The 72,089-nt window shown below is 38.0% G+C and overlaps 3 protein-coding genes across 5 annotated transcripts; 2 read left to right on the top strand and 1 right to left on the bottom strand.

Annotated features, from left to right (window-relative positions):
* Positions 1–680: 680 nt before the first annotated feature.
* Positions 681–14,385, top strand: LOC124158651 (carboxypeptidase B-like). The gene is made up of 10 exons (XM_046533858.1): positions 681–785; positions 2,000–2,200; positions 3,820–3,919; positions 5,491–5,638; positions 7,058–7,209; positions 8,350–8,440; positions 11,069–11,214; positions 12,381–12,437; positions 13,129–13,213; positions 13,915–14,385. The coding sequence occupies exons 1-10, from the start codon at positions 709–711 to the stop codon at positions 14,097–14,099; spliced, it is 1,242 nt and encodes a 413-aa protein (XP_046389814.1). The 5' UTR covers positions 681–708; the 3' UTR covers positions 14,100–14,385.
* An 8,532-nt stretch (positions 14,386–22,917) lies between these two features.
* LOC124158650 (nuclear valosin-containing protein-like) lies at positions 22,918–48,617 on the bottom strand. Of its 3 annotated transcripts, XM_046533856.1 has the most exons (16): positions 48,520–48,617; positions 48,341–48,435; positions 48,112–48,235; positions 47,904–48,010; positions 47,745–47,809; positions 39,607–39,751; positions 39,163–39,342; positions 37,625–37,759; positions 34,089–34,308; positions 32,816–33,098; positions 31,073–31,811; positions 26,332–26,499; positions 25,950–26,072; positions 25,368–25,574; positions 25,048–25,278; positions 22,918–24,192 (listed from the first exon to the last, which is right to left on the bottom strand). In XM_046533856.1, exons 2-16 carry the CDS (start codon positions 48,401–48,403, stop codon positions 24,064–24,066), a joined length of 2,919 nt encoding a protein of 972 aa, XP_046389812.1. In that variant the 5' UTR covers positions 48,404–48,435; positions 48,520–48,617; the 3' UTR covers positions 22,918–24,063. The 3 variants fall into 3 exon arrangements, with proteins under 3 accessions (XP_046389812.1, XP_046389811.1, XP_046389813.1); XM_046533855.1 differs by having other exon boundaries at positions 48,341–48,605; XM_046533857.1 differs by having other exon boundaries at positions 48,112–48,152; positions 48,341–48,584.
* A 3,859-nt stretch (positions 48,618–52,476) lies between these two features.
* LOC124158649 (G-protein coupled receptor 143-like) lies at positions 52,477–69,886 on the top strand. The gene is made up of 6 exons (XM_046533853.1): positions 52,477–53,144; positions 53,322–53,433; positions 53,676–53,770; positions 53,893–54,071; positions 61,643–61,964; positions 68,730–69,886. Exons 1-6 carry the CDS (start codon positions 52,995–52,997, stop codon positions 69,087–69,089), a joined length of 1,218 nt encoding a protein of 405 aa, XP_046389809.1. The 5' UTR covers positions 52,477–52,994; the 3' UTR covers positions 69,090–69,886.
* Positions 69,887–72,089: the final 2,203 nt, after the last annotated feature.

Here is a 72,089-nt window from a genome sequence, read left to right as displayed (position 1 = left end):
CGTTGAATGACAAATTTGATCTGCAAATACTTATTAGCAACATCAGTTTTTGTGCTTTTCGTCTATTCCAAATCCTTGATACCCTTTTCGATCCGAATCCCCAAATTTCGCATTTCTTTGCATATCACTGGCGGGAATGATATGCTTCCTAGGTGCTACCATTTATATCGTCTCCCTCTTTTAATCTTTTTTGATTCAGTTCATTAAAATAATATGGTATTCATGGGTATGACTTTATTTTTTCTCTCCGGATAATCATTTTGCTTATTGAAATAAATTTAATTCTTAGACAGTTCATGCGAGCGTATGAATATAATTTATTAGGGATGAACCAAAATGCCGTACATCTGAACTTAGCCAAGTGTTTGGAAACCATTTTCTCTCGACATGAAGCATAATTTTTTTACTACCATTAGCAATGGATTAAAATTACATGCATCGTCGATCACATTTGCAGTGTTTCCAGCTTGACCCGGTTATTAGGTATAAGCAATTGTTTGAAACCCATATCATTAACTACAACTTGTCTGAAGATAGAGCGCTGATCTATGTCTCGATTATGGAGAGTTGATGTTTAGATACCAGACAGAGGGGAAGCCCATGCTTCTCCTCTGCGAAGATTGGTCCTGGAATGGGAAGGAGGGAGGTGATAAGGAAGAGGCTATATGAAGCCGGACGCGGCTGTCTCACGTTATACCTGTGTTCAAGATGGTCCACACACGATTCCTATTAGCCTTCCTTCTAGTGGTAGTGGCCGTGGCCACTGCCGAAAAGCGATACGATGGGTGAGCATGTAGTTAATAGACAATTATATTGTTCGGTCCGAAAACGGCCATTAATTTTACCAGCGACCCAAAGGTAAAGGAGTGTACTTACCCTATGCTAAAGTGAGTTATAACTAATAAATAATTCTAGGGCTTCTAGCCGAGTAAGAAACATTATGGCTGACGTTTCAATGGAGCACTCTTCCATCGTCCCCAGAGCAGTAATTAATTACTACTCTAAGGACGGAGGACGAATAAATAATAACGAATAGGGATGGAGGGATTAACAACGGAGGACGAATGAATAATACTTGATGATAAATTACTGCTCTGAGGACGATGGAAGCGTGTTCCATAGAAACGTCGACCAAAATTTTCTAACTCGGCCAGAAACCCGAGAATTATTTATTAATATAACTCGCCGGGAAAAAAACGAAATCTTACATTGAGTTATAATTGGTAACGTAATAGTTCGTTGTGATAAATTGACAACTTATACCAGGTAGAGGGAATAAGCTTTTAAGCTAAGAGGCAGTTTATAGAAGATAATGTATAGTAGACACAAAGAGCTGTTTCACCTGTATTTCACAAAGAACAACTTTCCTAAATAAATAGGGTTTTGTCAATGACATTCATTCTATCGCACCTTGATATTTTTTGTTGTCGCATGCAGTGTACGGATTGATAGAAGGACGAGTTGCTGTGAAAGGGCAGGTCGAGTACTGCTCCATTTGAATTGCATTTGCGTATATGAATGGTGGATTTTCATGAGGGCGGACCTGGGAAGTTGTCCATAGAGTCAGAGGCTTCGTTCTTAAGTCTAAAATGACAACAACTCAGATTCGTCGTGTGAAAAATGCTCTCCATGACTCTGAAGAAGCATTTAGGTGTAGAAAGCACCCAATTACGAGTTCAGGTCGTCGAATAAGAACTCTCCGGGCCGGATTCGGGGGTGTGTATTGGATGAAGTTACTCTCTGATTCAGGAAAAAGTTCATATGGCCCTGCTTTTCAAAAAGAACGACTTTCCTAAATGAATCGGGGTTTGTTAATGACACTATCGCACCTTGATATTTTTTGTTGTCCCATTAAACAGTTTATCTTCAAACATATGCCATTTGAACCCTTAATTTATTTAATTAAACATTTTTTGCACTCTTAAACCAAGAAAGCTGTCGTATTTTCTTTAGGAGACACAATTCCAGCCTTTAACACTGTGCCCAATTTTTGCTTCAGGTACGGCTTGTACAGGGTGCAGCAATCGTTCCAGGCTCGCCGATTCTTGTCCAACATCAAGGGTCTTGACTGGTGGAGCCGCCCAGGTCCTCTGGATACTCCAGGAGACGTCATGGTGCCTAAAGACAAGAGGTTGGCGTTTGAAGGGACCTTAAAGACGAGAAGGATCCGCTACACACTGCTCTCCGACGACGTTCAAATGTGAGTTCAGGAGAATGACACGGAAGTGAAATTAATGCAGCCATAACTACATACACAGCTTATTTCGAGACCGCAGCAAAGATTTAACTGGTCACCATCATCTCTTAGCTGGAAAATCGTTTTCCTTTCCATTGGCATGCTATTATTAGGCCAAGGGTGGACGAGGAAAATTCAAGAACGTTAAGTCGGACTGAGTGAATCGCTAGACCTTGCTTGAATGCATGTGAAAGTTATTTGTTTGGATGAAAAAGAACGGAAGAGTAAAAGGTCGATGATTTCTTACAAAGGAGTTACAACGTTTCAAAGGTACTAAATAAGAATTAGCTAATGCATTTCCATTCACGTGGCCGGGACGAATTACCCCCGAGGCATACAAGTTTCGAGTATTCCGTCTCCAGCATGAACGATATGAACGGGAAGACAATTAGACGAAAACGTTTGAATATCCCCTCTTCTGATATTGGCCAAAGTACGCCGTGAAATCAGAAAGGAATAAGAGATTTCTGACACCGTTGTTAGCGAATCTATTTTTATCGGGGTACTTTTTCCTCCTTAGCGCTTATATGCATGTTCTTGTGTATTCATAAGTCCCTACATGGTATTAGAATCTTGGTATTTGTAATCAGTAACTCTATCTTTCTCTATTAAATGCCGGTTATTTTCCTTTGATTAAACTTAGTTTAAGTGATGTGAGAAGTAAAAGAAGTATATTTTTACCAAAAGGAGATATAGTTTGCATACATTTTCTCATGCGAACACAAATCACGCATTTTTATGTAATAAAAACATGTAGTAATAAAGTTAAATGGACTTCTGATTTTATTGGAAGATTGATATAATCGTAGTACGTAAATGCTGAGTATCTTTATTGTAAATAACGAGTTTAATAACATAAATTATTCTACAACTCCTATTAAATATTTAAGTAATTTCCAATAATTCATGAAAGAAATAATAATCCGTAGGTCAAAATTTAAGTTGAATATACTGAGTATAATCTCTGTCCCACTCCAAATATGAATAAAATAAATTTTCTGGGTAAGGTGGATACAATTTATTGAGTAGAAGTTTTTATTTTTGTGCAACACCTTAGGCAATTCACATCAACGAACTCTTTATTTTTCTCGTTTCGAGGATACATGCATGTTGTTTTTAATTATGTGAGAATAGGTTCTTCTGTTGAAAATACGAATTCTCTGGACGTGGATCGGCTAATATACCAACATGCGAAAATATCGTCTATCCAGCCCCAACTGTGAACACTTTTCATTTCAGGCTTGCAGTATGACGCTGCAAGCTATGAACAACTAGGATTGTTCTTCATCTTAAAATGCATTGCCATTTTTTATGCCTTTAATTTGAAGACTAGAATTCATTAAGGATTCTAATCGTATCCTAAAGATTTGTTGTGTCAAATGTTCAAATCGATTTGCTTATTTTAGAAACAAATCAAATTCCGAGTTATTTTTTAATCACTCGGATCAGACCCACTGGCGGGTTTCAAAGGCCGTCATTCATTCCAGATGATGCCACAAACGGTGATTTGAAAGGTCCCAATTTTTTCCCACCTCTTAGCATAACTTTGAGTGGTAATTTCATTATAATTTATACACCTCCAGGTTGATTAACGCTGAGAAGGAGAGACAATCCGATGCCATCGCAAGGAAAGGAAAATCTGACAGCAGGATTACGTTCGACAGATACTACTCCCACGACGAGGTAAATATGTGATCTAATTGTGAGAGCGAGGATTCGAAGTGTAGACTTCCCACCTCATTGACTCGGGTTCATATTCCGGCGGTGGCAGAGAGTTTTCAGAGACTGCTCGAACCCTGCTTGAATGTTGTGTGGAGGACATTTCAGGCGCAAGAGTGGTCCTCTTGGCTCCTTTCGTTTAGAGCATACTATTTGCCGACGCCGGGTTTCTCTCCACACCTCCATCCATACCCTTCCCTCATGGTGCAAATGACCTCAGCTTTCGGTCACCTCCTCTAAATGCCATACCAGGATTCGAATGATTTGTTGATTTTGAACCATTTTAACTGTCATTTCCAGCTGAGTTGACTGAAGATGCCCCTGTTTTAATGTCATTCTGTTTACGCTTAATTGCTTGCTCGGAGTTAGTACCGACCGGAATCGTATTCAAAATATGGAAAAAATCCCATTGTATTTCATTTGTCAAAGTCATCATTTATTTTTTAAAACTCGTGAAACTTAGGGGAGGTTGAAATTTATGATCCAAATTTATATTTAAATCGGGACTTTACCGTACTCATTGAAAAGTTAATTCTTATTCCACTTTGGGGCAGAATATTGGGACAATTACAAAGTTTCTGTCGTAATATCGATTCAAACTGGGTATTTAAAGGAAGCAACAGTCATTACATCCGGTACAAAGCGTTTAACATGGAACCGCATGGACCATTACGCGTCCATTTATCAAGGGGTCATTTAGCCATTGCGGTAATTATCTTGAAAAAAATCATTAAATGATGTAATTTCAGGAAAAAAGGTTCTTTAAGTGGGTATTCGATAAGATAAAAAATTAGGGCACTTTGTGAAGATAAAAGAGGACCTTTTAACCTAATGGCCCGAGACAAGTAGTCCCATTTGACGCGTAAATGCTTCTTGGGAGACAAAGTGACGATTATTCCCATCCTTCTCTCGTATTATCTTTATCGATGATAATTACTTCCCTCTCAAAGCTGCATTGGCTTCTTTAAGCTCTGCTTAGTTACAAATTTTATGTTCCACCTCATCCTGGACTCTAGAATTCAAATGTTCCAAAGAAATTCAAATGGGTTTTGCGATTTGATGAAATGGTGCCCACGTGGACGAAGAAAAAACTGATGCATTTTCCTTCATCTGCAAATGTCTTTTTTTAAGTTTACCCTAAAAATAAATCAAAAATAACAAGTAAATCGATTAACTTTTCTCTAAAATAATGTAGATGTGAACAAATATCCAAAAACTAATGGATTTATGCTTAATTTTCAAGTATCTTTGTGAAAATTTTTGTATCAAAGATGTATTTTGAATGCCGATCCTCGCTAAAGCATCAAAAGAAATGGTATTGTATGTCATTAAAAATTTAGCTGATTTTTCTACTGGCCCTGATTTGCATCTTGCTAATGAAATACACACGTTAATGCATTTTAAGTCAAATAAAACCTGATTCGTTTGTGGATTTAAATTTTTTTCTAATGTTTCGAGAGTTAGAAATATCGCTTATTTTTGTCCATGCATTCTTCTGGTATCTATGTATTGACTCTTAAACTCTCTTCCACAAGATGAACGCCTACCTCGACGAAGTGGCTTCAAAGTACCCTGACATTGCCAAGGTGGAATCGGTGGGCAAGTCCTACGAGGGTCGTGAACTCAAGGGCATCACGCTGTCCTCGGGAGGGAGCGGGAAGCCTCTCGTATTCGTGGATGCAGGTGGGTGAGAACATTCCATTTGTAGAATAATTCTCAGACGTCTTCTTCGCCTTTATCTGACCATTTTAAGGCCTAAAATCGTCCGATAGGCCTCTGCAAGGGGCTTCATGGAGGAGGCCCTCGTTTGTACCGTATTGTCTGGATTTATGCTATCATTTAGGGTGCATTTTAATGGATTTTAAAAAATGTCCTCAACGCGGCGATGAGTGTAGATTGATCTAATTATTATCAGTTTACCTAAATAACGTTTTTGTAATCACGAGGAAAAGCATTGAAAATTTTAAGAGTACGAAAATTTAGATCGAATCACGATAGATCGTCACGAATTTAAATTTCATTTAACAGTCATAAGTTTAACCTATTGACCCGGGAAATTCGGATCGTTCTGCCTTCATTGATACGAATGGCGGCTTTGCTGAACCTATTACATCGCTCCGTCAACGATATCAACTCTAGTGTCCAATTGGATATTCTTCTATTGAGATAATAATCGTGGGCCCCTGTGAGCTTTACTCTAATAACCATCTCGATTTCTTTCAAGTCGGATAATTTTTTTTACAATCGGTGAAATCGGCATTTATTTTAGCATTGATAATGCTACAGTGTAAATTTCATGCATGGTCTCATTAAATACACACAAGATTAGCTCATTCATTCGTATTAGTTACACTTTTATAAAGAAAATGTCGGTGATTTGTAGCACTACGCAGTGTGACGTCTTTACTAAGAGTAAAACTGAAATTTCTTAATGAAATGAAAATGAAATGAAATCCTTCGGCTTTGTGAGATTTCTTTGTTTAAAAGCCAATTTTTAAAAATGGGTCTAACGTCACAAAAGGCGTTGAATTTATCATTGAATACACGAAATCCTCAAATTTTGGCAAACAAACGTGCGCGATTCTAAATTTTAATGCGGCTATTAAGCGTTCGTAAGACTCCGATATACCTATAAATCGAAATAAGGAATAAGTATGAATGGAGAAAGAATATACCTAATGCTGGTACTTTCACACTAGTCACATGTAGATAAATCAGCTTAAGGCGTGCTTGGTCTTGCCGCTGAGCTCCTTTACATATTTGACGATAATTTTTTTTTTTTAGTCAATATATACCTGAAAATCATCTTTTACTGATATTTTTCACATTTTATAAATTTTAGAACGATTGTTCATTATTTTATATTAAAATTGAAATATACGTATTCTGTTGGGAATATTCGCTTCGCTCTAAACTTTACTGGGCTATATTATCATATTTACGGTGTTCCACGGACATGCTGTGTGTTGCAGTTTTGGTGGGAAATCCCATTCTGATGCTTCACGCAAAATGAAAGTTTCAAGTAGATGGTGAAGATAGTCAAACATATGCCTATCCTTAAATTTTAAGGTAATAACTATAAATGACACTTTTTTTCTTCAGGTATCCACGCGAGGGAATGGATTGCGCCAGCTGTCGCTCTATACTTGATACAGGAATTGACAGAGGGCAGCGCCCAAGATCTGCTTAAGGACGTCGACTGGGTGATTTTACCCGAAGTGAACCCTGACGGATACGAATACACACGAAGCGAGGTGAGGCGATTGAGTTCCTATCAATTTTGCAGTACATGATTTTTTAGCCCATTCTATGCGCAGCTAACTTATGAGTACTCATCATATGATCCATCATCCACGTCAAACTAGGAAATTCTTGGAAACCCACAGTCTCAATAGCCTAACCGCACTCACTAGCTTGAAATTAGTAGCCCATCCCGTAATGACTTGCGATACAGCCGTTGATATTCTGATAGCGTTATGTTTTCTAAGAAAAATGATGCAATACGCCGATTCGATTGGCTTCTTTGGGCAGACGACTGGGTGTCATCATGGAACTGAACTTGTGTGTTGTTCTCATCAACCTTCTCTGAAATATCTGACGAAATACGTCATGAAATTCTTCTGAAGGAATAACTCAGTCATATAAATGAACTAAATAGTTTTCGCACTAGAAGTGAATGAGAATTTTTGGTAACTTTTCCAATACAATAAGTCAGTATAGGTTAATAAATTTTCAGCCGCCATTTACTGAATAAATATGTGCCATTGGCGTATAGCGGAGGATTCGTTATAACTTTTGTGATCTAATTTTGGTAAACATGTACAAAGTATTCAGTACCAATAAGTTTAGATATATTAACGCGTATGACCAACTAGTATAAAACATTTATCTCCACCTACCTATCCACTTATCTACATCTACCAGCTCGGTTGCTTAGACCTAAGTATTCAGGCTTTTAATTTCGTATAAGTCTGGCTCTATTTTAATTATTTATATTAGTGGCACCTATATAATCAACTACTTCTCATATCGTCTAGCGTTTACTTTCTCAGGATTATCTTACTAAGAGCAGAGGGTATTTATGCTCTTGCCGTCATTATAACAAAAAATCTTAAAATAATTTCAGTGGCTTCCTCAACTTATTACAAAATCTTCAATCAATTTACAGACGTCAAACCTTTTTCAAGAAAATACTAAACGTAAAATATCTTTGAATCCGAAACGTGTTTCGTTTATTTCTACTTATGTACGGAAATTACCAATGTATTACTAATGTACAAAAATATACCACCTTAACTGTTTATATCTATGCTTCCATGAATTCTTTGCTTTTGTACTCGCGATTTCATTAATTTCATATTAATACAACAGCATTCAATTTTTTCTCTTCTCAGGACCGAATGTGGAGGAAGACCCGTTCAAAAACGTCTTCAGAAGACTGCTTAGGCGTTGATCCCAACCGCAACTTTGACTTCCATTGGATGGGTGAGTATTCCGCGAATGATCTCCTGCCTCGAAACCAATGCATGCTCAGTGTATTAGGAATATTTTTCCAAAAAAATGTTATTTTAAAGTCCAAAGCAAAGAGAATTATTAACTTTTCTCTATAGTGACAACTCAAGTAAATAGATAGCCAATGAAGACGCTGAAATGTATGTGTAATTCCAAGAGGAATGCTAAATGTTATCATCTAGAAAAATTTTTCAGCTAAATATTTTGTATTTTTTGCATTAATTAATATTTAATTCAGTAAAGCATCCAGAGGGCAGAAATGATCAAATGGAAACACTTTTTTAAATATGATATATTTTTAGATAAGAAATTTAGGTAGAATTTTGCACATATACATCACAATGATGTATTACTTTCAACCTGTAGCGACGTATCGACAAACAAGCTTAAATTTTACCTTCAGTTGTCTTTTTATTGCAGAATAGGCTCTTAAAATATCATGCATTTCAAATCACTCCACCCATTCTTAATGCCTCAGTTCCATCACAAATCCTTTTCTCCTCCAAATTCTTTCCCTCCTTTCTTGGCTGATTGCGTTTCACGCCTATTCTGCGGCTCGCTTGCCCCTTCGGTGACAATATTTTTGCTACCGATGAGACAACTTTTTTGCATTGGTAATTCTTCATTTTGCATTTTAATACTCATGATAGCGAATTTATAACATACATTTTTCATGGTTCGCTGGAACTAACTCACTGACTCAAAAATGTGCGTAATCAATTTTTTCACCGGTTGATGGAGGTCTTTTGATTTCATTGATATTTACATATAATTACTACGTCCACTAATAACCAATTAATCCTTTCATATAAATTATTTTTTCTTTAGTGATTTATTCTCTGGAAATATGGGTGCAAATTACATGACACTAGATATTATAGTCTATCATTTTGAATAATTAAAAAAATAACGCTTTTGGGCATCAATATGAAACGAAAACCTTTTATTCGAATACAAAAACTATCGTACAAATAAAATCTTCTCTTTACTTTCAAAAGAATTACTTTTATACGATCTACGAGCTATAAAAGCTGGAACTTATATGGGGCACCTTCAATCATCAGAATGTTAGATAGTGTATTAGTTATAAGTATTGTTACGATGCTTCATGTATTTAAAGAGATAGAATGATCAGAATTTAGCGTGCCTGATAACGTTATCGGAGAATATTAGTGATTAGATCTCTCCTGGTGCTTCTTATCCAAACTTAAAATCGCATACTTTCTGCGCCAGCAAATCAATCGATCGATCAACAGATAAAGAGATATAATCGATGTTAAATCGAGATATCATGAATTTGTTTCTTAAAATTTAGCTCTACCAATTGCATACGTGCCTTTTACCTTTCATGTAATAAAATATATTTTTTGCTTCAATCTCCAAGACTGTCACGTATTTCAACCGCGCGTTCCCAGTCTGCGTAAGCTTTTTTTCTGTTACTAGACGCCATCCGTGGGCTCATCAGCTTATCGCGCTCAATGTTTGTTTTCCACTGAACGAAGAGGTATACTAATCGGGAAGGCAAACGAGTCTCATTTTCTATTAGTGATTTTCATGGACTACGTGTCTCTCACTTCGGCATCAGTAATAGCCAAATCCATAATGGTTTGTATTTTTCTTACCATGCTTTAGATGTTTACTGTATTTCATTGCTTTCATATCGACACCGTAACATTAGTCACTTCCCATAATTTTGATCCCTTGGTTCTTTATAGCTCACCTTAATTCAATTGAATACTTCGTGATTTTTTTCCCTTATTGATTTGGATAAAGGCTGACTGATATTTAATCAATGCTTACCCACTCACAAACATCACTGATTTCTTTACATTTGATTATAATTAAGTATTACTCTTTCTTGAGCGTTAAGTAGTAATCTTTCTTCGAAAAGCCATTCATTTTTCTTGGCCCTTCACAGAAGTTTGTTCAGTCTATCTTGGCTCGCTTTAAATTAGCTATAACCTTTTGTTAAGAGAATAATGAAAAGTACATTAACTTTAACAGAGGTGTATCCAAACATAAATGTAGGGTTTCAAAATTGGTAATTTTGAAAAAAAATCTAGTAAGATAATTACAAAAAATCTTTAGACTACGGTTTACCAAATTTCGATTTACACTAGACGATTTCATAAGCTTATATTTAGGTTGAAGATTAACTGGTGCTGAAAGAAGAGACGAAAAAAGTGCGCTTTTTAGATTCCCATCGAAATCGAATGGAATTTATACTCAATTTTTGGCCTCATCGATTAAATAATCTAAGTAAATGGGTTTTATAATTCCTAAGTTTCTGTGACTAGGATGCAAAACGGCGCGGCATTTTGATAAGAAATTTGGTTTTTTCCTCTCAAAATATCGGAATACCTACCCTGAGGTGAGAGGGCATAATGGAATAGTAAAGAATTGTAAAAGTAACTTTGTGAAAGTTATTTTCACTTTTGTTAGTTGCTTCTCGTAGAGTTGGAGAAATATTCATTTTATCATTAACTAATTCAAAATTGTATTCATCGAGTTAATCATGAATAAAACCTCTACTTAGTGTAAAAGTTAAAAAAATTATTTTCCTTCATATTTGTCGCTGATCTCCCAAAATCATTTTTTCAGAAAGTGGAGCCAGTTCCGACCCTTGCGACGAGATCTTCGCCGGAGACAAGGCTTTCTCTGAGTCCGAAGCCAGGGCATTGAGGGACTACGTGTTGGCCAACGCCAAGAACGCTAAGGCTTATCTGACCCTGCACAGCTACGGCCAGGTGAGACACCTTTGGTGATAGCCCATGGTCAGAATACCATTCCTGCAAAATTCATGCTACGCTCATAGCATGCCTCTATGCGTCAACTTCTCTTGTCTTCAATTTTTTTCATCTGAACTTCCTTAAACAATCTCGAGTCATGGGCGTGACCAGCGGGTACAGGTGCCAGGAGTTGGGGGGAGCTGCTCTTCCCCCCTCCCCCCATTTGAGCAAAAATCGTAAAAGTCTTTAAGAAAAATCAGGACTGCATTGAAACAAAAGTTTTCAACAAATTTTCTTCAAACCTACGAAAAATGATATCAGTATAAGAGTTGTAACTAAAATATATTTCTTTTCAATAGCTAAAATAATTTTAAACTAAAATTTTCAAACTAAAATAATTTTTAAAAATAATAAAGCTCTGTTATAATTTTCTGAAAATATTGGTTTTATTCACCTCTTCCATAATAAAATGTTACAACCTGAACGACCATGGCTTGCCCCTAGTTTTGATCCTGGGTACGCCCTTGTCTCGAGTTATGCGCATAGAAAATTAGGAATTATCCCCTTTTCTAATGATACTTATGTATATCGGGTGTAATAATTGGCTGTGAAATTAGCTGAAAGTAATAATTACGGCGTCAAGTTGAAAATTTAGAGAAAGACTTGTTTTGGTGCTAAAAGTTAATTTTAGAATACCCCACGTGCAAGCTCTTCTATACGAAATAAGTATAATTTTTTGTTTTCTCATTCTTGCTTTTATATGAGACTTTATAATATGCGTTTTTAAGTGTTTTCACTGGAAGTTGAAATCATTAGTTTAAGCGATTTTCAAGAGTCTGGGAGATACGCCAATTCATCCAAACACTTCATGATATTTCTAATAATGATTTTTTAATATTTACCACTATCCTCACGATTTTATTTGCTCTTTATTTAGATACAAAATTGTGTATCTTTTTAAGTATATTTGTGCTCTGTGAGTTTAGTGAGTTTTTTTCAATGTTATCCACTGGATGGTGCAAAATATATTGCAATCGGTGAAATACTATAGTTTTGTGGAAAATCTAAAATCAGCCTTATTATATTTATTGTGTTTTTATTATTTAATTGCGTATTACATGCGATACATCCCCGATCCAATATCTTCTGATATAGTTTGTAACTGGATTTAAATTGTATTCTAGTACCTGCTCTACCCATGGGGATATGATGAATCGCTCCCAGACGACTGGAGAGATTTGGTGAGTGTACAGCTATCCTTTCATAAGGTATTCGATTCATAAGTTTTATTTATTGAAGAGGAGATTAATTTGGGAACAAAATAAATGAAGCCTTTTATCATTGCTGTTCAAGTTACCCCAACTTCTCACGTGATATTGCCCGTAAAATAATTCTTGTTACCCGGGTAAATTACCATATTAGCTGAAGTTGCCGCAATTGAGAGGTTTTTACTAATTTATTTAGGCATTTCAAATAATTCCTAAATAAATTAGTCTTAGTTTCGCCAGCTTTTCAAGTAAAATTAATGTTTTCATACATACTCTCACCCGGTGTGAATTCCTGCGACATCCTAAGTTACGCCAGGCATCCTAGGAGGAAAATTCACCAATATACTTTGCATTGGGATTGGGCTGAAATTAAACCGTAGATGTATGGATTGAACATTTGAATTTAATTGAAAATAATCCCGGATACAGTGTTGGTTTATCATTTTATGTGGTCTTAAACTGGTCAAAATAGCTTTCCCGAATCATGAAACTATCTTCGCACGAAATACGCTCGTACTCAAATGCTCTTATTTATTCTACGAAAATATGATGCGTTTCCGCCCAATATTATCTGAGTTGAGTGGAGAGCCAAATTATGTAAGTAGAAATATATTTCTTGCTTATACTTGTCTATAGTATTGTAACCACCATAAAAACTTTTCAGGATGATCTCGGCAACGCCATGAATGACGCCATTAAAGCCGTGCGTGGAACTGAGTACACCGTTGGAAGCTCTGGACAAGCACTTTGTGAGTATATATTCTTACGCTGTCTTGCATATGGGGGAAAGGTGGCTGACAATGGCAAAAATCTTCTTTCCTAAATCTTGAATGACCACAAAGCTAAAAAAAAAATGAGCGCTCTCTTCCTCCGTTCTTCTAAGAAAGCCTTTCAAATAGCCTTTTTGTTCCCTGTTTTTTCCCCTACATTTGTAATAATCTTCCAAGTGAGAGGTAGCTTAGGGGAATGAACTTGTCCCCTAACCCCTTCCCCTAAAGTGTAAAATTCAAATACCCGTAACTTCGTCAGGGGTGAGCTCTACCCTAACATATTAAAACCAACTTTCTGGGTTAAATCACTGAATTCACTCATGAAATCGTCTCAGGCTTGACGTGGTGGAAATGCGATATACCCATGATAAAATATAAATTGCAAATAGTAAATTTCCTTGCATTAATATGCAACTCCTTGTACCGACCATTATTTTCGACACTCTTGTTTCTTTGTCATTTTCAAGGTAAAAAAGACAATTCACCATGAAAATAACATAGTTTCGAAACCGTGGTCGGTTGTGGAGTTACATATTACTGTGTGGAAATTACTACTTGTGTGTTTTTATTTTATCATGGGGTAAGAACTCCATTATTTAGATGGTTTAGTCGAAAGGGAACCCATTCTTTACACCATGATTATTGCTGCGCCAGTTGAGAAAAAATTCGATCGATTCCAGATCCCGCGGCTGGGGCTAGTGACGACTGGTCTAAGGGAGTTGCCGGTGTGAAGTACGTGTACACCGTTGAGCTGCCAGGAGGTGGTTTCTACGGCTTCGACCTTCCAGCCAGCGAGATCAAGCCCGTCGTCGAGGAGACACTCCAAGGGCTGAGAGTTGTGGGACAGAAGGTTGCCGGAATGTAAACTGGAAAGTAAAATATTGCGGGACGAGCTGTACCGGACTTCGGCCGCAGCGTAAATTATTACAACCGTCCTCAAACCCAACTATGAAAAAAATGTAACTCGACATCAATGCAACAAGAGAAAACCGCTCTTTTGTGTTCAAACATCTCTATACTGACGTTGTATCGTAAATGCTTACAATCCTACAAAGACTGATTAAGACATTCTCACTGTTGACAAATTTTCGCACACTTTATTTTTCCGAGCATGTGTCGTTCTTTTCATAATAAAAACAAAATCCATGAAATAGCCTTGTGGTTTTTGAACGCCAATTTTGAGTATTTACGATTAAGTCTGCCAATTGCTAAGGCTAATCATTCCATGCGGAACACTGGATCTTGAAGAGTTTTGAAGACTATCCTGAAAGATATTCCATTTCGCCTATGCATCATTATAATGATTACGGCCTTACTAAGACTGAATGAAATTGGTAATCTTAGGACTGAATTTCGAACTCTACGAATTTATACGAATATTTCGTCTACAATGGTAAAACTAAGTCTGTCTCATAGCCTCTGCTCACAAAATCTAGCTCTGAGTAAGTTGGTTAATGTTGTGTCTGCGGCTAACATTTCATGAGTAGCTGTGGAATAGGAGGAGTTGAAGCCAAAATCATGGTTCGGAAATTGAATTTCTGAGTATTATATTTTACAATAATTGATTTAACACACTCTGCTTGACAAATATCATGTAGCAGATACAGGTTGGTCGGAGAGTAACTCTTCAATGCAGTGACGGCGCTAGCAGGTGCGGGGCTAGGGGCGAACCTTCAGTGCGGGGCCCTTCACTTAAAATATTAAACTCTATACCCCATCTACAAACTCGAGCATTTTGAATCCCTACCACTCTCTGGCTAAGTATGTGTTCCCCTCCCAAATTCAGACTTCGTAATTACGCCGTTATGATACCATCACGCAGTTGAGTTCAAAATAGTATAATACAAATTAAATTTATAATTATATTTAATCATAAAATTATAACGTAAAATAAACACAAAAAGCGCGCTTTTTACTTTAAATTACTGCATTATTCCTTTTTCATAATATTATTTTTTGTCTAGCACGGACTTAACAATACAGTAATAGTTGAAATTGCGTTTTCAAACTATCGTATATTTTAATTTTTTTTACGAACGCGGGGCCCCCCAAAGCGCGGGGCCCGGGGCAGTCGCCCCGGTCGCCCCGCCCTAAGGCCGGCTCTGCTTCAATGATAAGAGAAAAACTCTTTAGAGATTCCATGCCTACTTTATGTATATCGACAGCTTCAATATTGATACTAATAAATTAGTAAATATTAATTTTATTTACTCCTACATTTTGATTTTACAGCTGAATAACAAGATAACAAAAAGAAGAGGCTTTAGGTAGTCTCCAAGGTCGAGCCACCATCAAACAACAAAAATGTATGCCAATAAAAGAAAATAATAATGTCGTAAATAATACATGAGTGTTTTAAAGAAATAACATCAGAGTAAATTTTCAGTTATTTCTTGCGAGAAAAGCCAGTCTTAGGCAAGTCTTAATATTTTAATGTTAGGAAAAAAAATTCTTAGCTTTTCTACAATGTTTTTGTAGAAAAGCTAAGAAATTTCCTTCCAAACATTAAATATGGAATTCTACAAAGTAAAGGCCTCAACAATTCAGTGCTTAATATTTTATTTGATGATTTATTTTTTTTTATTCCAGCGGGCAGTAAATGAAATAACTTTGGCCCCATGTAAAGAGAACAACGTTTATATAATGTTAACCTCGGTCGATTTGTTACTACAAATGACTCACTCTTGAAATTATATTTATCACATCCACTCGACATATTACCACTTCTGGTAAACTTTTTTTGGGACTTTGAATAAATACAAATACCTTGGTGGCGACAATTTTTGGGCCAAAAACAACAGAAATGAGTGTTCATTATAATATTAAACTGATTTCCGCTAAATAACTTGATCTTGTCTAGGAATTTCAGATGGCGGCTTTAAAGATTTTTTTCTACAATTTTTGCCAATACTGGAAAAAGATATATTGGTTGGTAATTCGTGATTTTCTGTCTGTCCCACTGGTATAACAACAGTTTTCTTTAAAGAGCTCGGAAATACGCCATTGGTAAAACTTGAGTTACAAACGTAAGCAAACACAGGAACAACATCGTCAATGATTAATTTCAAAATTCTAGCATCTATACCATCATGACCAGAGGACTTATCACACGAAAGATTTTTTACCAATCTTACGATTTTAATTGGCACCACTATGTATGTATGTATTGAACGCATATGTGTACATGTGTAGAACGCATACTGATCTCATTACTAGAACATGGCTAAAGCTATTCATAAATTTTTCCCTTAAATTTACTATTATACGCGGGTTTAAAACAATTTCTACGCCTTAATACCCAAAATAGTAGCATGGTGGCCGAATGGGTCGAGCGTTTGGCTACAGATGGAAAAGTTCCTTGTTCAAAGCCCGGATGAAGCCTTTGGATACCCGATCGAATATCCTCGTGGTGAATGGTGGCCCCCTACTCTTTATGTGTGAATTTCACGCTCTTAGGCTTCATTCACTGTGAGCTCCCCCCTCACCTATCCAACCTTTGAATAGAAAAATTTAGAGAATATATGTCCATATAATTGTAAGTACACGTAATATTTGGGGTGATGGACCTATAGAAAACGATAATTTCATTAAAATTTCATCGTTTCCCCATTTTCTTCGCCATTTTCACCTTTTTCGTGATCGGTAGCTTTAAATCATTTGACTTTTCTAGTTAGGTCTCGTTTGGCTTGAATCCTTTCTTAGGGCTCTCGGATTTTTTAAATGCCATTTTTTCCCCATTTCAATTATTTCAAGTTCTGTGGTTCAGAATACTCATTCTTCCTTTAGAAATTTTGTATCAATGTGAATGTCTTTTAAACCATTACTTAACTACCTTTTCCAACGAATTTTCCGCGGACTTCAGAGTAGTTAGGCATTTATTCTAGACATAATAACTTCTTGAAACAAATAGAGTTATAAAAATCATTTCTTAAAAATTATGAGGAAATATCTCCTTTTGGGATAGAGTACCTGTTTCATAAGTGCTGAGAAATTTTTTTCAAAGGAAGCACATAACGAATCGCTTAATACATAACAGCGTTTATGCGTATAAATAAGTCAACCTGGATGTATTCGTAGTATATTTAAATAATTATAGTCAATTGAAGGGCCTCGTCCTTCAATAGGCTAGTACACAAGGGCGAATCATGGAGTTCCCATTGTGAACCTCAGAACAAATTCTTGTCGCATATTTTGGTTTAAAACATTATGCTGTCATAAATTACATCCATTGACGTTAAAAGGCAAAATAAGGTCGCAAATAATTTGTCGTATAAAATCTTATATACTCTAATTCTTTCTCAACCTTTATAAAACGAATATAGCGCCATTTTTATGTTAATAATGATATTCAACTTCAATTTAACGCGTTGTTTTTCTAATTACTAAAAAACAATACGACATCGTACGTGCCTTTATCGTAGTTATTATGGTATGATGAAATTTCATTTACTTATTCGTCACAATTGCTATCGATATTATCCCAAGCATAGAAAAACGTTACCATGAGAGCCTGCGTAAAAGTAGCGATTTTTCAATAATTTAACAATTCAGCATGAAAAGCCTAATATTTTCATTTTCAGTCGATGAATTACAACTGGAGTATCATTCTATGAAATTTCCTAATAAATTCCTTCGCGGTGAGGCCCAGGATATAAGGTAAGGACACTCGCTTCACCGGCTCATCAAAATGTTTAACTCCAAAGGAAATTTTAAAATTCTGATCATTAACGTGACTCCCTTATGTGAGTTTTTATTTCACAGGTTCAATATGTAATGATCAAGCGTTTAAATTAAATATATCTTTTAATTGAAATATATTCAACACGGTTGAATATTAAGACCCTATTAATCCCCGTTTCGTGAAGATTAATGCATACACCTCAGGCGCAATGTAAAGTTATGAAACCCCAAAACAACGAAATCCTCTCTTGCTGGCAAGTACTTAAGATAGAACGATTCTTCTGAAGCAAATGCTCAAAGTAAGATTTGTGAGACCACATCAGTTTCGTAAAAGCGATGGGAAACTTCAGGCCTTCAGAAGAGTTCATTGCACTACATGTATGTAAAGAGGGATGCGGTCGTCCAGGGGTTTTTCCGCAGGGTCGTCGTTATGGGGCGGCGGAAAGAGGTCAGTTCTTCACAGACTGATTCGGTGAAGGCGACGGCAGATCTTTCCCTGTATGCCCCCGGTACTACCGAAGGAGGTCGGAGTGCAATCGGCGACAAGGTAGGGGAACAGAGGTACTAGGAGGAACCGGAGGTTCTCCAAGCTATGAGTCAATCTCAACTGCTTGCGCAGTTCTGATCTTATTTCATTTGCCTTCTTTTGAATGGCATTTAAATAGGAGAAATAATTCTATGTATTCATACGAGGGTAGCCTTTTTAGTGTCGGGAATTGAACATTCCTTATCACCTAGTAACTATAAATAGTTTTAATAAACAATTTTTTTGAGTTGGTGAATGCCCATGCAAAGTTTCATTAAGATCGGCCTGATAGTTTTAAAATGTGGCGTGTCAAAGTTCCCAAGTCGCTGTGCGAAACGGAATTAAGTCATGAACAGTACCGCACGATAAGTTTTTATAACATTCGGCGAAGCCCCACTCGGCAAGAATGTGTTGCAGAACTTTTTGTTGTCTTTAGCGAAGAAGCTCCATCAACCGTTCATTGCTGGTATGCAGAGTTTCAGCGAGGACGCTCTAGCCTCAGTAACGAACCGTGTGAAGGGCGACCAAAAACCGCCGTCACTCAAGAAAGATGCTGTACGTAAAGTGATTATGGAAGAGCGTCATGTTACATACCCTGAGATTCAGGAATCATTGGGCATCTCAGGGTCCACAGTTCAAAAGATCTTATAGGAAGATTTAGGTGTAAAAATTTGGTTTCCCGCTGGATACTGCACCTCCTCACGAAACAAAAGAAAGCAGCTCGACCTAATGGTGTCGAAATACTCTACAACGATTCAACTCAGGAGCATCAACGCATGTTCACAAAATCGTAAATGCCGATGAATCATTAGTCTATACAAGGGCGTATCCAGGATATTTTCTGGGGGGGGGGGCACAAGGGTTTGACAGCCAAACAGTCTTCTCGTATTTGAGATTAAAAGCAACATACAACAATTACTACGCGAAATAGTATCTTTTTTTAATATGAAAGTTACTAACATGGAATTTAATTATTGAGGCTCGGTAATACACAAAACAAAACGAACGTAATGATAACCGTATTAAAAATCTTATCCATGTCTTAAGCATCTGAGGGTACGTGCCCCCGTGACCCCCCCCCCCCCCCACCCAATCCGCCTATGGATCTATAGCTACGAGAAGAAAATGGTCGCATTGTTCGTAGCCAAATCAGGGCATGTGGCGACGATCAGTGGCGCAGATGGGGGATAAAACCTCCCCCAGAACTCAAGAGAAATTTTAAAATGTAATCCATTTTACATAATTGGATAAATATAACTCATAGAATAGTGTAAGGATTAATAAAATATCCCTCAGAAAACCGTAAAACTCACCATTTTGAGCCATTTATCTTAAAAATTTTCTGGGGGATGGCACCCACACCTGCCGTATTCCATACTCCCCAGTATTGGTTGCTCCTAAACTCCCTCCCCACCCCTAACCTAAATTCCTAGCTGCGCGCATGGCGACGATTGCTCTTGAAAATCAAAGAACAGTTAATGCTCAATGATATACGACCATTTGCTAGCCAGAAGTGATCGCCGAGCCTCGGAAAGGTAACCCAAATCGACCAATTACGCTCCATCACGACAATGCAAGCTCACACATTGCTCGAGTCACTAAGTCGTTTTTGGAAGAGCAAAACGCCTAAGTTCTTCATCATCCTCGATACAGCCTGAACTTGAGCCCCAATGATTTTTTTCACATACCCCAGAATCAAGAATATGCGACAAGGAAAGGGCTTCCAGAAGTCTCAAGAAGCGGTCAATGCCTACAAAACAGCCATTTTGACTACCCCTACCTCGGAATGGAATAAATGCTATAACGACTCGTTCCATCGAAAGCAAAAATGCATTGACAATCGCTGAGAGTATTTTGAAAAACTATGTTAAAAATTGCGTTTTTGTACCTCTTTTAGTTTTCTTCACTCCCAACACTTAAAAGGCTACCCTCGTATGTCGGCATCTTCACAAGTAAAACATATGATTAGTTTGACGCACCTTTCCACTGTGATCTTAAATCCATATTTTTTGGGGTGGATTTAATAGGTGGCTTTAACCTTAGCCGCACTGTACATATATACTTGTGCGTGCATTAGGAAAAATTAAAGTAAATCTTCAGAGGCAAAGGCATACGACCATATGCCTGAAAGCCCTCTTAAAAACAACAGTCTATTGATTAGTGAGTACGAAGGGGGTCTCGCATGGAGGATTTGGTGAAGAGCAGTAATAAAAAGATTGCGAAAGAATGCACGGATTATAGGAAAATTAGTCTCATATCACAAGCCAATGATGTAGATTATTAATTGGTGAATGGAGACAAGGGTAAATGAATATTCAGGGTCAGGGCTGTAGTTGGGAATAAAATTTAGGCGGTACTCACCAAAATTTGACAACAGCTGAACGTATTATACATCCAGCCGCGATTAAAATATCAAACTGCAACTCTTATATTAGTTCGAAGTTGTGCCACGAGTTAACTCTGAACAAGTAAATAATCATTTCCGATTTTTCTTTCTGAAACCCAGTGAAAAATTTACAGTAGGATTATTATTCACAGATTTAAAAAGATAGTTTAACCGGTACGATTATGACGAGTATGGATTTTAGGGGGTACGCCATCCCGGCCCAACTACAGCACTGTTTAGGGGAAGACCATTTTCAGGAAGGGCAATTGGATTCTTGAGGTGAAGGCTAACCGGTAAACAGAGATATGACATCAATAATTAAGACTCTAGAAAAGAGGAATCTAGAGCCAAACCAGAAAATGTATAGTTGCTTCAGTAATTTTGATTTGATAAACATTTGATAAAGAGGATTGAGTGAAGTCAATGAGCATCCTAAAAAAATACAAGCAAATCGGGAGGATAGGCGACTAACCGTTAACTTACATATGGCTCAGATTGCACAAGTGAGGGTAGACAACAAGGAATTAAGGATGCAAGCATTGGCTTAGGTGTGAGGTTCATGGATTATAAGGTATTGATTAGCCAATCAGCAAAAGGGTTGCTGTCACTGTTTGATGTTATTCAATCAATGTAAGGAATATAAAATGATAACTAATCATAGGAAGACCCAATTCATGCAGTTTTATTAAGATTTAAGAACAAGGAATTTGAGGCTAAGCGTATAAGTAGAGAGGAACTAACTTCAGCAGGCATAGCACAGTACATAATTACATATTTTGGTGGCATAAGAGGAAATGGATGCAGTATCAAGGATAAAAGGAGGAGAATATGGTCATCAAACAAAGCATATAAGTACAGGTATGAGCTGATAAGAGGATTGTGGTGTGTGAATAAGAGGCTATTGAAGAGTCTAATATGTGGTGTTGTGCTCTACGGTGTGCAAACATAGATATTGGGGAAAGAAGACAAGAAAAAGCTGGTGACATTTGAGACGTAGCATGGAGAAGAATTGAGTATGTGAGATAGAAAGAAAAAGGAATTGGAACCCAGGTATTGTGGGTGAGGAAAGAAAACTTCTTGATGAGATGTGGAGGAGGCAGAGGGTCTGGATGGAGAGAGTACTACGCAGGTGGGGGATGCTGAAGAGGGTGTAAGAGGGAAAATTGTTCAGTGAGCATAAAAGGGAGACGAAGAGAAGAGGATTTATTGATAGAATTTTAAGGAACATTCCAAGCAGTGAATGGAAAAAGGTAGTTTCATGAGGTCAGGGGGACAGGCAGGAGTCATTCACAAAACACTCCATGGAAACCTATCTTTGCTCATGGAATACCATCTTACTATCACCATTACCTAATAGTTGCGGCTCATACCTGATGATAACAAATCCTTGCTGCGTGAAAGGATAGTTTGCATATCGGTACATACAATAAATTATGTAGGTATTATTAAAGGCAAAATATACTGATTAAAGTTGGCTATCATGGGATAGTTTACTTATCAACCTGACATGTTCCTTTTCACTCATTGACTTCGTCGATTCAGGATAAGGCCTATAACTCGTCATTCTATCCATTGACCCTATTTTCTTCCTTTCCATTCCTCACCAAGCATCCCTTAATCATTGTTTACAGTATCGCCTCACACCTTGGTAAATTTATTTATTTATTCCCACACCACTGAAAGCAGCTCCAATTGGCCTTTAACATCAGAGTTCCCTAATGTCAACAATTTTAACGTACATAAATTACCAGGCCCTTGATAGGGGCAACCTACTCAGTCAAGACTCGAACATGTGACCTCTTGTTCGGCAGGCAAGGAGTTAACCCTGCCACCACTGAGGCTGGTTGTATGTATGCTCTACCCCCTTGTATCCTCCAAGTATCCTTTTGAAGTTTCCTCTACTCACATTTCCAGTCTAATCCCACGACAGTCCATCAGAAGATATGAATTTGATGATGAAATAGGACACCAAGCAGGTTAATTGAAAATTGATGACTCTTTACGATCCACATATGTACTTTTTAAAGCTTGAAATGCAACAGAAAAGTTAGGGGCAGATAACTACAATAGTGTTCAAATGATAAGTCCAAAACTTTATAAAAAGCAGTGTAAGTTATTGCCAAAGTCTTTTGATTAAGCATAAGGAAGTCATTGTAACAGCCGACTCATCCATTTACACATAATTCACGCATTCAAGGGTTATAAAATCAGCCCTCCAGAACATAGGCAATTACACGAATTATTTTAAGAATAACAAAGGGTGACCTGGTAAAAAGAATTACAAATATTGCTACCAACATTTCTCATTGATGTATGAGAATCTTACAATCTTAGAATGTATGAGGGTCATCCATTCCCTCACAGAACAGATCATTACCTAAATGTTAATTTGTAACCAGATTTTCAAAAGGAAATTGGAAAATAACATTGGGCACTTAGAAACCTCATGTCAGCGGGAGAGCATACCTCAATATATATTCAAACATTTTCTAAATTCAAAAGTGCATGAATTGCAAAAAGCCACAAGTATTAAAATAATTCTCTATTGACATTTAATAGCCTCAATACACCCAAGTCCCATGACAAATTCAAGTACAATAAAAGAACACTAACATGAAATGATCCAATTGCGAGATGCTATTAATGAATTTGTGCTTCCATTTTAGGTAAAAATCTAGCTTCACTTTTAACTAACATGAAACTGAGATTTGCAATGGTGAATTTTATCTGCCAAGTACAAATATCTATATAAATCCTTTGGCATTTAGCAAAATTCTTAACTACTCAATACTTAATATTAACACGAGCTTGAACTTGGAGCACAAACTTCTTCAAACAAGCCATTTTCCCAGAGAAACTAATATTTGTCCTCAGTATCTACACTGTGAATTCCTATACTGGCTCCCAAAAGTTGTCAGTACCACATTTAATTAATGCAGAGCTTCCTTGGCTTGAGGTAATTTATTTCATGGGTCACTTCTATAGATAAAAACTACACTTGATAAACAAATTGACTTCCAAAATGTTTCAAAGAAAAATGCTATCAACTGACCTACCACAAATCAACTGTGAATGACCGTCACTGTGCTGCAGACAATGTTCCAATTATCAGTGATCCATGTACGCAGTTGCCCAAACATTCAACATACAACATGAATGAACAAATCAAGCAAGGACTCATGAAAACAAACACAAATCAACACTTTGATCCTCTTGATAAATGTTCTGGAAATGCCATCACTTGGCTAATGGAGATGAGCACATTGATTCCATGGGTGATTCATTCTCCTCCACCATAAACCTAGAGTGAAGTGGGTGCTGACCAGATGAATATATCCTCCTTATCCTTTCATAATACTTGACATCCTGTAAAAAAAAGAAAATCATCATTAAAAATCCTCCACCATAAAGATAACCACAGTCACAAACTTCTTCAAATACATTTCATCAAGCAATACGAATTATGCACTGACCCAAGACCCTAATTTATTTCTACAATAGAATATGTAGAGTACACATTTAGTATGTATCACGGCATTTAGGCAATAATTTAGAAGCTACTATCAGTTGAAAAAGTATCTCCAAAATTGGAGTGGCACCATATTTTCTCCTAAATGAAATATGACTTTATTATTGTACGATATTCTAGGTCGCTAACATGAAGATTGAAATACAAGCACCAAATAATGGGCGTTTTCCTACGTTTGGCACAGCATGACACCTTTTTGAACAGTAAAAGTGGGCAAATAGGCTTGAAAGTAAGCATATCCCTTCTGTAATAATCTGAAAGTAAGCATTCTGTAATTCTCAGATTAGTGCAAAACCGCAGCATTACTTTCTCACATAATAATTTGGAAGCAATTACGAAAGAATAGGAGAACTTTCTGGCAGTTCATAAACTGGTTTACGATTAATTGACCCTTTCTCGTCAAATAATATATTCTTTAGCTTCCTTATTTATGTCTTCATAAGCCAGGTAAAAAAATTTCATCTGAATGACTAACTGCTACTGCAGTCTTCTAGCTCTGTTAAATCCTTTAGTGTAACCAAAATTTTGTAAACCAGCCTTTTATGGTTCTTAGCCCTGGACCCAAGAAATGGCGTCTACATGAATGCTAGCTTTAACAGACTACCTAATTCAAAGGGGACTCAATGAGCTTATAAATAATCAATGTCCAAAGAAAACATCAGAATATGAAACTGAAATGTTTTTGATCCCACCTTTTCTGGAACAGAGGGCCGAATTCTATCAAAAGCAGCATGGAAATGCTTTTCACAGATCATGAGATTACTGCTATCACCACTGCCAGATGCAACAAATTCCTTGAGGGCTGCAACCCCTGCCTCTCTCACAAGAGCTGCTAAGTCAGCACCAGTGAATCCATTGCAACGTTCACTTTGTCCTATTGCTTCAAGGTTAACATTAGGACTCAACACTGGTTCCCTTCCATTCTGAGGATGAAAATGATAGTTGACACAACATGAAGCATGAATTGGCATAAAAATATAAAATCAATGTATATAGAGGATGCCACACTAACCTTGCATATAGCCTTCAGAATTTCCACCCTATCAGTAGATGAGGGGATTCCAACATAAATGATCTTGTCAAGACGACCAGGCCTAAGAATGGCAGGGTCTATGATCTCAGGGCGATTTGAGGCAGCCATTAAGTATACACCTTTCCTTCCGTCCATTCCGTCCATTTCCGTTAACATCTGATTCACCACTCTTGCACCAGCCCCACCCTAAAAATAAAAAAGAGATTAATATAAGATGAATACATATTTAATAGATATAATAGAAAGTATAAAAAAATAATTTTAATAAAAGAAATCAATGCTGCATTGGTATCATGGTTGGTTATTAAACTAGAATTAAAATTAAAACATCTTATTAGCATGGAATACATATGTACAATTATATAAGAAGAAAATTTAGACACAAAAACTTAAAATTATTCTAAACTTAAATTTCAAGGAAACTTATATTTCCTTGAAATTTAAGTTTAGAATAATTTTAAGGAAATTTAAGTTTAGAATAATCAATAAAACTTATAATTCAAGGAAAATTCCATGAATCATATCATGAAGAGGCATTCAAATTAGCTAGATAATACTCACATCTGCAGAATCATTTCTTTTGGGGCAGAGGGCATCCAACTCATCAAAGAAAATTACGCAAGGAGCTGAACTCCGTGCTCTTTGAAAGCACTGCCTCACTGCTCTTTCACTTTCACCAACATACTAGAATTAAAAATGGTTCAATTACTTATGAAAATCAGTCACATATACATGCCGAAATTTTAGATAAATCTATTGCAATAAATAGACATTCGCAGAAGTTATCACACTTCACCATATTTGATTCATAAAATCATTAGAACTGCCAACACTACTTACATATCAATACATGCATACATATAATATCTTAGTATCAAATTTTTCTCCCAATTATTTGAAGTCATCACTATCAAAACAAGAGATTATAAATAAAAAAACTTACCATATTTAATAATTCAGGCCCTTTCACTGAAATAAAATTGATTCCAGCTTCATTGGCAACTGCCTTGGCCAACAGGGTTTTTCCACAACCTGGAGGTCCACAGAGTAGGACACCAGCAGCAGACTTCAGCCCCATAGCTGCAAATTCCCGAGGATGTTTAACTGGAGCCTGAAATTTAAACATCATCAGCAAAGGGCTACAATTTTGTATCCTTACACATTTTTTCTCAACCAAACCAATAGGTTTACAGTAGACTCTCATTAATATGAACAACATTTTAACAAAGTTCTCATTTTTATGAAGCAAATCGTTGGTCCTGACATAAGGGCTAAGGTCCAATCAATACTAAAAGAAACATTATTACGAAATTATGAACCTCAGTTCCGGTCCCAGGGGTTATAAAGTGAACTTTATTACCAAGTTCCTGGATAAGAAACAGCGTTTATACACTAACTAATGGCATTTTATAACACACTAACGACATTTTTTAAGGGGGATATACATTATCCTGAGTCATAATCATTGCGCTACATGCAAGTTCTTCTTTTGCTGTGCCCAAGAGCATCAGTTTTAGTTGTTCCTTCAGGAGGAGATACTTCAGTATCCATGCAACATCATGTGATAAGCTTCATTCCTGTAGAATCATAGTGACCAGCTCATTAGGGCACGTAAATTACGATCAGTATGTCCTCTTCTAACAAACATTCGATTTATGAACTTTCAGAGATACAAGAATTCAAAAAATTCATGCGTGACCGAAATTTCAAATTTGGCACCTTGTTGACCAATGTATGTGGCGTGCGCAGTGTGGCTTAAAGGAACAGCAATAGGGTGGTTTCCTATTATTTTTTTATTGCCTAAATCGAAAGATTATTACTCCTGGAGTATGTATTTCATGCTTTTAGATTTTTAAATGACGATATCTATTTTTCGCTATTAAATGAGAAGAGAAAATTTTCAAGCGCACGAAAATGACGGGTAAGTATAAATGCCAGAAAATCTCAGTGTGACGTCGTTCTGGTTCCCGCTGCCGCAAGTAAGGTGAGCTTGGGGCGAGGCTCTGAGCACTGATACGACGCAGGATGCTAGCAGGTAGCTGGTAGCGCATGGCTTAAATAAGGATTATTAATACCTTATCAAACGAAGAAAACTTTCCGACCTTAGCCAGTTTTAATAGGTGATTATTAAGACATGTTTCCCTGAGCTCTGTGCCTCATGCATTTATTGGTAATCTCAGACGATGTAAAACTCCTTTGTACTCATATAGAAACCAGGTCCCTGTGATGTCACGTAGAGTGGAATCGCATCGATGTGCGCCAATCTGGCCTTTTTCAAATGAGGATAAAATTGATCATTGCCATTCGTCTAAACCGGTATTTCTAAAACCAAATAATTTGTATATTATGAATACACTAATGGTGGGTAACGAATCGCAATCAATGCATTTTGTTTTCTTTGATGAAGGAAACTACCCTATTGGGCACAGTCTAAACAAAGTGTCAATTATATCTGTTATGACGTCAGTAACTGTTCACCATTTCGCCTGTTCTTCCTTCCCGCAGACAGCACATTTTATTCGGCTACATCCTCGTCACATGCACAGCTAGATCAGTTCATCACATAGTGAGTTATCACATTCAGCACCGAGCATGTCAATTGACGTTGTCCCGTCCAAGCCGAGATACGGAGCACGTCAATTAACGTGCTCTGCCGGTCGGACCGGGGCCTACTTCTCTGCCTCCATACGTGACTAATATAAACTTCGGAGTCATCCGATCGTGTGCATGGCCTTCAGCAAGCTTCCCTCTTTCACCGTGTGTGCACCGTTTGTAAATAGCAGTATTTGAAGTTATGGTGCGAAAACTTCTCTCTATTTTTCTTTCTTATTTTATCGGCCAATTCTGACGACGTTCATGAAAATCAGGCCTGCATTGAATGTGTTAACAAGTGATGGGCACTGTGCGAGTGAGTCAGTTGTAATGTGCAACTCAGCAGAGAGAGCTGTGAGGTGAGAGTCTTATTTGGTGAGTCGCGACTCCCTCCCCTCCGCAGACCACACACATTGCGCGTGTTGGAGTCGTGAGCGGAAGGAGCGCACACGACTCCCTTCACGCACACTGTGCGCTGGAATTGTTAAGACTCCTGGTGCTCACGACTCCCTCAGTGCACATTGTGCATGTTGGAGTTGTGAGCAGTGGAAGTCAGACTCCATACCTACACGACTCATTCCACAAACATTTTCCATGTCAGGCTCATTGCACGCTTGGCGGGTCAAAGGGAGCACATGGCACTTTTCACGGGTAGCCCACTGCTCACCTTTTCACTCTGCTCGAAAGATTCTCCTGATTCGTTTCTGGGTATTACTCTAAAGAATCTCACATGACCCTTATCGTAATATGAGACCTAACGCGACGTATATCTGACAGAATTTTAAGTTTTTTAAGCTCTAATTGATTGACACAAAGATTTATCGCTAAAACAAGGCTACTAATATTCAACATAGTCCAAACAGCACAATTTCGGAAGAAACAAGCGTAACGTAAGTGCATTCAAACAAGATGAGACGGACTGGAAACTTCAGGCAACACAAACTGCATGTATCACTTTGCTGCGCCTTCGCCCCTTCACTTTGAGGGCAACGATGTCACATACAAAATCGGACATGTTCTTCCCTTGCTCCTTCGCTCATAGCCTCGTACAGCATCGTAGCTTGAAATACGGAGGGGAGGGAGCACTCTCCTTCCCCTCGACCACTCCTTCAGCGCTCTTCAGTTATAAGCATTTCCGAAGTCCACCTTTTAGTCCGACAATGAACACACTCGTTCGAATTTTTTTAAACAGCAGGTTTTGACACCAATATATAATTTTCAGTCGCAAAATCATCATATTAGAGTCTGGAGAAGATTTTTGAAAAATCAGGTCCTCAGCGTAATGGAAATTGCTCAGCAAGACAGATGTTGACCACTAACCACGTATGTCCTTCAAAACTACGCGTTTCTCTACGTTTGATAAGCGATTACTATATGCAGTATAAATGCCGCAGGATGCCCACTCGTGGCAGTAATTTAGTGTGCCCTCCGGAGCAAAAAACCCCGCGCTAACTTTTCCTTTGTTCACCAAGGGGTACCGACGTGACGGCGCGATGCTTACAAAAAAGCAAACAGGAGCATTTTAAAAATACGTCACTAAGGGAGAAACTCCCCTGCCTGCCGCTTGTTTTTGACCTAGGGTTTCAGATGACTGACTCACGCTGAAAACCAAGGCCACTCAGTTCCCCTTGGACTTGCGACCGGCGAAGGGGAGGGGGGGAGATAAAAAGTTTGTGTAAGAGGCGCACCCCCATTTTCGGCTGTAATTTCTGGGAAAAAAGGTGCGCGTCTTACACGCGCTTATACGGTATATCCTTGGAACTGTTTTAATTCAGCTATCCATTCCCAACTTCTTGCTTGCTCCTGCAAGATGGGCCCTGAAATGGGGATCAGCTCCAGAAAGATAGTTGAAGACATTTGTCCATTGACATTGGTAATGGAGCGTTTTCGGTTAGGCCCCTAGGACGCAGCGTTAACAATTTCCGACCGTTAGACAAGAATTGCCTACAGTATTATGACCGAATGTCATAATTAATTGCAACTGTCTTCTTCTTCATGCAACAATCGACAGCCATCGCAAACCTTTTCCTCCGGAGAAAATCAACACTGCTTCACATCACGTTAGGAAATCGCTACAATCGTATGACAGAGACCGACCTTTAGTATAAAGCACTCAATTCAAGTAACGTATAGATCAATGGGAAAATGTTGGCTTTCGTCTCTTAAGTGCGAATATTTTTCATCCAAGATTGCGGCACATGCAAAAGTTTCTCCTAGTATTTAGATGATATTGAAATAAACAATGTGAATGAAACAAGAGTTACTACTGAGTCATATTCAAGATAATTAAGAGATACAAATTTTGGCTTTCATCTTCTTGCGCGCACATTGTATCTTCCGTAATTTAAAGAAGTTATCCAAGATGGTGGCGAGTGAAAAAAAATGCTTCTCGGAATTTACGCGTTGTAATTCTGTGAAGAATCTTAAACAACCGTCAAAAGAATGCGATCGAAGTACATAGCTCTGTATATCATATCTTTGAGCGTGTAAATATTGGGACATTGAGTTATTTAGGAAAGTCAGCATTAACGTTTTTCGCAATTCGCCGCGAGCCGCAGGTCGGCTGAAACACACCACGGAAGGCTATGGTTACCGTTAATAACGACGATTCTGATTGGCTTATTCAGTGGAAGTCTCTGATTGGCCCTCCAACGTTGCGAATATTAAATTATTCATATGAAAATAAAAATTTTACAGGAAAAATTGGTTATTGAGAGGTGAATTTCACTGATCGCGCCAAAATTTCATTTCGTTGATCGGGAGTTTACACTACTGTGTTTACATAGGCAATTGGCCGGACCAATAGCATTTGTTCGTTGAACGGAGTTCTTCGTTTAGCGGGAGCTCGTTAAGGTGAGGTTTTACTGTACTAAAGAAACACAGGTAATTAAATATACCATGCAAACATTGGCCAATTATTGAAGATCTGAGTTGCCATGTGTTTTCATTCCTGCCATTCAAAAACAGCTCTGATAGGAATGCATTTTTAGTGATTTAGTGATTAGTAGATATTTTATTATTTCATATATTAATATTGAACTTATGATGAGTAGAATATTTAAGAAAAGATACACGCTATACTTTAACCGTACCAGAATATTCATTTGAAGCTCCTCCCTTACGTCCGCCAATGAACCGATTGCATCCCAAGACACATCTGGGACAGTGGCAAAGCCCTCTCTCTTAGCTGATGGCTGAACAATTTTCAATGCAGCCTCAAAGTCCGCAGCCTCCACAAATAGGTCTTCCAGATCAGCACTTCTGACAGAGTCACTCACACGCACCCAAGACAGCCACCTCTCCAAGTCCGAGCCCATTTCGTCCCCCTCTCCCTCTTCCACCTCCATTCTCTCCTCAAACTCATCACCCTTGGGCTCCTCCGCCCCCTCCAAAGGCTTCCTACCCTTCGGGGGTGACGCCACTTCAGCCTCCTCGACACTCAGGACAGTGGTCTCTGTGGTTCTCGAACCATCCGTGTTATCATCCTCATCCCTCTTTGAATCACCCTCACCCTTGCTCCCTGTCACCCTTCCATTGGCCACTGGTTCTGCTGGTCCCTGAGACGCACTTTCCTTCGTACCCCTGGCTTTGTCTCCACTCTCATCCACCTTGGAATCATCATTTGTTGTCTTGGGGGTCTCCTCTTGATTCCCAGCCACTTTGCTTGCCTCAGGCTTGGTTTCTGTGGAGCCAGGCACTGCTGGCTGCTCTTCCTTGCAGTTCACCTTTAGTGGCTCCTCTGCTTCAGTTCCGTTTGAATTTCTGCTAGCATAGCCTGAAGAGGACCTTGATGAATTCTTCTTCTTGTTCTCACCCATCTTCTTGAAGACCCTAAGACATTAACAAAATTAAAATTAATACAAGCTGAGCAGCTAAAGGTAACTACGTCATTAAAATAGATTGCAACAATCCATTTTGAATCCATAAAAATGATAAGAATTTTCACACAGCACAACTTCTGTTTCACACTCTACCATCATGCTTAACTTTCTCAACACAATCACTGTGGATTAAAATTGGACAGGCAATTCTGCAAGCCACACTTGTAATTAAAGGCAGGCTATGATGCCTATGGGTGACATGTCACTCCCATTCAGATGGGAGAATTGCTTATTATGTAGTTTCTTCTGCAATATTGAGTGTGCCAAAATTAATCACCCATTGATATACAAGTGCCCAAATGATTACTTGGAAACCCATATGACAACTACAGTAGACTAATAGGAAGGAAGCAACAACGTAACTAGATGAAGTCACATTGTGACTAAACTCTTTCATCTCCATCTAGCTTGTTATTGAGCAACAGAGTAGAGATTGAATATTATAAAAGGATGCATTGAGCTTAGCTTTAAGTATGACTTCAAATGTCAAAGGTTAAGCATGATAAATACAAAATTATTTGGGATTTAAGAATTGCAGTAAGTGAAGAGTGCAAAAATTAATTTCTAAAGCTAAAAAAATGTTGCTTAATCAGGAAAGCATCAAATGAGTACCAATGCCACTTAACCAATTAAAATAGCTTTCTGCCCCACCTATCACCACAGAAACCAAGGAGTATTATTTCATTAGGTTTTGGTCTTTACAATTACTCCAATTTAAATGGTTGCTTTATGGAACTGGAGATCGCAGTAACCTGATTTTATGGAGTAATATTGGCTTAGTAACATCGACTATTGACACGCCCCACTAAAATTTGAAATTAAATCACTTAGATAGCATTACAACCTATGGACATGTCAATAAGGCAACAACAATACCTAGAATTTGAACCGCTATTTTAAGAAACCTTTCTGACATACCATCCAATTTTTTTAAGGAAAAAATGTCCTACTTACCTATCAACAGCTTTCATTGCTGCCTCTCGTGCCAATGCTTGCAAGTCAGCACCCACATACCCAGGACTATTTCTAGCCACCAACTCTAGATTCACGTCACCAGATAACCTTAGATCAGAACATAAGACCCCAAGGATTTTCTCCCTTGCTCTCTCATCTGGAATGCCAATGCAAACTTCACGATCAAAACGTCCCGCACGACGCAAGGCTGGATCGATGGCATCGGGGCGGTTGCTTGCACCTACTACTAACACTTGGTCGCCACCTTCTTTTTTCCCCAATTCTGCAAGAAAAAAAATATAAGTATGATTTTTTCACTTGGAAGTAAATACAGGAACTTACTGCATAACACTAGCAATGCTGTTACAAGAAAGTAGCACATAAATTTCCTGACTTTTCCTGATAAAAATTGCCATTTTCCATGATATAATAAACTTGCAGCCAGCAGCTTTCCTTCTGCTCACTTCAGCTTTCCGTTTGTCTCCTCCACACAAATTGGTTGTCACTGGTTCGTCCTGCAGAGCCTTTGCGCATGGGTTATGTCTTTTACAGTCAATCCTCCTCCTCGCTCCTCACCGCCATGCCCTTTATACCCTTCACTGGCAATAGGGGGGGCAGGAGGAAGGGGCACTAGGGGGAAAGTTTGCTTAAAATCTAAAGGATATCACTTCACTAACATTACATTCCTTCAATGATTTGACACTTTAACATTCCCTCACACACACACACTCATTCACTCTGCATAGAGAAGTATGCAATTTTCCATTTAGATGGTGGTAATCAACACCAAGTCGCATGATCCATGTAATTTTCAAGTCTACCACAGACTTAAAAGTGACAGCTCTTAAAAATAGTTGATAATACACCACCACCTAAGTGGAATATTGTACATTTAAGCATTTTAGTGAAACAGGTCCACTACATTGACCTTTACACAATGTTCTACTCAAGTCATGAATAAGGAATACAGTCAATTTCACAGATCATTTTGATCTCTAATCGGCCTGATAAAAAAGCCCTTAGACACCCCAAATCAAAATCCTTGAACTCTGAGGTAGCACAGGAAAAGGAACTGGCCTCCCTACCCTGAATGTGTGATGTTCACATGACAGTGGGTTATTCTGGAGTAAGCTCTACCACAATCTATCCAAACAAACCTCCAGGTTGAATCACTAAGTGAGTGATAGCAAAAATGAAACCTAAACAAAAACAAATGGCTAAATATATAGTCAATGGTTATCACCTTCATGTTCCGGATCAAAAATTTCCTTACCATCCAAAGATGAAAGCAGTTGCGCCACTATGCGCCGCTCCATTTCCCTCTGAGCTGTGACACGATGTGGAGTGATTGCATCTACCTCATCCAGGAAGAGTATACAGGGGGAGAGTGAGACAGCCTTTTCAAAGAGTTCACGTATCCGCTCTTCTGACTCACCAGACACACCTGCAACCAACTCTGTGGCTGCAACTTTGACTAGTGGCAGCTGGAGTTCCTGCAAAAAATTGAGAACAATCACTTACATCGTCACCATATACAGTGCACTCCCGATTATCTGGGCTAATGATGGGGAGAGACGGCAGGAATAATCGGAAAATACAGATAACCCAAACTTTCACATCAATGTCTTGCAATGTTCATAATTTACCTAAAACAAACAATATATTAATATTTATGCAGTTATTCTCTTATTTTAGAGCCCTTTCTGGACTCAATGAATGCTTTCTTCGCCAGTTCGCGATCTTTTTAGTGGAGCGCGGTCACGCACTGCGAGGCTTGGAAAACAGGAGCACGGTGGTCCCGTGCAAGCAGCTAATGCACAATCGCTTCGATTTTACGAAGGAGATTCTAACGAAAATAATAAGCCCAGTTTATCCTAGCATTAATGCAGTAATTCTGATGATTTTGTGTCCGATTTTGTGTATTTTTATAAAGATGGCGGAAAAAATTGAGCAAGAGTAAAAATCATGCACGGATAATCCGCAACCCGGATAAACCGCAGCCGGGTTATCAGGAGTCTGCTGTAATAGGGTAGTTTCCTTCATCAAAGAAAACAAAAGGCAATAATTGCGATTCGTTACCCACCATTAGTGTATTCATAATATACAAATTATTTCGTTTTATAAATGCCGGTGTAGACGAATGGCAATGGTCCATTTTTATCCTCATTTGAAAAGGGCCAGATTGGCGCCCATGCAATGCCACTCCACGTGACGTCACAGGGACCTAGTTTCTACAGGAGAAGATAGGAGTTATACGTTTATCCCAGTTACGTATAGCCCAGTTTATCCTAGCATTAATGCAGTAATTCTGATGATTTTGTGTCCGATTTTGTGTATTTTTATAAAGGTGGCGGAAAAAATTGACCGAGAGTAAAAATCATGCACGGATAATCCGCAACTCGGATAAACCGCGGCCGGGTAATCAGGAGTCTGCTGTAATTATCATTTAATATCAAGTTGTACCCAGAGTAATCTTTCAATTATCCCCTTCTGATAAACTGCTTCGCAGAATATCCATTATTTTCTCCTCCCTAATTAGTTATCAAAATATTTCAGAGGTAAAATTAATTAATTATTTGATAATTAGATACATGTACCAAAATGAAGAGCCAAATTTCAGCAAAGCAAATTCCATATTTATCAAATTACTGTTCGCAGTTTATACACATGAAGTTGCTTTCATGCTACACTGTGAATATCTACCAAGTAAATTCTCAATTATCTATCTGGCTTCTGATTTTTTTCTCCCAATAGAGTTTGAAAAGTATTTTAATAGTAAAGATAAACAAAGTAAAAGCACCACATCATGAAATTGAACAGAACTAAAGATTAGAGAATTTTTTACAGGAAAACTTTTTACCCTCTGGATAATTCCACAGCTTGAAGGATATAGAATTTGGCGGAAATGGAGAGATGAAGCCTTTCCCAATGTAAAACAACAAACTGACAAGTAATAAGACTAGAGATGTGCGAATAGTATCCGCGAATACTCGAATACCTCGAATACTAGAGAGTATTCAATATTCGAGGTCTCGAATAGTTATGCGAAAAGTACCGCCTCGAATACCTCGAATACTTTGAATTTCGCGTCGTACACTGTCGCACGCACGTCGTTGGTAGTTGACTCGGAAAAATGTACAGAACTCTAGTCTTTTAGTGCATGCAGCGCCGTTATAGGCAAGTTGACGAACTACATCAAATTCGCGGGTCAGAGTGGTGAAAAGAGTTCGACGTGGGGAACCTAAATTCATCCGGGTGAAAAAATCCGAAAATCCCCGGTTTCCCCCACCAGGAAACTCCAGTACCGTGGGATAGTAACATCGGCGCATTTCCCACGATCTGCTATCCCCCTCCATTCAGCATTCGCCTCACCCACTCTGACGCTTTCATCTTCTCCGAAATCAAACAAAAGGTCCTCGCTCGGGCAGGGGTCGTATTACAAAGACCTTAGCTTCGAAAAAAATATCAACTTACACGAGAACAATAAAGACGTGTCTCACGCCCCCCTTTTCTAACTCACTGACCTTTTTATGCCTACCTGCCTCGAAGTTCCCCATTTCTGGAGCTCAACTGCTGCATGAGTACCGTGGGATAGTAACATTAGCGCATATGAATTAGCAGTAAAATATATTTATTTGTTTATAATGCTGCCATCTATTGCAAAATCAGAGATCACTACATATAACTGAAATTCTACCATCATCATCACTGTCATTAGTCAACAATCCTAAGAGTGGTTTGAGACAGCTCTACTCTCTCCTATCTGTTAGCCTTTTCGTAGCGACATATTTCTTCTCTTTTACATACTTGATATTCTATCATCAGATTAAATCAACTTTATTTTTGGAGCTAAGGGTGGGGACTCAAACTTAATCTGAGCAAATCCACAGTGGTATATTTATTGAAGAGTTGTCCAACTATTCCCATTTTTATGCTGTGAATGGTATTAACATAAAGGAAACAGATGAAGTGAAGAATCAGTGAGTTACAATAACTTGGAATCTATTATAGGGAACACGTACAAGGAATATTTGTGGCAGAGCCCTGAAGAAGTTAGGATTCGTCAAACATATTGTAGGAAGATTTTTGGAAGAGAAAGTAAAAGAAAGGTGCTATTTTGCACTTATCCGACCACATCTTGAACATGCAGCGAGCATATGGGATCTGCTGCAGAAAGACTTAATCTGTGAACTAAATAAAATACAAAAGAAAGTTACACAATACATAAAAATACATACACTGCTACAGGCATATAGACATGGTTACCCAGCTGTTAAGCGAATTACGCTGGGAGCCACTAGAGACTCGGAGGCTGAGTGCAAGGCTTAAATTACTTGAGAGGTTGAGAATAGATATATTTAAGAGCGACACAGAGAACATCATATTTGAGCCCCATAATATTTCCAGGTCCGATAGAAGCAATAAATAAAGAGAGACACTTTACTGAATGGATAGACATGGGAATTCATTCTTCCCCCAAACCATGAGGGACTTAAATAAATGTTCTCTTGTATCTCGTTTGAGCATTTGCTTTTTATATGTAAACAGCTAGTATTCTAACACCCACTGCCACATGCCTTTTAGGCGCTTGCGGGGAAGTATGTAGATGTGAAGTAGATAGCACTTCGGAAGACAGAATGATTTCGAAAAGTATATTCAATTTCCCAACCATTCTAATTTTAATTTTCTATAATAGCAAAATTTTTTTCCCTCAAGAAATAACAAAGAATAAATTATATAATGGGCATCCCTAATCTACAGACTAGGTCATCCATTAGCAAAGAGATTAATAATTAAGTTTCTACTTACCCCAGCTAGGGCATGCGCCAGAAGTGTTTTTCCACAACCTGGTGGTCCATGCAGAAGAAATCCTCTCGGAGGCTTCATTCCAAGTTTCTGATAAACATCTGGGTTTTTCAGGTGAACCACAAGTTTGCATACTTCCTGAAAATCGAATAAAATTGAATAGTATATTGCTCAAGATGCATGGTCGTACGATATTCATGCCATCATCATCATAATGGACTCCCTTAATCATTTGTAAAAAAAAAAAATAGCTTTCAAAAAACATGTACTGTATAAGGTTATACAGTGAAACCTCGATCTATCGTTCCCGCATTCATCGTTCTTCGTCACTGGTCCCAAATATAGTTCCATAAAGGCAATGTAATTTTTTCCCGCATCTATCTTTCCCTGAAGTTTCATTTTCCTGCATTGATCGTTTGAAGATCGCGGTCCCGTTGTATAATTTTCCTCCATCCTTCGTTTGACGAAAATGAGACGAAGTGTTTACCATGTGTCATTTATGGCTAATAACCACAGGCACTTAGTTTAAATCTTCTCCAGGAGATTGAACTACCATAGCTGAGTGCCCTGGGATAGTAACATCAGCGCATTTCCAAAGATCCCCTATCCCTCTCCATTCAGCACTCACCTGATGATACGACCTGTAATGGACGCGAAAGCTTGCACGACAAAGCGCAACATGCAGCTGCTCTCGTAAGCTGTTAGCAACGATGCCTCTGGCTGCAAAAACCTACATTCCATGCTTCGGATTATCCACTAGCATATGACGGTAGGGGTAAGGGTAGAGCGAGCTACAAGGTGAAAACAATAAGTGGGATGAAGCCAAGGATCAGGGGCTGACGATTAACGCAACATTGTTCACACTTTACACATTGCCTCAATAACATATTTATTAGAAAGGAACATTTCAATTAATAGACTATTTTTGGCCTTTGAGATCCATCTCACAACCAATCATTGCACCAGCGAAAGCAGTTGTTTTAGGCATAACATGCACATTAAATACGTGTCAGTACTTGAAATGGCGTTTGATGGATAAGAATTTTTACATGAGACAGAAATGCATAATATTAGTGTAAATGTCGAGGGGAGTGCAAACATTTTTTAGTGATGTGGCGTGTTCCTTTACGATATTTGAAAGAGATATTAGTCCAATCAACAATATGACCTAAGTGTTTCGATAAAGTACTAATATTCCTGTAATCAGCTAACATCTTGTTTGAATCCTTTAATGAACATCATAATTACGCGCCAAAATCCTGAGTTTCCTGGGACATTTCAACCTAGCCAAACATTCCTCCATTCATCGTTTTTTCCATCCCCCTGAAAAGCGATAGATCGAGGTTCTACTGTAAATGAGAGAGACTTCATTGTACAGGGATTATACTGAAGTCTAAAATAAAACTTTCTAGTACATGCTTTATTCGACATTTTGCACACATGGTATATTTACTTGCAAACCAAGTTGATAAAAAATATTTTTGGCCAAATTGGTATGCAGATAGCCATCTTAATCCAGGTTTCCTGATGGCTTAACATACCTCCAAGACTTTCTCGTTTCCCGCAAAATTTCGGAAAGTGATCGTCTCCTGAACATCCCTGCTCTTCTTGGCCACACCCCCAGGAGCACCATCTGGGGCCTTCCTTTTCTTTCCCCTATCTGACACACCACTGGTGGATGTCTCAACCTTGTTTGACTGCTCTGTACTTTGTTTTGATGCCTAAAATATAATTATAAAAAGTAAGTTAAAAATTAAAAAAACATGCTGATTTAATGATTATGATAACATGACAAATAAAATGAACTGGTAAAAATCACAACTTTAGGGGAGGAAAACCAAAAACAAGGAAAATATCTGATGAAAGGAGAATAAATACAGCATCCTAAATATTAAAAATAAAGAGCTAAAAAAATTGGATCAAAACATACACTCGAGAATCTAGGGAAAACCTAAGCCAAAATTGTAAAATCACACATTACTTACACTCTTTGAAGATGAAGACTCATGATGAAGGTAAGAGTTATCCGTGAGATAATCCTGCTGTCCATCTCCATCTTCTTCAGGGACATCCTCATCACTACTAATGTCTATCAACTCCAAGTCATCATTGCGAGGTCTAATACTTTTCCTACAGTTACATAAAACGAACATTCAGTATTAATTACAACACTCCTCATAGAACATTATACTAAGGGTTGAAATTTGCAGTAAAAAAATATCTTCAATTATCTTCAATTTGAACCCAGCTCTCCCCCAAAATATTTTATGACAAATTTCATCATTGATAATATTTGCACCCAGATACATGGCTGTGTACAAAAACTATTTTCATGCACTGTATTGATAACAATCAATTTCAATCAATAATTAATGAGTGAATCAGTTTTTTCATCAATGACAAAAACATTTTTAGGGAAAAATACCATTACAGGCCAATTACATGTATGTAGTACATATTACTAACTTGTAATTAAAAAGGGATACCAACTGAATCAAAATCGATATTTCTACATGGAAAAAGTGAGGTTACTCTATTAAATTGGTCCATTCATTGTTTTTTTTTCTCAAGAAGTTTCTTCAACATAGGTAATCTGGCATGTTCATATTTTCCTTAAATTTGTCCAAAGAGCAGTCATTTCAATTTTGAATATTTGAGGTACCAATCATTTGAAAGCTATGTTTATAATTTTTTCTATAGTTTTGTTTTTTCTTGACTTAGTCATAAAAGATAAATGCATACTGAATTGGGATCACATATAGATAAACAGGAAAAAAGCAGGGATTTCCAGCAAATAATTAAGATGAGAAAAACCACCTAGAATAGTGATCAAACCATAAACCACCAAGTGGTCTTCAATACCACTGAGCAGACAACTACAGTATGCATCCAAGATAATTTGTAAAAAGCTTAATTGTTTAGGTGTTTTATCCATCAACGAGTGCGCTAGCATTTCCAATTCCATCTGCTAACATTATAAAACATGCTGGTTACAAGGAAACATGGCAATGAATTTAAAAATCATAGTTTTCTAAAAAATAACAATAAAATAAATGGATTTTCAAAAATGGTCACCATTTTATCATATGTTAAAATCCTTCTCTATGTAGGTAAGACTTGCATTCAGAAAAACTGAGGTATGAGTTGTTTTCTTTATTAATTGCACCCTCAGAAAATCATCTCCTTATTTACCCCATGACAACAACAGTTTGAAGTAAAGTTCTGCATATTTTTATAACATTAATCATAGTGATAAGTGACTTTGAGCACTTCCACACTTTTTTACTTTATGGTCTCACTGTAGATATATGAGGCCAATTGCAACATTTTGAAATGATTGTGCTTCAAATTTCTATTTTTCTTTTTTTGTTAGTGTTTTGAATGATTTTAATGTCATCCCTGTCTCACTGTCATCGATTTCTTCATCCTTTTTAGTGCACTGATGCTATTGTGTGATACAGTATTATATGTATGTATGCATTTCATCATTAGTTCTTGAGCTTCAGCCTTTAATACCCTCTAAGTACCCAAAAACCCACACCCTCTATTCCCCTCCTTGACCCTTCGATGGGCACACAGCTACATTCCATGCAGCTTAACTTGGTACAGTGGAACCTCGTTAAAGCGAGTACTGGCTATTGCGAGACCCCCGCCATTATGAGAGATAGACAAGCCACCGTCAATTGACCCTATGATTAGCATGTAAAAAAAATTGTTTTTACAAGGCTCCTTTGGTGTTGACACTTGCCATAGCAACAGTATCCATAGCCAGAAAACCTTCACCCAGAGTACCTAATCTCCGTAATTGCTGGCGATCTGTTAGAAATGAAGTTAACATGGAGTGCTCAGTCTCAAATTCATGTAGTAAACTGTCGTTCACTATAGAAAATAGAGAGCATTTGAAGGTAGACACCATGGCCAAAAAATGCAAAACAGTCCTAAAATGAAAATAATGGAGCAATACAAGAGTGGCATAGTTAATCTATCTTCCTATTCGCTCTTCACAGTTAAAAAAAAACAAAAGCGCCAGAAAAATGCAGATCATGAAGAGTAAGGAGCTTTGTTCAGGTGGTTTTGCCAACTTCAATCTGCGGGAACTACTGAGAAAGGCTAATGGCTTCGCTAATGGCTATGTTTAAGGCTGAAAAGTAGTATTTCAGTGATAGATTGAGAATCGAGAACTTTGAGAGTTCAGAAGGTTGGCTATACTAATTCAAAGCACGAAAGCATTATCTCCCTTCATAGTTGCTGGTGATGCCTGCGGTGTAAAACCGAAGTCATGGAAGAAAGGACTCAGATCCTAGCAGAATATCTTAAGAAGTATTCCCCACATGATATAATGCAGACGAAACGGAACTTTATTACAACCTAATCCCCAACAAACCCTTGCAGTACGAGGTATTTCTTGCAATGATGCTTCTAGAGGCAGGTAATGCACCTTAGCGATAGATTATTTGAAGATCTGATTCTGCACTTTCAGTTTATTTAATTAAAAAAATTCTGTATTCCTTTTTCACATTTCGCAGTCAGTATTGAGAATGTTTAATCAATAAATTCATACTTGTAAGTTTTGTTGGCCTTAGGGTCCATCAGATGCGTATTCCTTTTCGTTTCTTTGTCACATATATTACGCATGCGTATTATTTTAGTCGTAGTTTCTTGCAGCTTTCTTTTGTTTTACCTAAGTGACATCAGCTTAATATCTGCGTTATATTTTCCGTGAAATAATATCTAATTAATATCTTTTATGACATTACCAATTTTAATTCAAGTCATTTTTAAAAAGTGACATGGATACACTCTGTGTATTATCATGGAAGAAGATTGGTATTACCGTATAAGCGCGTGTAAGAGGCGCACCTTTTTTCCCAAACGTTGCAGCCGAAAATGGGGGTGCGCCTCTTACACAAACTTCTTATCTTCCCCCCCTCCCCTACCCGGTCGCAAGTCCAAGGGGAACTGAGGGGCCTTGGTTTACAGCGTGAGTCAGTCATCTGAAACCCTGGGTCAAAATCAAGCGGCAGGTAGGGGAGTTTCTCCCTTAGTGACGTATTTTTAAAATGCTCCTGTTTGAATTTCTTGTAAGCATCGCGCCGTCACGTCGGTACCCCAGAGGTGAACATTGAAAAGATCGCGCGGGGTGATTCGCTCCGGATCGCGCGCTAAATTTACTGCCACGAGTCATTTATATCCCGCGGCATTTATACTGCATATAGTAACCGCTTATCAAACGTATAGAAACGCGTAGTTTTGAAGGACATACCTGATTCGTCAACATCTGTCTTGCCGAGCAATTTCCATTACGCTGAGCACCTGATTTTTCAAAAATTATCTTCAGACGCTAATATGAGGATTTTTGCAACTGAAAATTATATTAGTGTCAAAACCTGCGGTTTAAAAAATTCGAACGAGTGTGTTCATTGTTGGACTAGCGCTGAAGGAGAGGTCGAGGGGAAGGAGCGCGCTCCATATTTCAAGCTACGAGGCTATGAGCGAAGGAGCACGGGAAGAACACGTCCGATCTTGCATGTGACGTCGTTGCCTCCAAAGCGAAGGGGCGAAGGCGCAGCAATGTGATATACGCAGTTTGCGTTGCCTAAAGTTTCCAGTCCGTCTCGTCTTGTTTGAATGCACTTATGCTACGCTTGTTTCTTCCGAAATTGTGCTGTTAGGACTAAGTTGAATATTAGTAGCCTTGTTTTAGCTATAAATCTTTGTGTCAATCAATTAGAGCTCAAAAAACTTAAATGCTGTCAGATATACGTCGCCTTAGGTCTAATTCTTTTTATAACCTCGTGCGTGTCATACAATTGCTGAAATATATCGAGATATATTTTCGAGCTCAGAAGGTGACTCACCTAGCTTTTGACCTCCAGAAACTCGGAGAATTGAACCTGGTAGACCGAAAAAGGTCAGTTGGTGAGATGGGGTAGGGATAAAACGCGTTTCCATTGATCCCCTTGATAATTTCCTATTTTCCTATGGAGTCCCGGAAAGGAAAAAAACGGCCCCTTGCACACACACCGAATTTGGACGGCCGGTAAAATATCGGCCGATATTTTACCGGCGAAGCGATGCTTGCACACACGCCGGATTTTTACCGGTCAAACGATAAGTTGCTATGTTTTTGAGCCGGCGACGGCGATCCACAGTGACAATGGCCGGCAGCTAACCGGCATTTAGCCGGTGCCGGCGCGTGTTCGGTACGTGTGCAAGCTCCAATGCTCTCCCATTGTTCACTATTGGAATGTGGACGGCCGATATTTTACCGGCCGTCCAAAATCGGTGTGTGTGCAAGGGGCCTTAAATTTACGACGTGGTTATTATCCTAAGGCGCTGAGATTGCCCCGATTGTTGTCCTATCTCTTGGGAAGGTTCATGCTATGTGCCTGTCGTGTTTTGCCTTAAAATTTTCCACGGCTGCAATTCTATTGCAATACTCCTGCGAGAGCTTTCAAACAAAATTATTCGTGAGTAGGACAAGCAACGTAGAGCGATGACGTATGCGAAGAGAGGATCGGAACTCTTTCTACTCCCTCTTATGCCGCTATTATCGCCGCAGTTATCAAAATTTCCTCTTTCAAATAGTACTGAAAGAGGAAATTTCGATAACTGTCGAAATTCGAGGCATACGTCTGCAACACCACACGATAGGATAACAAAATACCGTAAAATGTTTTTTCTTTATAGCTTCCTTCCTCAAAATAGGGGTGCGCCTCTTACACGTGTGCGCCTCTTACACAAGCTTATACGGTATTTCAATGATGTAATGGGCGTAACACTCAAAATGGGCCTTTTCTTCGAAACATTGGCAATTTTAATCACATTATTATGCAAGCTTAGTAGACTTTTTAGAGTAGATAATAAAGATATTACATTGGATGACAGAAAAGGTCTTCCCAGGTAGAATCCTTCTACCACCTTCCACCGTTTTCATCAGCAAAAACAAATGCGATACGTTATTTCACATAACTGCCGTGTAACGTACACGAACAATAACCATACACCAATGGAAACATTTGAGGCAATTGATAACCTGAATACAGTTTAATCAGTAAAAATTTGAATTCATTGGGAAATACTGAAATAATGGAATGATAATGTAAATGCACTGATCATCATCAATCATGTAGAAAAATGAATGAACCAAACAAATATTGCCTCCTCAGGCCTGAGGATGATGCAGTGAGTCGAACCGCAGTCGTGATTAAATAAATATAGGTGGAAAATCAAAGTTCAATTTTCATTCATCAGAGGAAAATGTGATAAGAAAAAAGCCATGGATCACGTAATAAGTTTTAGACCTCATTGAAGAACAGAGAAAGTATAAGAATACGAATACTGATGAAGGACAGGCTTCTTACAAGAGGATAAAGAACGAGATTTGCATAAAGCGAGGAAAGCCAGAGAGGAGTGGATGAGGAACATATGCAAGTACATGCAAAATAACCTCGTACATGGGAAAGTGGAAGCAGCCTATGGAATAGTGAGGAACCATATCATGGAACAAAGCACAAGACGTAATACCAAAAGGGACAAGTATGAAAATATTCTAATTCAAAACAAAGACAAAGCCAAGAGACGGAAGGTATTCCTGGAGGAATTACACAACGGAAGCAAACTTAGCTAAAAAATTCTGGAAGAGGAAAGTGAAATAGAAAAGGATGACATGGGAGCGAGCAACTTCAGATTGGAAATTGACGCTGCAATGAGAGACCTGTGAAAGAATAAGGCCCCAGGAATAGATGACATTCCAGAAGAGCTAATCAAAAATGCAGGAGAAAAGGTCTTAACTCAACTGTATAAAACTTTTTGCAATATGTACTCAACAGGAGATTTACCTAGTGACTTCAAGAAAAACATCATCATTCCCATACCCAAAAAGAAGAGAGCAGAGAAGTGGGAAGACTTTAGGACCGTAATCTTGAAGACACATGCATCGAAGATTCTGACAAGAATCGTTTAAAGGAGAATAGTAAGAAGAGCAGAAGAATTCCTGGATGATGACCAATTTGGATTTAGGAAAAGCAAGGGCACAAGAGAAGCAATTTTAGCTCTTAGGCTGCTCAGAGAGAAGAGAATGGAGAAAAACCAATTTTCAAAGCATTTGAGATTAATAGAAGGCAATCTATACGGTGGAATGGAATTCAATGCTTAGAATTCTGAAAGAAATGGCAGTGCTCTACAATGATCGTAGATCTGCTCATAGTTCGCATAAAAACCAAGTAGCTGTGATCAAATCTGGACCCAACAGAGCAGAAGCAAGAATAGCAAAAGGGTTGAGACAATCGTACACACTTCGCACTTAATTTTTAATGCTTACATCGAGAAAGCCATCAATAAAATCAAGGAGAAAGATTTGGGTGTCAATATCCACAGAGAAAAAATTAGTATGCTACACTTTGCTGACGACATTGCACTCACAGCCAAGACAGAGAAGGATTTGAAGATGACTTTGACAAATATGGAAAGGACAATGGCCAGATATCAGCTGAAAATCAACAAAAAGAGGGCTAAGATATTAGTATGCAGCAAAAGAGAGGAGACTAAGACAAAAATTAACCTAGAAAAACACAAGCTTGAAGGGTTAAAGAGTTTTCTTACATGGGAAATCAAATTACCAACGATGAACAAAGCAAGAAAGAAATAGTTAGTAGAGTAGCGCAGGTAACTAGGGCTTTATACAAAAAGAAGAATCTTCTTACAGCTGAGAATACAAACATAGAAGTTAGGAAACTATTCATTAGATTCTACATATGGACTGTGCTTCTCTATGGAAGCGAGGCTTGAACATTGACAGCAGCAGAGAAGTCAAGAGTGGCAGCATTAGAAATGTGGTGCTACCAAAGGTTGATGAAGATAAAATGGATGGACCGTGTAAGTAACGAGGAAGTGCTAAGAAGAGTTGGAGAGAAGAGAAGCCTCCTAAAAACCTCAAGCAGAAGACGGGATAACTTAGTTGGCCACATTTTGAGGCATGATGGCCTGATGAGGTCAGTCATTGAAGGACAGGTGGAAAGGAAGAAGAGCAAGGGACGGCCCTAAACAAGTTATGTACATAGGACAGGTAATAAGGATTCAAAAGAGAATAAATACACGCTATGAAAAGGTTAGCAGATAGGAGAGTGGAATGAAGAACTGCTTCGAACCAATCTTAGGATTGTTGACTAATGATGATGAGTTTCACATAGTTTAAATCCACATCAAACTGCTGCTTCAGTAACAGGGCACAGATTGTGGTGCATGCTTGTGATCACGCCAACTCGAAAGAAGTACCCACCAAATAGTTAAATGGATTTGGTATACATTTAAGTGATATGAGTTTGCTGTGAGCCTATCTCGATGAAAAATGATTTTGAACCATTAACATCCATTGACATTGTAGAATAAAAAATTGTGAAAGTATACAAAGTCATTCAATACCAAAGAAACAGGGCACATCAGTAGACATTTTTGATGTAAGAATGCCCATAGCCAAAAAATACTGCAAAACAACCAAGCTTAGATAAAGGAGGAACTAGACTGGGAACAGTTACAATTAAATTAGGAGAACCAAGTGAGAATTAAGATGAAATAGAATAAAATATTGCACCACAAAAACTAATGACGAAAGGCATGCATATCAAACCAAATCACATGTAAGCATCAGTGCACTAAAACTAATAAAAAAATATTGACAGCAACACACAGATGAAAATAAAAACAAAAAAAAAGACACTAGAACCATCAAATATACGAAAAACAGGGAAAACTCATAAAACAAAAAGCAGTTCACAATGCTACAAATGACTTAAGTGATAAAAGACATAGTGAGCAGAAATATCTACATAACCAGCTAAAAAAATCAGAAAATAGAAGATGTGTTTACGCAAAGTAAAGAAGATAAAACTGAACGTCAATTTTTGATGGCCATCAAAATGACAATGGTGTTGATCACCAGTCATAATGGCAATGATCTAAATTATAACGCAAATATTGACATTCAGCTAAGAGATAATTGGAAAATGGATAAATGAAAATGTATGCCTTATGTGACTGTAGTACATCATTGTGACAACATCAAAAATGATGCGCCAAGGTGTGAACGAATCAAACATGACTTTCCTCGTAAGTCTACACTTACCTTGCATCGTTGGATGAGTTTTGAGTATAAAGTGATTCCAATGTATTATTCATTTCATTGCCGTCCTAAAATAAAAGATCAAATACATACATTAAAAAACCACACGGATAATATGTTCGTGGACTATCTTCACTTATAGCTATGAGATTTCTAGCTTACTGTCATCAATTCTAAGTCATCTGAGTCGAAGGCGTCACTACCTTCGGGTGAATTGGAATGATAGTTATCTTGACCAATACCGTAGGTCGCTATAACCACGTTGAAAGCTGAAATGAAAAAATCACACCATATAATGAATGACGATGAGAAAGTCATATCATAAAATCCGAGGTATAAGTAATATTTGAATGAAATGGTAACTAATTACCTTTTTCAACACAGCTCCGGAATGCGTCTCTTTTCTTTTTCCTGTAATCAACATATTTATCTTGAAGCTCTTTGGCCATTACATCTATATCAATATACACCTTGTTTTTATTGTCCTCCATATACTAGTCGAGAAGAATCATATAGGAACAACATTAATATGCTTCAAGAATGCTCGATGATCCAAAAGACCAACTACACTGCAAGTAATGTCAGTTATTGTAGCTTACCTGCCTAACACGAGGGACCATCAAATGGTCAGCGAAGTAAGGAAGACGTTTCATGGGCTTCATGTACTTAGGTTTTCTTCGACCAGCACTACTACCTTGTATGGGAACATAATCATGAATTCCATGCGATTTCCCCATAGCAAACATTCAAATCATTGAAATCATCAGATAACACAAACCATCGACAATTACTCAAAACATGATATCGTCGTTCGTCTGTTGCTAGTTACGAAGATCACGACCAAGGAAACGGGCGAAACGGAAACTGTTCCACAGTACAAAGGAGATAAGAGAATTCGGAAGTTTCGAAATTCGCCGCAAGACTGTGCCCGTACGGTGTAGTTGTTTTAATGGTGGCTACAGTGGCTACGTTCCAAAACTTGTTATCTAGATAATGCGTCACTTTCTTTCGTCCTGAAATAATCGGTGTCCCATGTAAATTATTTGCATAACTTCAATAATTTAAGTACTAACCTCAAACTGTTTGATGGGTATTATTAATTCGTGAGAGAAAGAGAGGAAAGCAACCAACCTGCGATTCCACAGCCAATAGTCAGTCAACTGTTTTTCAAAGTAGTTAGCTTCTTCCATGGTAGTTAGGTTATTTCATAATGTCTAAGCGTAGTTTATTACGTGAATACCGAGTTGAATTTGGAATTGGTAAGCATAGTAGGGTACCAAGAGCGGCTCGTGAGTACAATGACAGACAGTGCCACAAGTAGCCATGAGATGCATTGGCGTCGAGATCGCAGCAATAGGTCCATGATTTCCATCCAGCAAGGTCGGTAAAAGCCTTTTACCGACCTTGCATCCAGTGGTATACAGTGGCGCCAACTCCATGGGGCTTGAGGGGGCCTTAGCCCCCTCAAAAATTTGTTATGGGTGTGAGGAAAAAATGTGTCAGGCTTGTCGATTTTCCCCGCAGTGTGCAGATATCGAGATACGAGTTATCAGGGTTCTAATGTTGATCATATGACTCTTCTAAAATGCTTAAAAAACTTTAAAACTCACTACTCATAAAATTTACCAGGGAAAGATACCTGGTTTGGGCCCCCCAATATTTTTTGTAAACCGGCATCCATGCTGGGGAGTATGTAATACCTACCTCAGGGAGAGAGGGGCATTCTCCCGTGTATACAAAAAAAATACCAATTCATCGCTTTCAATTCATACCTTTTGGGTTAGCCAGATAAAGTTTAGGCATCCAAAGCCCTTCTCCCTAATGCCTAATGAGTTGGAACGGCTTATTTATATTTGAGATTGTTTTTTACAGAAGATATATACACTATAGTGCTGCGTTCTACAATAAACTCCAACTTCACTTACGTTTGAGATTTGTAACCATACATTTGCATAATTCACTCTATATACTCCTTTACAATAAGGATACAAAAAAACCATTTAACCTATAAAACTTAAACATTTATGTTATAATTTGGAGGAAGGTCATGACCCCTGTGCCCCCCCCTAAATCCATCACTGCCACCAATGGCTGATAAGATGAAGGCAAGGTCGTATCTAGAACATTGGATGGGGGGGAGGAGATGGGGAAATGGAGGGTTTTAGTCAGGCTCTGAGGACTGAGGACTTAACCTCTATTTCATTAGTCCTACTCAACACCCCCTTGGTTTGTTCGTACAGTAACTGACAAAAGGAGTAAATATCCACCATTGCCTTTGTAAGAAAATATTCTTTGGCTGCCCAGCTGGAAATTTTTCCTACCGGTTTCGGTAGGCTATATGCTTTTTGAAACATCTTACCGGGTTCGGTAGGCAACCGAACCCCATCCGTAACCAACCGGGTTTGGTAGGCAATCGAACATCATCTGTATCCAACCAGGTTCGGTAGGCAACCGAACATCATCTGTAACCAACCGGGTTCGGTAGGCAATCGAACATCATCTGTATCCAACCAGGATATCAGTAGGCAACCGAACATCATCCGTAGCCAACCAGGTTCGGTAGGCAACCGAACATCATCTGTAACCAACCAGGTTCAGTAGGCAACTGAACATCATCTGTAGTCAACCGATCACCTTCAGCAGCCAGGTTTTGTAATGTAGTATGAATTTTTAACAGTCAAATAGTTAATTGAATATCTCATAAGACCAACCGGAAGAGTAGCCTTAGAAACCCCATTGGGTTTCTAAAACTACTCTTCCAACATTTTTCAAGATTTGATCCCATTACAGCCTTGAACAAAGATATATAATCTAGGTAGGAGGTGAATGGATAGTAGACAAAGTGATGATATTATGTTGAAAATGATTAAGAATTTGTATGTTCAAATATGTCAAATGAATCAATAGCTTTTGACAAAATAAAGGTGGAGTGAGCTAATAAATCAAAACTACTGCACTTATGCGGGTGAAATGCCCAGTACCAACAAAGGAATATGCACGATGTGTATCCTTGTTGTATCAATTAAATCCTGGCTGAGTAATATATATGAGTGGAGACATCAACCTGTAATAGATGAAGATAAAAGAAAAGATGCTACTTGAATTGAGTTGTGAATTGTTTCCATTATGATATGATTATAGCACCTGGATTTTGGTGCAATTGCATTTTAAAGTTAGGAAAGGCAGAGCATCAGCCTATAAACATCATCTGGCCCTGCATCTATAGTGGATCTGGAAAGAACTTATGGCAATGATATCACTATGGGGGCATCTGTCTTCTCTTTCTCTCCATTCCCATGATTGAAGATATGATTATATACCCAAGAATTATATGAAGTTCCCCTTCTGGGAGGAAGATCATGCACTCAACAATAATCATTGTTATATCATGACTAGTGGGCAGGGAATTAAGAGAGGACAGATCCACACCAGTGCACAGATAAGGTACAAAATGTTTAAAAGGCTGTGGAAGACATAGACACCGGCATTAACTGGATGGGAAGAGAATAAGGAGATTTTAGGTTGATGGTTTATAGAAAAACTAGAGTGTATAAGAGAGGAATCCATGTTATGCATACTGCCATCAGCAGTACCATTGCCAGGATTTTGAAATGGGGGGTTTTAAAGGAGAGTTCGGGGTCCTTACCATCCTCAACCACCTTCTCATAGCAACCAATCTAGAACTGATGAGGATTTGATAGGGTATAATGAATGGAGAACCTTGACAAATATTTTGTAATTGTATAATAGTTTAGTAAACTATATCAATGGCGATCCCTGCTACTATGCCCTAATCAATCCCTTCTATTCTGCCTTTTTCGGATCTTTCCCATCAGTAGCAGTCGGCGGATACAGAAAAAACTCAAGGGGTGGGACACAAAAGATACCTTAATTGAGCTGAACCTGTACTTTTATTGCAGTAAAAAAATGATCAAGTCAAATGCAACGTTTAAGAAAATTTAATTTAAACTCATTAAATTAAACATATATGCAATGAATGCAGGTAGTCCAACTTAAGGGCCCCCTGTATCACCCATATATATCAGCCGCACTGATCTGTAAAAATTATAAATGAAAAATTTAAGGCTGCGGAAATCCCCTGTTGTCAACTTCTGCATGCATTGGTCAAATGCTATGATCTTCGAAGATTACAAGATGTCTATATATATTTGTGCTAATATTTTTCCCTACGCGTGATTCATTCATTGTTGAATCTGTAATTTAATTAAACTTTCGTAAACGAGGGGATTATTATATTCTACCCTTTACATAAAATATATGTTTGAAAAAGTGGGTCCCGCTCAAAACTGCAGTGGCTTCCCAACATCCAGTCAGGCCGCATTTTTATATCCTCTGATTTCTGACTTTTTCCATCTACCACAGCTAGCTAGGTAGCACCGTTGTCCTCGTAATTTTCCTAATATATGTTTTATTATTTATTTCCGTACCTATGAATTTATTTGTATGTTATTTGCGCTTAAGTCGTTGAGTGAATGAATGAAGTAGCATATATAAATAAAATATCATATGTGATCACGAACACACATATATCTTCGTTAAAATATAGCAATAAAAATTATGTGAATGGCTTGGTAATGCCGTCATACTGTCTCGCCAAAGATAATAAATACCTAATAATTATTGGCGCTCTGATCGAATGAGATTATTGGCAATCTTTAGGACGTTATTATCTCAATGTATTTTAAAATGGCGCTTTAAATTGACACCTGGCAACATTGCGGCAGGTAGTGGTTGGGGTGAGGGGTTGTGTACCGTGGGATTTTCTTCGGGCTTTCGGATGCTTGCTAGTGAAGTAGCTAAACTTACGTAACTTAGGTGATCGGTTCGCTGTTTTGGAGTACATTTGGCGAACAAGTATTGTGACTTATCTCTCGCACTAATGGTTTTATGTTGAATACTAGTAATTTCTCCGTGCAGAATGTCTTTTCGCTCTAAATTAATACCTCGAAACCGTCGGAACTCATCATAACTACCCTCTGCCGCCTTAAGAAGATCCTGTCGCTCTATCTTATTCTAGTAATTTTACTGAATGTTCCCTTAATGAGGCTCGAATTTACTTTTCGATTGTTTGCTTAGGCGATGTAAACTTTCGAGGACCGGGAATTCAAATCACATACTTACCTACCACTTGAATCCCTCACAAGTAAGGTGCCCTATTACCATAAGAGGATTGAGCTGCCGAAGAAAATGAAAGTGTGATACTTAATATAGGCGTATACGTAAGTGTTTGAAATGGCCGATCCTACAATACAGACGTTTTGTTGCCACCTTCCCAACAAGGATGATCCATCTTACAAAATTCTATTCGAGTTCAACTCGGAGACATATAATTATGTGGTTCTCGTCTCTTCTTTCATTGGGATTTTGGGTGCAATATATCAGGTAAATGTAGTCCAATAATTGCTTATTTATTCTTTATTAACATTAAGTTTTAGCCGCGTGGATGTAGACAATATAATATTCCTCTTATAGTTTTACTTTACTGATTTTGCTAAGTGTACAAACCATATGTCTCGTGTTATGTAATGGATTTGTTGATGTTCAGTATCTTTATTCCAGATACTGCCTAGGGAAGAAATTTACCCAACCCATAGATGGGTGTACTTCCCGACCACTAGAGGAAGGCAAATAATAGTTTGCCTTGCTCTTGCTGATCTCATGGCATCAGCAGGTAAATAATATTTCTGTTAAATTCAGGCATAGATTAATCTTAAATATTTTATCTTAAATAGTTGGTGTTAAGAATCCATGCTTAACAGTCCATTTCAAGATTCAAATCTTATAAAAAAATTGAATCATAAGAAACTATTAGCATAGTAGAGGAAAACAGAATGAAATAATTTGTAATGAGACTCAACTATTGAGTTTTGTTTATGACCATTTTTCAGCCGTATTCTTCCATTTAAAATTCAGGTGTTTTTGTAAGATCAATGCTGTGGATAAACTACAAAGATTTACAACCTTCTGCTGATAACACTGCCAGTACTCTATTTTGTGCTCTTACATCGGTGAGTTCATGTTATATAACCATGTCATTGCATTGGACTTCAGCCCGAATGATTAAACTCATCCTTTATGTGTATTAAAATAGCAGGGCATTATAATTAGAATATTTATTCTTCACTTTTAGGCTTGGACACAGTATTTTTATGGTGTCACTTGGTGCTGGACATTTTGCTATGCTGTAGATGTGCGCCGTGTGCTTCAGGGGAAAGAGTGTAGGTTTGCAGTATATCACACAATTGCTTGGTTAGTTCCAGCATTCTTGACCACTACTGGCCTCTCCATTCTGTACATCCCTGATGCAAAGTAAGTTTCTTTGTAAACTCTGAAATTAGTGGGTCTATAGAGGTAGTAAGTTGAATGATTCAAAAACATTTACATAACAGTCCTTATTGCTTCTTGTGATTTTGAAATGTTTGCATAAGAGTCATGCAACTTGTCGTAACCTGTCCAATGGATGCATTTTCTACAGAATGAATAGATAAAATACATTTTCAGGTCCAGAAGGTGCTTTTAATGCTGTTATAATACTCAAATCTGTATTTTTTTTGCATCTCAATTTTAACCAACACCTCCTATATGGAACTCGGTACACATTAAAAGTCTTGTGGAAGGTGGTAGTGACCAGTCCAAACGATGCATGATGATTTCAGAAAATGCTGCGTTATATTTATTTTTTGTAACATATCAGCTATTTGCATCTCATGTTTGAAGCTGCATTTAGAGGAGCAGTCTCCAAACTTTGCAGCCCAAGGGCTACGTTAACATTGATCAAAGATCAGTTTGAGGGGAGACTAGACTCAGGGTTTGTATGTGTCATAAAAAAATCTAGAAATGCCAATAGATATTTGAAGTCTGTAAAAAGTCAGGGTAACGTTTTTAAGAAGCAGAAGAAGTCGGTAACATTTTTTAACTGTCCACACCACCCTAGCATTCATGCCCAAAACATTTGTCGTAGTTAATGCAATTCATTACTTGTAATGAAATTTCTTCATCTGAGGAGTTCAGATGATCTGAAGAGCCTTGTATCACTGCCTTCAGAGCCCATCTCAGCTATTCTGTGGTAGCCTTGTTGTCTGCAGTTGATCCACTAATGAGAAGTGAGCCGCATAGTATACCCTTGCTAGTAGCATGGCTGTTCATTCTGAATCTGGTGAAGATATCCCAAAGCATTGGGTGTAGGTAGTGGATTAGGGCAAAAGATATCTTATTCAGCTTTGGGTTAGCCCTGCATTAAATTTATGCATCTCAAAAGAGTACTGACTGGTGATTTGAGCTGAATTATGTGTTACATATTGTGGCATTTTTTAGTGTACCCCCCCACCTCAAAATTTCTGGTCCCCCCCCAGAAATTCATCCGAATTCCTCCGAACTTCCTCCGAACTTATCCGCAGAACTTCTCCCGCTAATGACTTATCGCGCAAAGGATTTTTGCGCAAAGGACCTTCGACTCAAAGGCTCGGAGACTCTAAGTCTCGGAACTCTTGTCTCCGAACTCTGCCCTCCGAAATCTGCCAACCGAATTAGCCAACCGAACCAGACATGCCTGGAGATCAAGACTTATGTGGGTAGTACGGCGGAGGAATACCTACTCCTTGGCAATCAAGGGGAAGTGGGTGCTGAGGCATAAGGATGGAGTTTGGAGTGAGAAGTACTACACTTGTCCTATCACAATTCTCTCTCCCTCCAACACCTCATCCCACTATGTCTTTCCCCTCCTTGAACTCCAATGACTTGCCTCTACCAGCTATCACCCCACTTGGTTATGTCTCCAACCCAGGAGATAGAGGAGAGAAAAACTGGAGGTATGCGGTTGTCCCCCAACCCCGGCTTGGATGACGGACGTTTTGCAGTGATGCCAGTCAACAGGGGTGCCTACTGGCAGATTTACACCGATGCAGCTAACTTGAACATCGCCCTATTACCCCTCCGCTCCTTTGCAAATTCCCTCCCCTCCACCCTGACATGGTTCGTAGGTAGGCCAGCTCTCTTCTTGCTTCAGCACTGGCGGTGGATAGATTGCTCGGCTGATATGGGTGATTTCTTAAAATCATACAGCTTGTACTTAGTCTTTGGTAATATTTCCTATGAGATCATTAGTTATCATCGTTGTTTTCTGTAATAATAGGGTAGATTCCTTCAGCAAAGGAAACGAAATGCATTGATTGCGATTCCTTACCCACCATTAGTGTATTCATAATATACAAATTATTTGGTTTTAGAAATCCCAGTTTAGACGAATGGCAATGGTCAATTTTAACCTCATTTGAAAAAGGCCAGATTGGCGCCCATGCGATTCCACTCCACGTGACGTCACAGGGACCTAGTTTCTATATGAGTAGATAGGAGTTTTACATCGTCTGAGATTACCAATACATGCATGAGGCACAGAGCTCAGGGAAACATGTCATAATAATCACCTATTAAAACTGGCTAAGGTCAGAAAGTTTTCTTCGTTTGATAAGGTATTAATAATCCTTATTTAAGCCAAGTGCTACCGGCTAGCATGGTACTCTGCTGCCTGCTAGCATCCTGCGTCATATCAGCGCTCAGATCCTCGCCCCAAGGTCACCTCACACGCCGACAGGGGGAACCAGAAATACGTCACACGGACTTTTTCCCAGCATTCCTACTCAGCCCTTGCATTTTCGTGTGCTTGAAAATTTTCACTTTTCGTTTAATCGGGAAAAAAAGATATCGTCATTCGAAAATCTTAGAGCATGAAATGCTTACTCCAGGAGTAATAATCTTTCGATTCAGGCAATAAAAGAATTAGAGATGGGTCGAGTAGCAGATTTCTCGAACTCGAATATCGAATTCGAATATTAAATCATTACTCGAATATTCGAATACCTCTAATACTAAACGACGAATGCGGGAATGTTTGACTCGGTTGCCTATGCAGCAGGAAACGCAAGATAATGGGGAGTAAGGTTGATTTCCTTTAAAGGATTCGAACAGGAATTTAGCTGATTAATGGAATATTTTAATTTTATGGAAACAATTGGGCATATAGTTGATTCAACTAATATCTCTTTAAAATATTCTAAGGGGACACACAACCTCCCGAAAAATGATTTCTCGGCATTTACACTGTTACGATGGATTTCTGTCTGATGTATACATTCTTATCTACCAAACGCCATTTCAGCAGCACGCCCATCTGATACTCGGCCTCATCCAACTTCTTATTTTCAACAGGTAGCTCGCTTTACCCCCACTCCTGCTGTCATGTGCTAGCGGACAATCTGAGGCGTTTTGCAAAATACACGCGCTTCTCCACCGGATTTTCTTCAATTATTTTCAGTCCATCTTTGGAAGTTCTCACGAGTTAAGAAGATGAATTGGAATTGCTATTAGGGAGAAACCAAATATCCTGAGAAAATATCCCTTCGTTTGTGACTGTAACAATAGAGATTTATAGCACAACTCATAAATTGTAACTTGATAAATGTTTTCGGAAAAAAATACCGCATCAACTTCCGAGAAGCTCTGCTGCTCATATTGAGTCTCGTCAGAATCTCCGTTGTATTTTGACATTTATTTCCTCGCGTAAAATGCTTAAATAAAGTCAGAAATGCGTCGCGTTTGGTGTTATTCTTTTTTAAATTACGCGCACATTACTAATATTTCAATCCAATAAAGGTGTAATATCAATTGCCGAAAGTCATTGTTAGACAACATTTGGGTTAATAGGTGATTCATGCAGCAGTTGACCTCCAGAAACTGGGAACTTTGAAGCAGGTAGACTGAAAAAGGTCAGAGGGTGAGAAAAGGGGGGCGCGAAACACTTTTCTATTGTTTTCGTGTAACTTGGTATTTTTTTCGAAGCTATGGTCTTCGTAATATGATCCCTGCGTGAGCTGTGACCTTGTTTTTAATTCAAAGAAGGGGAAAGCCTCAGAGGGGGGGGCTAGTGCTGAATGGAGGGGGATAGCTGATCTTGGGAAATGCGCTAATGTAACTATCCCTCAGTACTCATGCAGCAGTTGACCTCCAGCAATGGGGAACTTCGAAGCAGGTAGCCAGTAAAAGGTCAGTGGGTGAGAAAAGGGGGGAGGGTGTGAAACGCGTTTTTATTGTTCTGGTGTAACTTGATATTTTTTTCGAAGCTAAGGTCTTCGTAATACGATCCCTGCGCGAGCTGGGACCTTTTGTTTGATTTCTGAGAAGGGGAAAGGGTCAGAGTGGTTGAGGCGAGTGCTGAATGGAGGGGTATAGCGGATTGTGGGAAATGCCCTAAGGTTGCTATCGCAGGGCACTGAGGTTCTCCTGGTGGGGAAAACCGGCGATTTTCGGATTTTTTCACCCAATCATTTTCGGTTCCCCACGTCGGACTCTTTTCACCGCTCTAATCCGCGAATTTGATGTAGTTCGTCAACTTGCCTAAAGCGGCGCTGCATGCACTAAACGACTACAGTTCCTTACAATTTTCCGAGTCAACTACCAACGACAGTGTGCGGCGTGAAATTCAAAGTATTCGAAGTATTCAAGAGCGTACCTTTAGCATAATTATTCGAGACCTCGAATAATGAATACTTTCTAGTATTCGAGTATTCGCGGATACTATTCACACATCTCTAAATAAATAATAGGAAACCACCCTGTTCTGATTTTTAATATTACTGCTTCTAATAGATATTGATTGAAAATGGCTTTTAATTTTGTGACAATTGTTTCTTGAGTGCTGAATTTTCTTGATGCACTGAATTGTTGAGGCCTTTACTTTGTAGAATTCCATTATATGGTTAGAAAAGCAAAGTAATTTCCTTCCAACCACTGAATTTTCTTATTTGTGGAGTCTTTTCCTCTACCAGCAAGTGACAGACGATTGGAGTTCCCTGTCTGGGGCTTACGTTCAGAATCTGGGAGATTTAAGGACGTAACGCCACAATATATTGAAGAACTGGCAATGTCTCCATATTTCTGTTTGAGATGAGTTCATTTAATGTTACATACTTTTGTTTATCATACTTTTCCTAGCATTGCCATTAGGATTATTAACTCCCTCCTCCCAACTTTCTAGTCTGACATTCAGAAGAAAAATTAGCGTTTATTATTAGCATCTCCCTTTTCAGGTAAAGCACTGTTTCTCTTAAAAATAGCTAAATTAAGATATTTTTAATTGAAACCTGAGGCATCAATAATGACAATATTTGGCCGCATGATTTTTAATTATTTCCTCAAGAATCATGTCCATTTTTATTCCTAAAATGTAGCATTTTAGAATGAAGGATTAAGTCATTTACAAATGAGCAAGCACCTACAGACACGCTGAATCTTGCTATGTTCTTTTACAGACCTGAGAGACATCCCAACTAGCACAGATTTAGCCATGTCCCTAAATACGAGGATAATATACATATATGTATGTTGCGATGAAACCTTCCTGGAAGCAGAGATAAAGTGTGAAGAATCCACACCGTATTTGGGGGTAAATGGGGGATAAATTTCCACATTTTTTGAGAAACACATAATGTTATACTGACGGTAGGTGGCGGATGTCTTGTGTAATCCCACATAGCATCAAATATGTCGGGGACATCTCACAAGACCTATGATCACATAAGCATTTTGGCATCAGAGATATATCTGAGTGGTCTCTTTTGTGCCCAGAAAAATGAAAATAAGACTTATTAGGCCAATTCATGCAAATGAAGAATATTTTTTTGGGCACATATGTCACCACTGAGCAGGGGTGCCAACTTATAAAAAATATTGGGGGGGCCCAAACCGATGATCTTGTCCCGGGAAAGTTTATAAGTAGTGAGTTTTAAGTTTTTTAAGCATTTTAGAAGAGTTATATGATCAACATTAGGGCCCTGATAACTCTAATCTCGATATCTGGACACTCCGGGGAAAATCCACAAGCCTGACACACTTTTTCCTCACACCCATAACGAATTTTTGTGGAGGCTCGGGCCCCCTCAGGCCCCATGGAGTCGGCGCCACTGCCACTGAGGTCTGCATGCCTATGAGATCATAATGTCTTCTGAGATGCCTCTGAGACACTATGACACTAATTTGAGAATATATGTGGGACTTACACCTGAGACTGCTTTAAAGAGCTACTTCACTTTTTGGTAGAATTTTTGGGATTTGAATGAGAGTGGAGGAAACATGGGTAACGTAAGTGGATGACATTCTATAGAGTTCTTTAAGGGCGTTGTATGGTTAAGGTAGTGCAAAATTTTCAAATTATCCAAAGGCATTGTGGCAGATAATGAATGAGCTTTTCTGAGAAAATAATTTTGATTAAAGTGATGCATTTGAAGGAACTGTGGTTTGCTGAGGGCGAACATGGAGCGAAAATGTATTTCAGTAGCACATAGTACTGCATTGAAAATGGTGTGTTTATTATACTGATTGAAGAGTTGTGTTGACAATTTGATAAATTAAGTAAGTGATCACTCAGTAAGGCACAAGGAAATAATTTCTAAGTATAGAATTTGTGATAAATCAATTAGAATATATTTAGTTTAACTAGTGTGTGTAAACAATTTCTTTGTCATGCAAACCCATACCACTGGGAAGGGTGTGTATCACTGAAAGGCCTAGCTTAACACATTGCATACCGGGGTAAGCTTATGTTTAGAATATAACCTTACCCAATCAAATGTTGTGATGCATCTATTCCTAATGAATAACGAACAAAAACTGAAAACGTTCTATCAAATAGGTATTGTATGCTTCAAAATTATTTAGGTTGATGAGCCTAAATGATGAGAATCTTCGTCATCCGTCCGGAACGTTCGGGAAAAAAATGACGAGAATTCTCGCCATCCATACGCAACGTGTTAAGGTCACAAGGAGTCAGTGATAATGGCAATGTTCTTGTGGGGAGGGGTGAGAAAGGTAGAAGATGGTGAGATTATACCAGTAAGAGCATACTCTTTAGGTGCCTTGAACAATGGTCTGTACCAAGAGACATTAAGAGTATATTTGCAGCTAGTTCAGTAAGCATTTATAGGAGAGATTTCTTGAAAGGGTTCATTATGGGTTGTGAACTTGAAAATGTTGATTTATCAGTGTGTTGTGGATTCCAAAATTATTATCATGAATTTCAGCATTACATATTTATTAACCTATGAACACCATGTTCATCAAAGTAAACTCGCAAACTGTTGAAGATATTTATATGAATAACCTTTTCTCCTCTTAGGAACCACTCTCCCCTATTCTTCTCTTTGTGACTATGTATAAAAGTCCCATATGTATATATATACCTAAGAAGTCACTTATTATTTAAACTTTTTGTGTGATTCTTCCCATTTATTTTTTTAATATCCTCTCATTCCATCTCTGTTTCATGTATGTACATTTATTACTGTAAATGTATTTTCATTTCTCCAAAAGTGGTTGGCTCCTACCCACAATATATCTTAACTAACTCTGAATGAACCCCTAACATGTATTTTCAGGCTATCTATTGATACCTTCACTGCAAAAACACTCAACAATTGCCCACTGAATCAAATCCACTCATCTAGTTGCCCAACAATACGAATTCGCTCAGCTAGCAGTGTCCGGAGCATGAACGCTCATCTCCTATTCTCCAAGCTTGGAGGTGAGCGTTTATGCTCCGGACACTGCTAGCTGAGCAGATTCGTATTATTGGGCTACTAGATGAGTGGATTTGATTCGGTGGGCGATTTTTGAGCATTTTTGCAGTGGAGGTATCGCAATGCATGTCTGCTCACAAGTTCCTTAACTCAACTCCCTATCCTGGGCTCCTGAGCTTTTATTTTCCTATCTTACATTTTTCTACTTAAACTAACATTCTTCTCAAAGTATTCCTGTGTTTGGGGGACAGTTCTTAATTTTTTAATGTGTATCCAGATTTTTGTGTGACTTATTATATTATTTCTCGATTCCAGGTGCCATGGTCTGGGATCTAAAACATTTGGCCGCATTTTGCCTAATTATTTTGCCACATTCCTACCAATTTTGATTGTGATGATTGTTAATCCAATTTTATATCATTCGGCCACAAACCAAGCGAGAGATGCTGTTAGTCTGGGACTCTCTCAGTATACGAGAAGAGAACGCAATGTTGTAGATGCTGTGCGTTTAAAATTTTTGGCCATTAATGTAGCGTTTTATGTATGTTGGCTACCAAATATTGTGAATGGCTTTCTCCTGTGGACCCTGTGGTTTGATCTTCCAAGGACTGTTGTTTTGGTGCTTTGGTATATTATGGTAAGTGTCATAAAATATTTTCATAGTTTCAGGTTAGATTTATTGAAAAAAGAGGTGCCTTCGAGTTATACGATCTCCTATTACTTACTTGGGTAATTAAAGCATAGAGAAGCTTACGGTTAATTTGAAAAAATGTGGGCTCTCTTTGTGGTTACATATGTTAGATATCAGAACTGTATGGTAGTTTGACTCTAGGGTTGTGTGTATGAGTAAGGACTGCATTTGATGCTTAAAAAGTTGGTGCCGCTAATGATGACAGACAGCCATAAGGCTTCGCAAGTTGCCTGGCAATTCTGGAATGTGATGATGTTATGGAAAGGACTTCCTTTCATCTACTGTGACATTTATTTAGACGTTGATGTCATGTTTCATTCCTGAAACAAAGTAAAGGTTAGCCCATTGGAAGTATGCCGACTCACTGCCTGGGCAAAATTTAGGGAGAGTGCCAGGGCTGAAAAAAATTAAGGTTGGTGTTGTCTAAACTTTTTGCAATAAGTTGGCATAATCTTCTTTGATAATATTTCGAAGAGCATAATGATAACAACCTAATTATATTATGAAGGATGTGATCCTTAAGGCATTATACGGAAAATAACTGGAAAAGGCTACACCTGTGCTCTTTTGCTAAGGCAATGATTATTTTGTGAAATGAAATATTTTAGACCTAGTTACTTGAATGCATCTCTTGCAAAGGAAAACACAAAATCTTTAGCAGAGTATATTTCTTGAAATTTTCCCTCAGTATTGAGGAGAAAGTGTCCATGCAGCATCTTGAAAAAAGACTTAACCTACTTTAATTATATGCCACAACTTGTGTTGAAAGCATGAAGAGAGAGATGTGGGTTATATATTTTAAAGCTTTGTATGGTTGTATGATTAACAAAATCCCTCTGAACATTGACTTTTGAGAATTAAACTTGGGAAATCATGTTAAAATAATTGAAATAGCCCATCATTCAATGATGGCTACAGTAAAAACTAGCATTCCAAAGGGTATCTTTTGGATACCATACTTCTACATATTTTTGCAGAATTTGCAGATGAAACTGTGTTGAAAAAAGTGTTTCATGACTCCTACTCATTTCAAGGGCTTAACAAGATAAGTGGGTTAGAGTTACCCTCCCACCTTTTTTCTTCTTATAAATTCGTAAAAAAATTTGGGGCTATGACACCACATCACTGTGAGGTTGATCCCAGCGTTTTTGAACCGATGCTGGTCACTTTGTCAATGGAAATGACGGGCAAAGATTTATCCACAAGTTTGTGTGTCTGCCAAAGGAAATGGAGGGAGAGAAGATAGAGGTTGGAGAAGGTGTGTATTGGCTGGATGAGCTGTTTTTTGGATTGCTGTTTTCCAATTACAAATTATGATGATGCAGGTGTCCCTGTTAACTCTTTGCTGCCGGTGCCTACAGTGGGATAACGATTTCAATATGAGTAGCATGAGAATCTTTAAAACCTCTTTGTAGGGAGTTCTTTTTTGGGGTGGAGTTACCCTGGTATTTTTGTCCCTCAGATTTGGGACCCAGCTCAACAGGGTGTCCGTCCATTAACATGGCCACTTGACTACACCCTCTAACCCTATTATAGCACGAAGCCACGGTCAACTCATTCCGTTTTCAGTGTTTTTTTCAACCAAACAATATATTTTCAATAATAATCTCTTCTAAAAGAATTGCTTACTTTTTTATGAAATGTGGAATTTTAAATGGGTTTCTAATGCTAATATGTAACAACAAAGTTAGTGAATACAAGTTAATAAGGCTATAATTCAGGAAGTTATTTATGTATTTTTAACGCTAAAATATCATTAAAAAATTGCTTATGCACAGAACAAAAGGAAGAATTCATTTCAAAGAAAAAAAATGTTGCATGCTACAAAATATATCGTTGAAAAAACTATTGGCAATATGACCACTTCGCAACGGATTCCTGTGGTGAGGATGATCATAAATGAGTGGGAGGGTCGGGCTTAATTGCTGAGGAGTGGCCCTATGGACTCGCTAAGCTGGGTCTCAGGCCGGGCCTGAATGCATCTTACAATCGCTACCTCACCGGTCACTTCTCTTCCCTAGCATTGGCCAGAGCCGACGTCTGGTAATTTGCATGGAAAAATCCACAACAGCTATACCTGACGTCAGGTGTTCTGCGTATGAAAATGCCTGTTGGCTTCACCCGATGTCGGACACAAAAGGGTTAAAATCATTACTGCAGGCTAACATTACAGGCTCTCCGAACATTATTGGATGCATAACACGCATATTGGTTACTAGCTCTCACCTGTCCCTCCACCAACAATCTGGACAGAGGGTTTTGTAATAATAATAATATGCACACATTTCCTCGCCACCTATGTGGTAGTATACGAGGCGCGTTTTTTTAAGTGTAGTTTCCTCCGTAGGTCCACTCCACGGTCTGTTTTACTCGTAAATCAGGTCTTATTGAGCTTCTTCTTATTTATTTACTTCCACCCTTATCTTCTTCTTCTTCCTCTACATTCCCGCAAGTCGATGTAATTTGTTGTAACAGCGGTATATCATCTGTTTCGTCCTTGATGTCGGTATTGTATTCTGTTGAAAGTTCAATGCTTGAACACGACTGGGCTTGACAACTGATGCATGGCCATTGAACAAAATAAACCCACTTTTTGCAACTACATTTTGAACTACACCCTTTCTTGCAGTTGCAAAAAAATTAATAAAGGCGTTAAGGAGATGGGCATAGAGTATGGATTGGCTCCAGTACATTGTGAATTAACTTCCAACCCCATTCTTCTGGATCCAGTTTATATGCCAAGTCACACTTGAACCTGTTAATACAATAGATAAAAATTTTGCTGAGCAGAAGCCTATGTTGAAGGAAGATAAGCAAATTGCACACGTCTTTTATTACGTGATTGTTTAGCAAAGGATAAGTGCAGGTGGTTTTTGCTGGAGCTCCATAGATTGAAAGAAGAAAGTGAATTCTGCGAAAGTGAGCGATTGGAGTATTAAAAATTTGTATGAGTCATTTTGAGGCAAACTGCTGATAAAAAAAAACTGTTGTACCCAATTCTAGCTAGGAATTGAAAGACCGAGGCCCTATTAGCAGTAATGATGCTAGGAAAAATGTTTGTACATACTGATTTCATTTGTTCTAAATTTAACCGTTTATTTTAAAAAATAATTTATTTTAATTAATCGTTTCCTTTCTATTCTTCATTCCGTTCCTCGCCGCAAAAGAAGGAATGGTGTTTAAAACAAAAGGCTGAGTCATTTATGTGTGCTCTTATACGAAGAGGACTTACTTTCGATGTACTGGCTTGATCCTCTTCATGATGTCTTTCCATTGAAGCAATAGTTCTACTCCAAGTGTAGGTTTTTCGACATTGCATATGTTTTGACTCTCATTTTTGACTTTTTTGGTAGTTAATGAATTAATTACCTCTTTCAGAACTTGCATCAATTAATGTCTTTGAGCCACGATCAACAGTAGCAATTTCACTTGCAGGCAAAGGTTATTTTACAGATGAAGCCATGCCCAAAATTTGCTAAGAACTAAATATGTATAGCACAAATTTTAAGTTACAATTCTAGCATTGACCACATTTTTTCACTAAGAGGGAATATTTAAAACTAAACCCTGTGTCCCAATTGTTGGCGGAGGGACAGGTGAGAGCTAGTTACCAATACGCGTGTTACGTGTCCAATAATGTTCGAAGAGCGCAACAATATAGCCATGCATATTATGGAGAATTCTAACTCCAGCTAACTTTCGAATGGCTTTTTCTCAGAAGCGGTAAATCTTAGAGAAAAAAAGTTAAATGACAATTTTGTAGATAATTTTCTGATCAACAATTTTGGTCTGAGCAATTTTTATCATAAAACTAACAGTTTGGCCAAAAAATGCAAAAAACGGTAATGAACCGGGTGAAGGGCGACCATAAACCGCCGTCACTCAAGCATACATACCGTGAGATTCATCATTGGACATCTCAGGGATCTCAGTTCAAAAGATCTTACACAAAGAGTTAGGTGTTAAAAAATTGGTTTCCTGCTGGATATTGCACCTCACAGGAGAACAGAAAGCAGCTCGTGTCAAATGGTATTGAAATACTCTGCAGCGATTCAACTCAGGAGCATCAAAGCATGTTCACAGCATCGTAAGTGGTGATGAATCATGGATCTATAGCTGCAAGCATGAATCAAAATGCCAATCTTCAGTATGGGTCTTCCAAAGTGAGCTCAAACCCACAAAAGTTGTTTGCTCTCGTAGCGTTTCCAAGAAAATGCTCTCGCATCGTTCGTAGCCAAATCAGGGCATGTAGCGATGTTTGCTCTTGAAAATCAAAGAACAGATATTGCTCAATGGTATACGAATATTTGCTTGCCGGAAGTGATCGCCGAGCATCAGAAAGATAACCCAAATCGAAGTATTTACGCTCCATCACGACAGTGCAAGCTCACACATCGCTCGAGTCACTAAGTCGTTTTTGGAACAGCAAAGCGTCAAAATTCTTGATCATCCTCCATACGAGGGGCGCAGCTAGGAATTACGGCTGGGGGGGTTTAGGTGCAACTAACACCGGGGTGTGTGGGGTATGGTATACCCACCAGGATAAGCGGTAGGCGTGAGATTAATAAATTGCGGAATTTTAAAGATAAATGGTTCAAAATAGTGAATTTTACGGCTTTCTGAGGGATATTTTATTCATCCTTACTCTAATCTATTAGTAAAATCAATCAAATTAAGTAAAATGGGTTAAACCTAGAAATTTCTCTGAGCTCTGGGGGGGGCTGGTTTATCCCCCAAAATTCCCCCCTCGCTGCGCCACTGCTCCATACAGTGCAGACTTAAGCCCCAATGATTTTTTCACATTCCCCAGAATCAAGAATATGCTACAAGGAAAGCGCTTCCAGAAGTCTGAAGAAGCGGTCGATGCCTACAAAACAGCCATTTTGACTACCCTTACCTCAGAATAGAATAAATGCTATAACGACTCGTTCCATCGAATTCAAAGTGTGTTGACTATTGCTGAGAGTACTTTGAAAAACAATGTTAATAATTGCATTTTTGTACCTCTTATAGTTTTCTTCATTCCCGACACTTAAACGGCTACCCTCGTATGATCAAGCCTACCTAGCATTTGCCCATACAATCGTCTTTGAAAATTCAAAAATGATGTCCAATTTAAAAGTTATATAGTAAATAAAAAGTGTGAGGCCTAGTAGGAACCGTAAATTAGGTAGGAAAATAAATACTTAAGGAAATGAAAGCATTTAGGTAATAAATGTAATCAATAAAGTGTACAAAAACAGTAACGTAACAATAACTGTCACCTGGCCAAACCAAAAATGAGTGTTTTTGCACCAAACTCTCTTTGCCCAGACTATAGTATGTATGCATTGACATTAACTCGGTAAAGCCTGAATTAAAAAGTTTCTGCGACTTTTTGGTAATCATGTATCTAAATATCAATGAAATTCTGAGTCGTTAGGTGCAAAATTTATTTTGTTATCACTAATAATTATGCCTATCGGTACCATATGCTGCCACAAAAATGTTTTGCATCATAACATCCCAAATATTAGGCTCAGATCAAATAACCATGCTTCATATGAGATATACATGTTATAGCAATCATAATTACATAAAAAAACCTTTGTATTAACAGAATATAAGACGTAAGTAAAGAAAATCGAAATGCTTGCTCCAAAACTTCCGTTTTTATGGGCTAGTTGATAATTTTCAATTTTCAAACGGCTCTAAAAACATTAATTACAACTTTAAAATAGCAAACTTTTCGGGAAAATGTTATTTAAAATATTCTTATCAATTTAAACCTCTCAAAAACCCTAATAAATTATGAAAAATGGCAAAAAAGTTACGTTTAGCACTGCACTACCAGCTGGTACCATTTGGTACCGCTAGGCGTTAACGGGTTAAGGAGAACTGTAATGGAATGCCAGAAACTGGTAAGTGTTGCTGTGAGACCAAGTTAGGTGTCTGCTTGGCATACTTAAGAATACTTCAAATGTATAATTTTCTATATTGTGAAGAATGAAATAATAATTTAACAGTCTCTGCAAATTTTAAAATTCAATTTCTTGCATGGAACCAGTGGGTCAGGGGAGAGAGATGATTACTTGATAGAGCCCATTTAATGGTTTGCAGATGGCTCCAAGGAAGGAGGTGCTGAGATATACTTCTGCAGTCATTTCCAGAACAGTATAATCAGCAAATTTTTATTCACTCCTGACTTGGGCATATACAGTAACGAAGGTGGTACAGCATGTCAAGCCATTTCATATGCAATGATAGTCAAGCTGCTTTGAAAGCTTTGGTGTTGCTATAGAGCAGTTTTTAGCATCTGCTGGAGTCTTGCATTGCACTAAATAAGATAGGCAGAGCATCCAAGAGTGAGACTTTTATTCTTGAGCTCTGTGTTGACTTACGTATGTATAAGGATTGACTGCGAAAACTGAGTAAAATGCTGTGGGAGCACTTTCTCTAATGAACCATAGGTTTATTGCATTCTCTTTGTTTAGTAGCACTTCACATTATTTTTTTGCATGAAACTTATGCATTTGATGTGGCTTTATGCAATACATTTCTTTGGGATGAAAATATTTTGCACCTATGCACTCAGTTATGTACCTTGTAATGTTATCATATTCAGTATCTTAAGATTTTTGGTCAAAACTTTATCTTAACACCTATAATCATCTAAAATTTCAGAATCACACCTCTGTATTCATTAAATTGTCATCTTTTTGAACTTTTCAGGCATTTACAAACCCTCTTCAGGCACTTTTTAACAGTATTGTTTACCGTAAGTGGGGCAAGTTCAGTAGAGAGAGAATCTACTTGCCTTGCAGATCTCAAGTAGAAAGCCATGCTACAAGTTCAGACAGTCCTTCAGGTGCTGCGTTGGCTGCATATTTTAGAACTCCAGGATCCAGCACTAATCCTCAGTTGCAAGCTAACGTTAAGGATAATACTGAAGATGAGGACAGAGAGTTGGGAGCAGATAGTGAGAGGACTCCACTTTTGATGCGGCGAAGGGGAACAGGTGAAGCTTGTGGACCAGTCAGTATTAACAATGGCTCAGAAAGCAATCCACGGCTAATATCAGAGTCTCAGTGATCAATTGACGAGCACCATTTGTGCCATTATCCAAAGTTTGTTCTGTGAATATGTGATGCACTCTTTATACTGTTTGAAACTCATTTCTGCTGCATTTATACATGGCATTTGCATGATATGTATTCATTTCTTTGGTATCTTTGCTCTCTTAAATTAGGTACATCACTCTCTAAACGTTGGTAGGGCTTTTTGCATATGCATAAGACTGCTGTATTATTTTTCTGGTATTATTTTTTCTTATAGCATTGTTTGCTAATTAGTATTAATAACTTGTTATTTTTAAGCATTTTATATTTAGTATTGTGTATTTTTATAAACAGTGAAGGATAACTTTTGCATCACTTAGCATTTCTTGTATCTCTTTTAAGTACTATATCAAAGGCACTCATTGAGAAAAATAGTAGACATCTTTTTTATTTATACTGATGCTTTAAAAATTCCTTGTCTTCAAGTGCGCATGGGAAGGAATAAATTATAGCTTTATTACAAAAAAACTTTTCCTCTTTTTATCATGTATGTACGTATATTTTTTTAAAGAATTATTTTTCTTACTCAGTGCATGATTATTTTCCCCTTAATTTCATTGCCTATCTATTTGATTGAATCGGTTGCATGATAATGATTCGCCTGTTCCTTGTGGGTAATGTATTTTAATCAAAATGTTGGTCTGTTGAGAAATACCATAAGCATGTGTTACCTAGTTAGATATAAAGTATGAAATTCATTTTATCATGAGTAGACTTTCCAGGATAAGTCATGTCGAGAGAGGTTTTTAATTAAAGAAAGTTTGGAATTATTTTGCTGAGTTTCATTCATTGAATGACTATATTGAAAGAATATGTTGAAATGTATATGTAATAATCGAAAATTTCTTTCTTTCATAAAAATAATTTGTTGCAGCATTATGGAATTTCAGGGTTATAATATTACAGTATTGAGCCAAAGATCTCGGCATAGTTGTGGCATAAGGTTTTGCTTGAATGATTATGCTTAATTTTTTTGTACCATGGCATTATAATAATAGTTTTATTATCCACAAGAACCAATACAGGCTAGTAAATGGTGTGGGCTTCGTCAATACAATACATTGATAAATAAAATGGAATGGTATATCTGGTAAAATTCTCGTAAAAGAAATAGACATTTTCAGTTAATTAGTCACAGCATAAAATTTCAGGTACAGGCAATGCTCATTGAATAAGTTTACTTGTGTGACTATTTTCTTTACAATAATTTATAAATGTACTCATAAACACTATATAAGGTTTTTTAATCAGGTATCTTTTTTAATCTGGTAGTCTTTGGTTCTTGTCATGTGCGAATGATAGTCCACATTTTTTGGGAGAGAATTAATACGTTTTTTTATGAATGCCATTAAAATCAGAATGTAGAGAGATGTTACAGTTAAGATTTTATGTGCCTCAAAGACTATATTCTGTATTTATTATCCAAGTGAAAATTCTATGCCGTGAGATTAAATTCTGGGAAAGGTTGATTAAGGAATCCATCAAGATCCGGCTGACAAGTGACACCCTCAACCGTGACGCCGGGTATTCACTAAGTAATGTATGGAAACCAGCACTTAGGAAAATAATATTGGCTGCCTCCCAGCCAATCATGTTAGACCTTCCAACCGATGAATACTATATTAGCTGGCAAACTTCGTGCACTCACCATTAGCCCTGACAATGGAACCCGACGTGTATTCCGAAATGTCGGCAGAATGGAGGGACACCACCTAGCTGGAAGCCCGAATAGCCTTTTTCGAAGATTCTTTGTATTTCAAGTTTAACATGATTCTCAAAGTTTTCTTTAGTATAATAAATACCTTTGTACTATTGCAACTGTCACCCCAGAAAATAATGCTGTAAGATATTAAGGATTGAAAGTTAGCATAGTACACATATTTTAAAGCACTCAAAGAAACACTTGATCGTAAATGGTGATAAAAATATCAATGCAAAAATTTTATGAGTCTGAATCCAGTGACTGCCGGAGTCACCTAAAAAAGTACACTTTCAGAAAATTTGCCCTTGAAAGGTTCTTACGATACCACGAATACTCAAATTTCATACCTTTCATGCCAGTAGAATTTGATCATTTGTGCAAAGACTTACAAATTTTTCCGACATTTTTTTCAAATTGTGTAGTTGCCTGCATCTAACCTGGAATGGGGTTGATTTTATATGGATTTCTGTGAATGAAACTAACATACATACTTGGCATTGAAACTAGCTACTTCTGTCTTTAAAAAAAAGGTGCATGACTTTAAAGAGCTTTTATGTCCAAAAAATGCAACCAATTTCAGTCCATTAAATGGCATAAGAGAGGCTTCAAGTTTATGTTGATCATATTTTAACAAATATCTACCAAGCAGTTTTTCTTGTGCATGAGTTTTTCTCAAAAAAGTACCCGTTGTGCTTGTAAATTCAAATTGCCCAATGTGAACGCAAGGGGCTCCTGTAGTTTTTGTTCCCATAAATTGCAGATTTGATGTAACAAAGCTATATTTATTTCTAACTGCTTGTAGGAAAAAAAAATTGTTTGTACCACAAAAATTGAAGTAGTAAACAATTAAACCTCTGGTAATTTCAAAACCAATGACTCCATTGAAAATTGATTAGTACTGTTGTGTGCTATATGGTGTACTTCACACAATTATGTAAGCTATTAAAATAGAAATCGGTACTATATCCAAAATCGATTGATATTTGTTTATATTTTGTGGATATTGATTTTTCTTTGTTAAGCGAGAGAGGACTAAAAAAAACCAAAGAAAAGAGAAAGTTCCTTGGAGCCATGTGTACATGTCACCGTGTGCATTTTAATCCACAGGACCATGGCAGCATGTGAATCATTAATTGTTACATAGAGTTTATATTACTATAGGAGGCTCCACTGCAGGTCAGTTGCCATGTTTATGTGAATCCGGTCTCCACGTATTTATTCGCACTCCAACTTTAGTCTACAGCGGCGCAACGATCGGTAGCCTTTAGTGTT

Source organism: Ischnura elegans, chromosome 5, assembly GCF_921293095.1.
Source record: "Ischnura elegans chromosome 5, ioIscEleg1.1, whole genome shotgun sequence".
Classification (NCBI taxonomy): domain Eukaryota; kingdom Metazoa; phylum Arthropoda; class Insecta; order Odonata; family Coenagrionidae; genus Ischnura; species Ischnura elegans.
Note: the sequence above shows the minus strand (reverse complement) of the source record. Positions and strands in the feature narration are given on the sequence as shown.

What these genes read in the sequence shown, in the direction of transcription:
- LOC124158649 (XM_046533853.1), top strand. Translation starts at nt 52,995, where the DNA reads ATGGCCGATCCTACAATACAGACGTTTTGTTGCCACCTTCCCAACAAG. An exon ending in CTGTACATCCCTGATGCAAA is followed by an intron (nt 54,072 to 61,642) that starts GTAAGTTTCTTT and finishes TCTCGATTCCAG; the next exon opens with GTGCCATGGTCTGGGATCTA. An exon ending in TGGTGCTTTGGTATATTATG is followed by an intron (nt 61,965 to 68,729) that starts GTAAGTGTCATA and finishes TGAACTTTTCAG; the next exon opens with GCATTTACAAACCCTCTTCA.
- LOC124158651 (XM_046533858.1), top strand. Translation starts at nt 709, where the DNA reads ATGGTCCACACACGATTCCTATTAGCCTTCCTTCTAGTGGTAGTGGCC. An exon ending in GCCGAAAAGCGATACGATGG is followed by an intron (nt 786 to 1,999) that starts GTGAGCATGTAG and finishes TTTTTGCTTCAG; the next exon opens with GTACGGCTTGTACAGGGTGC. An exon ending in CTTTGACTTCCATTGGATGG is followed by an intron (nt 8,441 to 11,068) that starts GTGAGTATTCCG and finishes TCATTTTTTCAG; the next exon opens with AAAGTGGAGCCAGTTCCGAC.
- LOC124158650 (XM_046533855.1), bottom strand. Translation starts at nt 48,487, where the DNA reads ATGTTTGCTATGGGGAAATCGCATGGAATTCATGATTATGTTCCCATA. An exon ending in ATGACTTAGAATTGATGACA is followed by an intron (nt 47,810 to 47,903) that starts GTAAGCTAGAAA and finishes CTTTTATTTTAG; the next exon opens with GACGGCAATGAAATGAATAA. An exon ending in AACTCATCCAACGATGCAAG is followed by an intron (nt 39,752 to 47,744) that starts GTAAGTGTAGAC and finishes ATGTAACTGTAG; the next exon opens with GAAAAGTATTAGACCTCGCA.